This window comes from Eucalyptus grandis, chromosome 8 (genome assembly GCF_016545825.1).
Source record: "Eucalyptus grandis isolate ANBG69807.140 chromosome 8, ASM1654582v1, whole genome shotgun sequence".
NCBI lineage: Eukaryota > Viridiplantae > Streptophyta > Magnoliopsida > Myrtales > Myrtaceae > Eucalyptus > Eucalyptus grandis.
In genome coordinates, this window is record NC_052619.1 from 61,287,318 (window position 1) to 61,351,974 (window position 64,657).

General features: G+C 43.6%; 3 protein-coding genes and 1 long non-coding RNA gene across 4 annotated transcripts; all 4 read left to right on the top strand.

Annotated features, from left to right (window-relative positions):
• Window positions 1-3,942: 3,942 nt before the first annotated feature.
• LOC104417663 (calcium-transporting ATPase 12, plasma membrane-type) lies at window positions 3,943-7,299 on the top strand. The gene has a single exon (XM_010028900.3). It carries the CDS (start codon window positions 4,142-4,144, stop codon window positions 7,226-7,228), a length of 3,087 nt encoding a protein of 1,028 aa, XP_010027202.2. The 5' UTR covers window positions 3,943-4,141; the 3' UTR covers window positions 7,229-7,299.
• A 10,099-nt stretch (window positions 7,300-17,398) lies between these two features.
• LOC120287348 lies at window positions 17,399-19,177 on the top strand. Its single transcript, XR_005545654.1, has 2 exons — window positions 17,399-17,882; window positions 18,852-19,177. It is a non-coding gene; the product is annotated as an uncharacterized LOC120287348 (long non-coding RNA).
• Window positions 19,178-40,006: 20,829 nt separating this feature from the next.
• Window positions 40,007-43,885, top strand: LOC104415436 (calcium-transporting ATPase 12, plasma membrane-type). The gene is given in 1 exon segment (XM_010026722.3): window positions 40,007-43,885. A coding segment is annotated over 1 exon segment (3,879 nt).
• Window positions 43,886-52,427: 8,542 nt separating this feature from the next.
• On the top strand, window positions 52,428-58,553 carry LOC104429849. Its single transcript, XM_039300213.1, is given in 6 exon segments — window positions 52,428-52,811; window positions 52,868-54,311; window positions 54,378-54,663; window positions 55,149-55,363; window positions 55,366-57,307; window positions 57,359-58,553. Coding segments are annotated over 6 exon segments (5,466 nt in total).
• Window positions 58,554-64,657: the final 6,104 nt, after the last annotated feature.

The window sequence follows — 64,657 nt, forward strand, 5'->3', positions numbered from 1 at the left end:
CTTGTTAGAATGTTTAACACAAATGCTTAAGATTAATTATTGAGGTCGACCATATGCGTAAAAAGTGCATACAGAACTACAAGAGTGATATGAAATATTTGAACACTTTATCTCATGTACAAGAAGAATTAAATTTAAGAATTGCACATGCCAATAAATTAAAACAAAATCAGAAGCTGATACCATATTATGTTGTTCATTCTAAAAACTTAAATTCATAAGTGGGGTGAATTCAGAAATTTATGGATAAATGATTAAAAGAAAATGAGAAACCTCCTTAGAATAGGACGAGATATCATAAATAAATATCATTGCGTTTAGTCGTGTTTAGTCATAAGTCTAGTCAAGTCGAGGTCAATAGAAAAAAGGCAAGTCACTTGGGGTTGCTTGCATGGTCGACAACTGGTTTATGATGGCGTGACGTGCCTTCTGAGTATTTGACTAAATGAACTACTCCTTACGTTATGTCCTCTTTCGCACACTTTCTCTGTCAAAGCTAAGCAAATGCAGTCATGTTCATCTGAAAAGACTGAACCAAGACTGAGGCATGGCGTGCACGATGGTGTACGTCCCTCATCGGGAAAATAAATAATCACAGTAGAACGGCTTATAATCCCAAAATTTATTCGGGTGATTGGTTTCAATCTGATTCAACTCCACTCAGGAATCGAGAATCGGATCAAGAGAACCGGCTCTCAATTTTTAGGATTGGGAATCAAATCAGATCGACTTAGGATTGAAAACCGGTCCGGTCTAGTTAGACACAATCGATTACTTAACAACAAAAGTTGAAAAATTAAGAAAAATGCAAGAGTTGTTATTATTTTTAAGCTTTATTGATAGTTTTAAGAAATTAAAAAAATATATTTCCTTTTAAAAAGAGGTTGGTCTAGTCTAATTCTATCCGGTTCCAGTTCGGTCTAATCCGATTTCCTCCGGAACCGAAAACTGAACCGATAATCATTGGTTCTATTTTTATAAAATCGGGAACCAGATCAAACCGGTAAATTCAATTTGATCCAAGCGATTCTCAATTTAGCAGATTTGCCATGCTCACCCCTAAAGTTTATAGTTGCGATCAACTGGTTCTTCGATTGACGAATTGTTAAAGACTTGCGATTCAATTTTGGACTTTTGCTGCCAGAAAAGATCAAATAAAATAGGCCCACAATAAACGAAAATTTAGTGATAGGTACTCACTCGAAAATAATAAATGGACCCCATAATTGTACTTTCAAAGGTCTTCAGGTGAGAAAACGGGGCCCGCCATTCGGTTTTTAACTTATGACTCTAAAGGACCTCATCGTTTTCTGCGTAAACGGGCCCTACTTTCCTAGCAACTCCTAGATCCAATTTCAATTATATTTTGAATTTTTTATTTTTTATCTCAAAAAAATCCTAAATTTTGGATTCAGTTTTAAATCATTATCGATTTTTTTTTTTTTATCTCGGGAAAAACTTCAAACTTAAGGTCAAATTTCAAATATGCCTCCAATTTTGTTTTGTTAAAAAAATCATAAATTTTCAATTTATTAACCAACTTGATAAGGTATTTTCACATTGATAAGAAATCTATATCAACAAGATCACATGAAAAATTATCTTCAAAATAAAATCATTTATAGGATATGAAAATTAGAGATAACTAATGAGGATTTTTGGACAGAGGAGCACTAACGGGGCTAGATTTGTGACCAAAGTAAAAAGTGAAGATTTTTCTTTTAGACAAAAAAAATTTCGAGGGTAGATTTAGGATTGAATTTAAATTTTTTTTTTTTTTTTTAGACAACGAAAAATTTGGGCACTTTGGAATGGATTAAACTTTGAGGTTTTCTTATAGATAACAAAATTCAAGGCAAAATCAGAATTACACCTAAAGTTGGGTTTTCTTAGGGAATTAGGTCATGAAAATGGTATGTGATAGTTCACAACTTTGCTTGATCCAATTAAAGATTGTTTTGATAATTGCCAGCCATAAACACCTCTAGTAAAAAAATTTAATCTACTTATCTTGTTCTATTGTGCTAAACTTTTTACCAACTCGTTTCCTTCTTTTGAGATCAACTTGAAGTTTTAGATCCGTCATTGCTACAAAAGAAAGTATGATATAGATGTGTAAATTGGCGGAGTAAATTTACCAAACTTACTTTTAAAATAGAGGGTTCTTAGGTGACAGTATCAATGTAACCTGGGGCCAAATGTAGGAAAATGTAATTGTGAGGGACTTAGAATTTTTGTGGCGGTGATCCAAACTATTTGAATTCCTTTAACTGCACAATCACATATGAAACATTAAGTCGGTGTCACTGATACAACTTGCCTTTCGCAATTGGAAATCGCTTGCTAAAGGGTTTATGCCGACCTTCTTTGCGTGTTCGTCATCCCGACAATCTTTTATGCTTTCGAATCAGATTCATTGGAGAGTTTCCTTTGAATCTAAGGTTGTCCATGCACAAAGGTTCCCTTATTCCAAGCAGCTTGAAGCACAATGTTGTTCAACAATGGTCCAGGAAAGAAGCTACGCGGGACCGCATGGATCAAAGCAAAAGCAAAGTAATGGTGAGGAAACAACACAAATTACCAAAAGGTGAAAGGAATTCCATAAAATTGTGAAAGTAGTGGAAGTATAAGTAGAATTATTTTTTTAATGATAATAATGCAACGACAACAAAAATAGAAATTATTTGCTTGATGATAAATGTTTGTTCTCTCACTCAGTTAGAACTCTCTTCACTTATTTAATAAACTCCCATCGCTTCTCATAATTAGCTATTGAGATCTCCAATGGAAAAAGATGAAAACTGAAAAGCAACCAACAAAGAAAACCAAAAATAATTCTGTTGGTTACACGGGAACGTTTTCATGCCCTACGTTCACGCTTTTGTGTGGGTTTGCCATCCAAGCGTCAATTACAAGGGAAAATGAGATCCTTTTGACTGAACTTTTACACGTAGAGATTTTCATGGAAAATTCTTGTCTCAACTCAGATGCATATAAACCGAATCAATCACATCTGCCCATCACGTGTATTGAACGTGAATTTCACGAAATCAATGGCTGTAATTGTGCTTGGTTGGACTTTCCGTGATCTCGGCGAGTATTTTTCAAGAATGCTAGTGGAACACTCCAATATAAAGAGGGAAAAAAAATGTAAAACTAGAGGTAGTTGAAGGGGATCGAATTACTGATCTTGTGATACTGAGGTGACAAACAAGAGAGAAGTCATGCATATAGTAAATTATACTTGATTAAAAATTTTTAAAAAAGTGATGGGTCAAACCTTAGTGAATATTGAATGTGATTTATTTAAGTGTTTGCTTTTTCTCGTAGTATATCCTAATAGTTGACTTGTTGACTTGTGTGGACTAGACACACATTAAGTAAAGCATCTCAAAATTCACTTGATTCTTCACCTAAATTTCTAGTCAAATACATTTATTGCTCGATAAAATTTCCAATGCTAGATAATCAATGCAATAGCTAACTGTGGAAGGAGATTAATAAACTACTGGGTTTTCCCCATGAGAAGAAAATGTGGAGGTTCAAATTCTCACTTTCTTAGGGGTTAAGATAGGAACGATTTAATTTCGACTATGAATTTCAACTCTCACACCTTGTAATATGAGTTAGAGTAGGAATAGAAAAATGATTGGCTAAAAAATAGAAAAACAAGAAGGAGATTAATATCGCAAGAAACGTTTTCAAACATGCCCTTTTCATATTACTCCACTAAAGATTTTCAAGAAATTCAGAAGGGCAACAGATTTTTTTGAATCCTTTTGTGAGTACTCGATCAACGGTAATTTATGGGAAGGTGAGTTATAATTACTGAAGTGGAAATATTAGATAATTTACCAAAATTATAACGGCACCAATTTTTTTTTGGGTCGGTTATAACGGCACCGTTAATAAGCACCTTCGTGGAAATATCCAAGAAGCTACCGTGAACTTTCCAGGAAGTTCCCGCCCAACCGAAAAAACTCGTCACACTGCACCATGTAATCTCAGAACCCAATGCATCCGTTCCACCCAAGTCAATCAGTGTTTTGACTCCCTCAAGACTCATCGTCATCCTCTGAACCCGACTCGGTTTGCTGATCCAAGCGCACCCTTTTGTCTTCTCCCTCTCTGCTGTTCATCCATGTCGTCGTTGAGGCTCCGTAAACCTAGCGAAGAAGCAGCAACCGATGCAGTGCTCAACCGTGGCGATGGCCCGACGATTATCATCCACAGGCGGAGATGGCGCCTGGCTTTCTTGGTCATATACTTCACGAGGGCTCTCGAGTCTCTGTCGAAACAAGTCCTTGGGAAGAAGACGGACCTGCTGCGGACGCTCTCTTACGTTGCCATCAATGTCGACCTCGAGAACAGTGATAATCCTCGTGAAGGAGATTGCCCTTCGCTTCCGGACGTCGGCCCGAAGATCCTGAGTAACCTGGTAAGAGAGAAAAGCTTTGAATCTCTTGCTCAAATTGGTGGCGTTAAACGACTCGCTTCAATTCTCATGACAAATCTCGAGAATGGCTTGAGTGGGGATGAAACCGACCTCATGCGCCGAACCAATATTTTCGGTGCGAATAAGTACAATAAGCCCCCGGCAAAGAGCTTTCTCAGCTTTGTGCTTGATGCGTTCAAAGACATGATCATAATCATTCTCATAGCATGCGCTGTTCTCTCTTTAGCATTCGGTATCAAACAGCACGGCCTTAAAGAAGGTTGGTATGATGGTGGGAGTATAATCATCGCCATCTTCCTGGTCGTCATTGTCTCTGCTGTCAGCAACTATAAGCAAGGAAAGCAGTTCCGGGAACTTTCAAAAGAGAGCAGCAACATTAGAGTAGAGGTCGTGAGAGATGGCAGGAGGCAACCAATTTCCATATTTGATATTGTCGTAGGTGATGTCGTGTATCTGAAGATTGGCGACCAGGTTCCGACCGACGGGTTATTTGTTGATGGCCATTCCCTGAGAGTTGACGAGTCTAGCATGACTGGTGAGAGTGATCACATCGAAGTCAATCGCGAGAACCCTTTCTTGCTCTCAGGCACCAAAGTGATAGATGGCTATGGTCGAATGATGGTTGCTTCTGTCGGCATGAACACTGCATGGGGCAAGATGATGAGCTCTGTGAGCCGTGACTTAGATGAAGAGACCCCACTCCAAGCCCGTCTAAACAAGTTGACTTCCTTGATCGGGAAGGTTGGAGTGTCGGTGGCTGTGCTGGTACTTCTTGTCTCGATGATCCGCTACTTCACTGGACACACCCAAGATGATGCCGGAAACAGAGAATTCACCAGCGGTAAGACCAAGTTGGAGGACGTGATGGACGCCGTTGTGCGCATAGTTGCTGCAGCAGTGACCATTGTGGTGGTGGCTATACCTGAGGGCTTGCCTTTGGCCGTCACTCTGACGCTGGCCTACTCCATGAAGCGCATGATGGGTGACAATGCCATGGTCCGGAAGCTCTCCGCCTGTGAAACCATGGGTTCAGCCACAATGATCTGCACGGATAAAACTGGGACTCTCACGTTAAACGAGATGAGAGTGACAGAGTTATGTATGGGAAAAGAACATGTGAGTGTAGATGCATCCAAAGAAATAGCGACCGGCATCGTTGAAGTCCTCCTACAAGGAATCGGATTGAACACGACAGGTACTGTACACATGCGACCTTCTGAGTCTGTTCCTGAAATTTTAGGCAGCCCAACTGAAAAGGCGATACTTTCTTGGGGTGTATCCAAATTGGGTATGACGATGGACGAACTGAAGCAAGAATGGGAGATAGTCCAAGTCGAGGCATTCAATTCTGAGAAAAAGAGAAGTGGGGTCGCTGTGAGGAGGAGGGGAGAGCAGGTAGTTCACATACACTGGAAGGGAGCTGCCGAGATGATCTTGGCAATGTGTTCAGATTATTATAGCCAAAGCGGGACGGTGAATGTCATGACTGATGAAGCAAGGTCTGATTTCGGGACAGCAATTAAAAATATGGCAGACAAAAGCCTGCGCTGCATCGCATTTGCCTACAAAAAGTTCGATGGCTCACTTGCTCAATTTCATGGGAAACTTGAGGAAGATGGGCTTACACTGCTGGGGATAGTGGGGATAAAGGACCCGTGCAGACCAGGCGTGAGAAGGGCAGTGGTGTCTTGTAGAAGCGCTGGGGTGAACATCAAGATGATCACAGGAGACAACATGCACACTGCAAGAGCTATAGCCTTGGAATGCGGGATATTCAATCCGGAGGAAGATCTTGAACATGAAGCCATAGTGGAGGGCGTGCAGTTTCGCAACTACTCGCCTGAACAGAGAGTGGCAGCAATCGAGAAAATCCGGGTAATGGCTAGATCATCCCCATTTGATAAGCTTTTGATGGTTCAGTGCTTGAAGCAGAAAGGGCATGTGGTGGCAGTCACTGGTGATGGCACGAATGACGCGCCAGCCCTAAAGGAAGCGGATATTGGCCTCTCCATGGGAATCCAAGGCACTGAGGTGGCAAAGGAGAGCTCAGATATCGTCATCCTGGATGATAATTTTGCCTCCGTGGTGACTGTGCTGAGGTGGGGGCGGTGCGTCTACAACAACATCCAAAAGTTCATCCAATTTCAGCTCACTGTGAATGTGGCTGCACTCGTCATCAACTTTGTTGCTGCAGTCTCTTCTGGCAATGTCCCTTTGACAGCTGTCCAGCTTCTTTGGGTGAACTTGATTATGGACACCCTGGGAGCTTTGGCATTGGCGACAGAGCAACCTACAAATGATCTCATGCTAAAGCCACCTGTTGGACGAACCGAGCCGCTTATAAGCAGAGTCATGTGGAGGAATCTCATATCTCAGGCCTTGTATCAAGTTATCATCCTCCTGACCCTACAATTCAAGGGGAGTTCCATTTTTGGGGTGGACAAGAAAGTGAGGGACACAATTATTTTCAACTGCTTCGTCCTCTGCCAGGTCTTCAACGAATTTAATGCCAGGAAGCTGGAGGAGAAAAATGTATTCAAAGGGATCCATAAGAACAAGTTGTTCTTGGGCATCGTCGGCATGACCATAATTCTTCAGGTGGTGATGGTTGAGTTTCTAAAGAGGTTTGCCAACACTGAGAGGCTGGACTGGGGACAATGGGGTGCTTGCATCGGACTTGCAGCTTTGTCTTGGCCGATTGGTTGGCTTGTTAAGTGCATTCCAGTCTCAGGCAAAAAGTTGTTCTTTTCCCGCAGAGAAGAAGCATCCTGAACCGAGCACAATGTTAAACTCCGAGAAAAGAAACTTTTCTTTTATTATAAAAATAATTAGGGTTTAGGAAACTGTTTTTTAAATTCTAGATTTTATGCATTTAAATAACTTTTCTAGATTTTATGCATGTAAGTATCTTCCTAGATGCATCAAATTACCTTTGTCTATAGAATCAAATCAACAGTTTATTGCCATCCATTATTTCAACCTTTGTACTTTGGTTTTGCTTGCTATGCTACTGTTGATTTTGGAAAATCTTGCAGATGAGGTTATTAATCAGATGAGGTGATCATGCTATATGCCTGCTTTAACATTCATATCTGAACTAGTATTCAAAAAGTTATCCTACAGGAAAACTAAAGAAAAAATTTCCTAGTTCTCAGGAAGCTTCTTAATGGGGCAGTGAAACCCCAAAAACTTATGCCTCAAGCTCATACAAGGGTGGCCCTTTCTGTTCTTTTATTGCATCATATCTCTCCTTTATTATATTAACAAAAAGCAAATGGTCCCACGCGACAGAACTAATTTTATTTGATGCAAATGGCGAGGGACGAATCAAGTCTCTTACAGTGAGCACAACTTCGAATCCCTGGCTTTGAACTAAAGTAGAGATGCTGTCATCTTTTCCTCATAGCTTCTTTAGATATCTTCAACTAAATTCCCCATGTCCTAAAAGAGCATGACCAATGATTCTAGCAAACAACTTGCAGGAAAAGGTTGATAGAAGCAATGAAGCACATTTTTACAAGATGGACCTTGATTTGCATAAATAGGACAAAGATTTCAATGAAAATGTTACATCTTTAGAGGTTAATATTCTAAGGATTTGTCTCTCCAAATCAAAAGATGGCCATAGCTGTCTTACCAGTGCATAAATCTGATTGCCTAGAAGCAGCAAAAGAGCACCACTCCAAAAAAGGAAAGAAAAAAAAAACAATATAAAATGATTCTCCAAATGAAGGAAGAAGAGAAATTTTTCTAGTAGGATCCCAAGTCTACAACCCAATTCGCCTATCAACGCGAATAGCTGTCTTTAATCAACATCACAACTTGTTTGCACATATCTCAGAACCCTCATAGATTATATTCGATTCATATGACCATGCTAACAAAGTAATAAAAGGCTCGCAAAAGAAGCTTACACAAGCAAATCAATTTCCAATGCTTTCATACCTAACCATCACCAATACTAATTGATTTTTTTTTTTTTTTATGTCACAAACGCAACAACCGAAAAAAGGCAATGGAGTGCTCTGTCTTGGCCAGCACAAAACCTGATTAGGGGCGAGGCAATGAGGAATCGCCAATGTGAAATACAATAGTCAAATTCTCGTATGGTTTAACTCATTTAGACTACCTTAAAAATGCTTTTTTAGCTTCTTCTCAATGCATACATCCAATTCACTTTCCCAGAAAAAGGGTTTTTCAGATTGCTGGACTACTAAAAGTTCATTCATTCCCACAATTCCCCAGCAACATAGTACATGTAAAGCAATCAAACAGTAGTACTTTCATGAATAAACAAATAAGGCAACCCAAAAAGAGACCAAGAAAAACAAACCTGAGATTATTAAAGAACAGAGCCAGGACAACACATGTTCCCATCAACCGCAAAAACTAAAATTTTAAAATTTTCAGCGATGGATATCAATGTGGGGCTTCCTTATTAAATAGACCAGACTTCACTGATTTGAGCTTCTGTTCCATCTTTGCCTCCCGTACCAACCAGAAAGCAGAGAGAGAGAGAGAGAGAGAGAGAGAGAGAGAGAGAGAGGCCAGCTCGTCTTCTAAGACAATGACATCGGGAGACAAACAAAAGAAAAAGACGAACCCAACTCGTCCTCTACAAGAAAAAACATCGGAAGACGGGAAAAAATCAAAATTTGTTCGAAATTCGCGGACAACCAGCAATCCGTACGTACCATCTGAGAGAGAGAGAGGGGGAGAGATGCTGGCCTTTCTCCCTCGTTTCAGCGTTGAAAGTGCTTTGAATCTGGCTTTGGGGTTGGCGAGGGGGACCCAATTCGTCCTCTCCGCCCTTTTCCGGTTCTGCTCGCGGAGCTGAAGCGCTGGGAAAACGGTGGATTCCATCGAAATTTTCTTCGGCAAGGAAAACGGGTTTATCCAAACGAGAACGGGCTTTGAGCCTTTGGCCCATTGATTGATATGGGCTTTGAGCATTGGGGATTGGGGCCATGAAGACGTGGTGCTAATGATGGACAATTGAACCGGTTTTGGCTGGCGGGCACGTTCACAAACCCGATCCCCAAGGGCATATATTCCCAGAAAAAGAGAAAATTGTGTAGAACAAATGGAAATGGAACCGAACAACGGAACGGAATAAAATATAATGAGATAATCAAATTCCTACGTGGATTGCGACGGAGATCATCATGGGTTCTTGACACGTTAATCTTTTTCTCTCCGATACTTGGCCGAGAACTTATACAAGTAGCTTGTTAAGCCATTGAAAAAAAAAGCTCATGAAAGTGAGATTTGATAACGATATCGATGTTGCTTAATTCGCCATCATCGATCCCTTGAGAGAGGATCCGATCGTTGAACGTGTTGAGTAAGTATCTTGCTTGAAAATCCCTACTTAGATTCTTTCAATGAAGAAAATATTGAATTCCTTCGTATAAAATCATAGGGTTTGAGTGAGACTAATTAGGCAGGTGCAGCCAAAGAAAGATCATTCAAGAAAAAGCTTAGTTGATTAGTTTGGCGAACAAGGTCTTGAAGTTTAGTATACTTATTCGCTTATTTTGAAATTATTTCTCTCCTAGGAGTTACTTTACGTGTTTGCCTGGAATATTAGGTTGACACGATGGTCATATTCTCCATCACAATGATTACCCCACGAATTCATCCCTTATGGCCAAAGAGTTACAACTAATCAAAGTAGGTGGTCAAGAAATTGGGGATCATTTCTAAGAAATTAAACTCTGCACGAAGGAAAGTTTGGCTTCCCATATCTTTTCGAGGGCTTCTGGCGGTGAAAAGAGGTTGGCCTTTAAAGACTTGGACCCTCCAATGAACTCACGTTAAAAGCCTGGACTTTGGAGTTTGTCTCACTATTTTTGTTGAGAAAGTTAGAATGTTCTAAAGGACGAATCTTTAGGTGATCAAGCACAAACTCTTTACTTATTCAAATCTGTCATCATGTGTCGAGATTATGAAGTTCTTTTATCCTTTTTTTCTTTGCAAGAATTGCTTTACTTCTCTCGTGGTAATTGATCAAGGTGGATACAACATTGTAAACGGAAATAGTACAAAAAAGTCATAAATTTATTACATTGGTATCAATTTAGTTTAAATTTTTTGATTTGACTAATTTAGTTATAAATCTTTGCACATTTGTACTAATTCAATTCATTAAATCGATTTGGGGTGAAATTGCTGATGTAGACGTTAAACATCCTACATTACACAGCTAGTGCTGACGAGGCTTGGCAAGGCTGCCTTAGCCTAGGAGAGGGTTGACCTCACCATATTTGGTGAGGGGGGCCTTGTTGGTGCTCGCACTTGCCTATGGCCGGCAACCGCCCACTGACCAAAAAAAAAAAAAAAAAAAAGGAAAAAAAAAAAAAAAATTCAAAAAAATTCAAAAAAATGGTTGAAATATTATTATTGTCCATATTAGTGATTTCTGGCTTAAATTGGCAAGATGAATTGAATTTGTATCAATAAGAATTTAGGATTAAATTCACCCAATTAAAAAACTTTATAACTGAATTAGTATCAATATAATAGGTTTAAAACATTTTTATTTATACTTTTCTCTATTGTAATCCGAGAACTTTGGAAAATCTTTCTTTCATCATGGTTGGCCCAGTTTGCTCGATTGTCATGTTAATAAAACGTCTCTTCATACCTTTTTCTGTTTGAAATTTTTCGTCTTTTTGACCTCGGGCAGCATCTAACTTTCAATATGTTCGTCTCAAAGTGGGATATTATTGCCATTAGTGGAGAATCGTTTGCCATATGTTCAATTGGGACGAACCCTCTTAATGGGATCTAATAGTTTCAAGATCCAACACTCGAGCAGTTTCTTGAAAACTAGCTTCATATATGTATTGAATCCAAGATCTATTGTTGGACGGCTCACATCGATTGACAAAATAAAGGAGAGAGAAACCCACGTCCGTGATTTCAATAGTTTCAGTAGGCGGGATCTATAGTTGTGTGATCCAACTACTAAGACAATAGGAGACCTCGACAACTAAATCTTTCTTTCAATGCAGAAATCGGCATCAAGCTAAAGGCTAAATCTACTTATAACAGGCTATTTGCTGTGGGGAATATGAAGGTGCAGGATCCTTATGAAATATATGAGGAAGAAAGATATAGAGACTCAATTTATTTACTGTTGATATGTCTAGAAGAAGAGGATTGCTTCCACAACAAAACAAGGCCACTTCAAGATTGAAACAAAGCTCCTTACTTAAAGCATTGAGATTTCTTGTACATTTTCACATGACTCACAGCCACGCCGCTGTATTCCGCATTAAAAAAAGAAGCAACTTTTGGTGTTTTATCAGGGCAAAGTGCCATAAATGCATGTAACAAACCTGTGAAACAGTCACCTACCGAAATGTGTTCCTTTTTGGCAATACAATGAAGAAAAAAACAGAAAGAAGGGCTCGTGAGAGTGTGGGAGAGGGTGGTTAGGAACAGATCGATATCATTAATCATCATGTGAAAAGGAGACAAAAAGAAGAGAGCTACGCGGAGTCCGAGTCCAATCAAGGTTCCGGACAAAAGGATGTGAGGCAAAACCCCAACCCCCATGCAGAAGAGTCAATCCAAGCTTCAGTTTCAATCTGGTGCTCAAGTGGTCTTCCCTTTTGCAGTAATTCCAACCCAAAAGCATCAATCTCACAGACCAACCCACCAACACAAACAGAAGTGCACACCGTTCAAACAGTTCGAGAGAGCATTCATACATTATTGAGAACAATCTATCTATAAAGATATTACAAAGCGAGTCTACTGCAACTTCTTTTTCGAGTGCTGCAAATAAAACTTAAAGCACAAACAATTCATAAGTTTTAGGAATATGACGCCTCTTGTTATACGAAATTTAGATAACGAAAATCTGAATGCATAGGTCGATTTTCTAAAGCAAGTTAGTTGATGTTTTGGCAAGATGCACTGCTACATATTCTTTTTATTTCGTTCATGATCATCCTATTAAAGTTATATTGTGAAACTTATGAATTGTTGAAGGGGTCTATCAATCTATGAACTTTCTTTTGAGAACAGCATTTATTAGTTAATATGACCTCTCAACATTATTAACCGTGCCAGAATAAGCGGCGCTGAACCCATTGTGAGATCTAAGAAAAAATTAAGAAAATGCATGGAAGTCTTTGGTGAAAATGATAGTTCTCTTATGGTCAAACGTTTTAATTTTCGAACTTCATGACGCATAAAGTAAATCATTTTGTTGCTGCTTAAACCTAGGGATTGTATAGTACCAATACAGTGTGACAGCAAAATGAACATAACAAGCAACATAAGATGTCAATGCGCTTGCATCCATTTGACCTTGGAAAATATCTCCTTCGTCCTTTCCCTTATTTCTTTTTCGCCTTTGCTTATAATAACGTATTGAGCGTGATAAGAAAAAAGGACTGATCTAAGCCTAAACGTACCCAATTATTCACTTCCATCGCTGTCTATATTAGTAGTTTTGAAATTAGAGAATGCAAAGTGTAACTAATGGATCTTGTAGTTTTCTTTAATATTTTTTTTGGCTAGTTCATTTGGTGGAAATATTGTTGCCTTCTTATATTCCTTTTAGATAAATGACCACTCGCTTGCAGACATTGACAGGCTTGCACGGATGAGAAAGTCCGGCATCGGGGACACCCGCCAAATTCTTGTTTGATGAAAGCTTTACAATCGATGCTGTGACTAATTAGGTGATTTAACAGAAACAATGAACTTTCTTTCCCTTTTCAGAGGAAACTTCACCCTCATCAGGTTTTTTTCTAGCCCATAGAGATGAGGAAGGGCAAACCAACTTCCAATTGCATTACCATAAAGATCTCGCATCTATTGTGTAATGTCCAGAATTAGGATGCGGAGAGGTCGTATACTCAGCACTAATTAGCAATCCATTCCATAAGTATACCAAGAAACATGCACTGCTACACCACCACCGGTCATTCCGTACATCGAGTTGTGATGATATCAAGTAAACATATAGATCTGTAGACCAGTCACGTTCTACCAGATCTATGAATGTTTGCATTCCAAACAGATCAGACGGATTTTGTTTTCTTTCACCTTCCGATTCTTTGGTCTGGTTATGAAAACAATTTGCCGTTCCTCGTGATAGTTGACTTGTTCAAGTTTCTTAAATCTTGTCATGCGTATGTGTGTATGAGAGAGAGAGAGAGAGAGAGGTGGTCCAAGTTAAATTAATCGATGCATCAGTGAAAATACAACAAGTCTATATTGGAGGCATTACAAGGATAGGATGACTCTGGCATTCGGATCCATCCCTGTGACTATTACGAAAAAGATAAAACGATTATGAATTCTCCACTAAAGAAGAAATAGAAGATGGTGATTAGCTCATTTCCTGCTGATTTAACATCTCAACCAGAATGAATTTTGTAATAATCGCAGTAGATCTACAACTTCAACAAGATAATTCCAACCATTTCTAGATTTTATGCATGGCAAGTATCTTCCTAGATGATGTGTCAAATTATCCTTGGCTATTGAATCAAATCAACAGCTTATTGCCATCCATTATTTTAACCTTTGTACTTTGGTCCTGCTTGCTACGCTGCTGTTGAGTTGGATAAACTTGCAGACGAGGCTATTAATCAGGTGATCATGCTATATGCCTGCTTCAACATTCATCTCTGAACTAGCATTCAAAAGGTTATCCTACAGGAAAACTAGAAAAACAATTTGCCAGTTCCCAGCAAGCTTCGTAATGGGGCAGTAAAAACCCAAAAACTTGTGCCTCAAGTTCATGCAAGGGTTGCATTTTCGATTCTTTTCTCACATCATCTCTCTCCTTTACTATATTAACAAGAAGGACATGGGCCGCGCATGATGGAACAAGTTTCATTTTATGCAAATGGCGAGAAACAAATCAAGTCACTTAAAGTAAACACGACTTCAAATTCTTAAGATTGCTGGCTATTAACTAAAGAAGAGATGCCATCTTCTTTTCCTCGTAACTTCTTTAGATATCTTCAACTAAATTCCCCATGTCCTGGAAAAGCATGACCAAATATTCTAGTAAACAACTCGAAGGAAAAAGTTGATAGAAGCAATGTAGCACATCTTTACGTGATGGAGCTTGATTTGCATAAATAGGATAAAGATTCCACTGAAAATGTGACATCTTTAGAGGCTAATATTCTAAGGATTTGTCTCTACAAATCATAAGATGGCTATAGCTGTCTTATAAGTGCATAAATCTGATTGCCTAGAAGCAGCAAAACAACACGACTTCAAAAAAAGAAAAAAACAATATGACATGATTTTTTGGATGAAGGAAGAAAATAAATTTTCATAGGAGAATCCAGAGTTGACAGCCCAATTCACCTATCAATGCGAATAACTGTCTTTAATCAACATCACAACTCGTCTGCGCACATCTTGCAATCAATCCTTCACCTCATAGATCATATTTGATTTGACAAAGTAACAACAAGACTCACGAAAAGAAACTTACACAAGCGTATCTATTTCCAATGCTTTCATACCTAAGCATCACCAGTATTAGCCGATTCTTTTCATGTCACAAATGCAACAACCAATGAAAAAGGACAGAGACAAAAAGTAACAAAGAATTCGGTTGACAAGTGGAAAACAAACTTCCGCGTAACCAGCTGCCATCATTTTCCTGTACCACGCCCGGGATTGGTTACCCGGGGAAGGCATCGCAGGAGTCAGGCCTGGGGGGCTTATCCCTTGAGGGGGGTTACGTGCGCCCCGGCGGTTGGGATTATATATTTTTCTCCCTAATCCCAAGGGGAAGTTGTCTTTCCAGCGTCAAAGCCTTTTAAAGGTCTTGCTTAGGACCAATGGTCGTGAATAATGGAGAAAGAAGAAATCGTCCATTTGATTACGACGGCAGAGTAATCAGTCCGCGATTTCCAGGACAGCACCCGACGTGCGCACGAGTCTGGGCTTCCGGTCACAGCACGGAATTCCCAACCCTCACCCCCCAAAAAAATAATAAATAAAAAAAAGGAAGAATCTCTACCGACCCGACCCAGTATAATTGTCGGGCGATGGAAAACTTCCAAACCTGATCTGTCCTGGCTGATTAAGGACAAGGCAATGAGGCATTGCCAATGTGAAATACAATAGTCAAATTCTCGTATGATTTACCTCATTTAGACTACCTTAAAAATGTTTTATTAGTTTCTTTTCAATGCATACATTCAATTCACTTTCCCAGATTGCTGGAGTATTAAAGGTCATTCATTCCCACAAATTCTCAGCAACACAGTACATGTAAAGTAATCAAAGAGTAGTACTTCTTGAGATTATAAAAGAACAGAACCAAGAAAACACACGTTCCGATTACCCGTAAAAACAAAAATTTTAAATTTTCAACGATGAATGTCAAATGTGGGGCTCCCTTATTAAATAGACCAGACTTCACTGATCTGAGCTTCTACTCCATCTTTATCTCACGTACCAACCAGCAAGCACAGAGAGAGAACCCAGCTCGTCTTCTAGGACAATGACATCGGGAAACAAAAAGGGAAAAACAAGAACCCAACTCGTCTTTTAGAACAAAAGACATCGGAAGACCCAAAAAGAAAAAAAGAAAATTTGTCCGAATCGCTGACAACAAGCAATCCGTACGTACCTGGCTTAGAGAGATGCTGACCTTTCTCCCTCGTCTCACTGTCAAAGGTGCACTGAGTCTGGCTCCGGGGTTGGGGAGAGAGGGACCCATTTCTTGCTTTCTGCCTTTCTCCAGTCCGCTTGTCAGCTGAAGCGCTGCGAAAATGGTGGACTTGCGTCCGCGCTTTCCATGAAAATCTTGTGCTGCGAAGAAAACCAGTTTTCCGAACGAGAATGGGCTTTGGGCCGTCGGCCCGTTGATTGATATGAGCTTCGAGCATTGGAAATTGAGAAAATATTGGCTGCAGCTTTGACTCCAGCGTGTCTTCCTCCTAGTCCATTCACCGGGCGACACGTGTCGCTCAGCAGCCACGCTGGAGTCCGAGCGCGTCCGAGAAAATATTAGGTAGTCCCGGACCACCACGTCACCGTGCGCCCGCCCAATGAAGAGACGAAACATGGCTCCACGTGGAGTCGGGCCCGAGAAAATATTGGGTGGTCCGGGACCTCCACGTCAGCGTGGTCCCCGACCACTCACGAGGTGCCATATGGCGCGGTGGGCCCATTTAGTGTCTTCTGCCTTCTTCCTCCTCTCTCTTCTCTTCCTAGCCTGCCGACGCCCTCTCTCCCCTAGCCTGCACACTCTCTCTCCCTGTCGAGCATTTATTGCGGCTTAAGCTTTTGTTTTCTTTCTCAAACGAAGGAAAAGAAGCCCCGTTCGTTCCTCAGTCCCCTCCATTTGTTTTTCCTCTCGAAAATTTGAATATGAAAATTTTCTCTCCCCGCGCTTGTTTCGCTCGCCGTGCATCAAGCGGCCGTTCCGCGTCGCCGACGAACCACATTACGACCGCCCTACCGGTGCTCGCTCGCTTCGCTCCGTCGTTTGTTCCGACGTTCCGGGATCGCAGATGTAGCACGCTGAGGAGAAGCAGGCCTCTTCGAGCTCCCCTCAATGTCGGCGAGCGTCAGCCACCGAGCGAGACCCCCACACACCGGAAGGCTCGGAGGCGAGGTTGCTGGAGAAGAAAGGTTGAGCCCCTCGCTTCCGCTGGTTGCTTCCATCGCCCCCACCCCGACGCCGATGCCGCCGACGCTCCTCCGCCTCCCTCTCGCGACGTCCGCTCTGCTCTCTCTCCCCCTCCGCGAAGTCGTGCCTCTCTTCCAGCGAAACGTGACGCCGACGGCCCTCCACCTCCACCGGTTGACTCTATCGCCCTCGACTCCGACGCCGATGCCGACGCCGGTCGACGCCGACGCCGACGCCGCTTCCTCCCCGAACCCGACTCGACGCCGACACCCCTCCGCCGGTTGCTTCCGTCAGCGTCGAAGTCTGTCGCCCCCGACTCCATCGCATCCTTCTACTCCATCCACACAACGCCATCGCCAGAGAGCCCACTCTCCCTCCCCCTCTCTTAGCCAATTTCGCTGCACCACACGAACCCATCACCGCCAGCCAGAACCCCCCCGCCCCCGTCGCCAGAATTCTCGCCGCCGCCGCCGCTGTGTCGGGCGGGTCCCAGGTCCCGCTCCCCCCTGGCAGAGTGCGCCGATCTCCGCCCCGTCGCCGCTTCGCCGCGTCGCCGGTTCCGATCCGAGTGGCCGGAGCTCGCCGGACGTTTCTTCCGTCGGGACTGGGGACCAACTCTGCCCGCTCTCGCGGAGTCGCTGCTGCTCGTCCTTGCGCAATCTGCTCTGACTCGTTGTCGCGAGGAGTTGTTGCGCGGAATTGTGGAGAGTTTGCCGAGCTGTAGCTGAGTAACCGTTGCTCTTCGCCCTCGTCGCTTGAGACCACAGCTTTTAAGCCTTTTTGGGTCACGATCAGGTAAAGTGGAGCCCAGGTTCTAAACGGTTTTCTTGAATTAGAGTGGGGAAATGAGTTGATCTTTACATTTGATCGTAGTCTCAATCGCGTGGAGTAATGCATGCTTAGTCCAATTGATATTTGATCAAACTTAGCTGCTTTTTGGAGTTGAGGGGATTATTCTTGATTAAGATTCTGGAATTTTTTATTAAGGAGAGAAAGTAATGTCATTTTAATGCTAGCTCACCAATTAAGGTTAGGAGGCGATTTCATGCTTAATTACGATCCGAATCGCGAATCTTGTCATGAGGTGATGTTAGCCGGATGGTGGGTGTTTGCCGTTTAGATTTAGTTTTGCCTAATTGCATGATTCAATTGAGAAATGACTAGTTGGTTTGGATTATTGGTACTTTGGCAAAACACTATTGAGGATTGTCTGATTGGTGCCAGTACATACAAGAAAAGAATGGGAGTTGTATAGCCCATAGATACTTTCCTGGCTTCAGTATTTGTACAGTGCTTGTCTGGAATCTACTTGCTATCCTGCAGATTATGCATATCTTAGATTTTTACCAGTAGTTCTGATGCTGTCAGTGGTTTTTGTTGCAAATTTGATGGCAATAAGAGCTGCTTCCTTCCTTTCTCCATCTAGAAAGGGATTCATGGTGGATAGATGTTGATTGGTCCTACAAAGTTCTAGCAAAAGTAGTGACAAATCAACCTCAGGATTAGCTTCTATTTTCCACATCACCTCATAGATTAAGAGAAGAAGAGAACCATTATTTTAATACTCTATGGCTTTTCTTCTGGGATATTTGGGGTTGTGTGGATAAAAGCGGTTAGCTTCTGATATTAGAAGAGCACCGACTAGGCGATGTAGTGACAGAAAATGCTCGACAAATTGATATCTATGTATGTGTTCTCAGTTAAGTTTTTCTCTATGCATGCCATCCTTTCTATCTGATTCTGGAATTAAACTTTTTATATCAGGATGTTCGTGAATTCTGTGAAGAGACTTCGAATTATGAGGACTTCTGAGGCTAATGGACTTGGTACTGAATTACAGAGCCAATATTCTGAGACTTGATCGTGTACATGGTTTTGTATGATCATGATATTTAAAGCATTGTTGAGGATGAGTGCTAACCTTAAGCTGGGTAGCTCTGAAGCTATCCAGGTCCTTGTAGAGCATGGTTGCGATCTTTTGAGTGAACAGTGTGTATAGCTTGCCCATTATACGGTTGTGGAAATGAAAAGACTGGATAAATGGAGCATTTTGAAAATCATGGTTGCTCCTCTTGGTGTCCCTTTTCTTTATCTTTTTGTTAAGGTGACACTACCCTTTCTCAACTTTTGTCACTGCCGGTTAAATCAAACTTTGGAATGTCTTATGTATGTTGTGTGTACATATATTCTCGCAACTTATTTCTTGTTGATATGTGAGAGAGAGAGAGAGAGAGATGGACACTCTTCTTTCTTGTGAATTGTTTATTGGTTCTCCATATTCTCTGCGAAGAAATGAGATTTCATATTAAGAGTCTTTCTGATCAAGCCCACTTGAATTGCTTATCAAACTGGAATTATGGATGGCATGAGATTTGGCATGTAAATGGCCGCAAGTCTAGTATTGAGGTTGAAAACTGATGAACGATGCACCTGGACTTTTAGCAGAAGTTTTTAAAATTAATTATATGATGCAGATGCTTTCTCCTCCCTTCCAATAGTTAGGTTGTACCTTTGAACAGATTCCAAGTCAATTAATCATCGGTAAAGCAGCCAAGATAAGAACCCATTGACGTGTTTGAGCATCGCACTGGTGCTAACTTAAACCACGGACAATCGATTATCCTTGTTTTTATTGTCCTGTTATATATATTAATTGCTAAGGCTTCTAGGGCGCACTCAATTTAGTATTTATTTACACAATGGAACATGGATTGAAACAACTCATGTTATAAATAAAAAACCAAAAATACCCTTCATAATCCATGAACCCCTTAATGCCATGAACTCCTTACACCATCAATTATCCTAATGAACTTGATCTACATGATTTCTATGTCATGCATTTTTCCTCATATTTAAGAATGTGTTAATTTCCATTGCCATTACCAACCATAACCTCTTAAACATAAACAACCATCTTGATATCCTTTGCTTTTCGGGTGAAAGTTACCAAGAAAACAACATAAGAAGAAAAACTAAAGCTTTATAAACATACTGTTGCAGTGATTCTGGACACGGACATATACAACAAATGAAGTTTTATTTGCAAAAAAAGGTACCTAGATCATATACCAGTGATCTTTACAGATATCAGAACCAGTAGCTACAAGCATTTAATTAAGAAATTCTACATACAGAGAAAAATTGAAGGAACTATTAGCCAAAAGGAACTCAAATGCTCAGAACTCAATCCCTAGAGAAGGCCATTTACAGGTGACGTGCTAAAAACTGGCTTGTCTTTGCTAACATTGCGGCACCATTGCTACTGCTCTTCCTCCGAGGTTTCGCCTCTCCGAGCATGGTTATGACATCCCTCATGCAGGGCCTATCTCTCAGTAGTTTTACAGTACAGAGGAGCGCTATGCTGAGCACATTACGAGATTGATTACTCAGATTCGAGGCCATTGCGCTCCAAAACCCAGCCCTTAGAAACCATAAAAGCCAAAGTCATGCGCACCGAACAAAAATAAAAGACCTAAACTATGACTCTTCGACCGATGAGCTAGCTAGAATACATATCTGAAACCAAACACAAAGTTAGGCTATATCCACTTTTCTTCTCCTATGTCTTTAGCATTTTACTTAAGTTTCTCACCAGTTAAAGGAAGCCTCTGTCATTGATGCAAGTGCAACTCCACCAACGATTGGTAAAAGAGAAGAGACAACCTAGATGGTTGGAAAGTGTAGGGGCCAAAAATGACAAAAAAGTTAAAATGGGAGGCGGATACTAAATGCTACACCATGAATATCATTAGTCTTTTGAGATCATCAGAAAATTAAGAAACATGAACATTACATGTTAAGTTCAACAGGTAACCATATTAACTTAGCAAACTAAATGGTTGCAAAAAATGACGCGCTTTACAACAACTCACAATAAAATGGTGCATCATTTAGTAACCAAAAAACTACATCAGAACTGAAAGCTGGAAATAAAGGGCAAGATCTATAAGTATTTGCACCTCCCCAAGAAACATAGCCGATAGAAGGATAGAGAAAAATGGCTCCATGTCGACGAATTCTCCGAACTCGTACCCATTCTTTTCTTGTATGTACTGGCACCAATCAGACAATCCTCAATAGTGTTTTGCCAAAGTACCAATAATCCAAACCAACTAGTCATTTCTCAATTGAATCATGCAATTAGGCAAAACTAAATCTAAACGGCAAACACCCAACATCCAGCTAACATCACCTCATGACAAGATTCGTGATTCGGATCGTAATTAAGCATGGAATTGCCTCCTAACCTTAATTGGTGAGCTAGCATTAAAATGACATTACTTTCTGTCCTTAATAAAAAATCCCAGAATCTTAATCAAGAATAATCCCCTCAACTCCAAACAGCAGCTAAGTTTGATCAAATATCAATTGGACTAAGCATGCATTACTCCACGCGATTGAGACTACGATCAAAGAGGGCACACACGCCAAATGTAAAGATCAACTCATTTCCCCACTCTAATTAAAGAAAACCGTTTAGAACCTGGGCTCCACTTTACCTGATCGTGACCCAAAAAGGCTTAAAAGCTGTGGTCTCAAGCGACGAGGGCGAAGAGGAATGGTTACTCAGCTACAGCTTGGCAAACTCTCCACAATTCCGCGCAACAACTCCTCGCGACAACGAGTCAGAGCAGATTGCGCGAGGACGAGCAGCAGCGACTCCGCAAGAGCGGGCAGAGTTGGTCCTGTTAGGGAAATCCCTTATGATGTTTTGAAGATGACAAAATAAATCAAACGCTACTAACATGTTTAATGGTTAAGTAATAGACCATGCAGATAATAGAACATATAAAGGATATTGTCAAAGTCTGAAGACGGCCAAGACTGAACGTAACATATGTCCAAAGTATATTATGAAGATTTCCAGACTTCGTGTCAAAGTCTCGAAGACCGCGAGACTTTAGTGTCAAAGTCTGTTCTACATCGAAGTCTCGTCAACTCGACTAATTCCAGATCGAACGTGAATGCTGAAGCTGAACCGGAAGATAGACTCTATTCGGAAGCCGAACCGGTACATACCTTAAAGCTAAATCTGTCGAAGCGAGATATGTTAGGACCAGCATTGTAAAGTCTATTGCACTCGGACTCGGATTGTAAAATCTATTGCTCTCAGACTTTACATCCGATTTCGACGTAACGTAACTCAAGCCCAATCATATAACGGCTAGTGATCCGGTTTGGATTCCACATCAAGATTGATTTGATTGATTCAATCTATTTGATTGACGATTGGATCTTGAAGACAAGAACTTTCTATACGAAGAAGCTTTACTTATGGAAACCAAGATTTCATTTGTATGGGCGATCGAGAATCAATTTGGGATTCTACCTTTGTCACTCAACGGCTACCAAATCTTCTAGATACGAGCTGTCCAATGGGTATATTGGAAGACGATTCTCCGGGATACTGTCCAACGGGTAGTTTGGAAGTGGAGGAGTATTTAAGGAGATCATGGACCGATGAGCAAGTAAGAGATAGAGCGTAGAATTTATAATTCCAAAGTCTGAGCGACCTTCGATCATAACACTTGTCTTTGGAGAGCTTAAACGTTTGTGATCGTGAGAGAAATACCAAAAGAGTGACTTAGTGAGATAGTGTGATATGTTAAGTGTTTGCACTCAAAGTTGTAATCTCTTGTTGATTGCATAGTGGAATCCAGCCAAGAAGGCTGTTAGCGTGGGAGAGTGGACGTAAGCTTGGATTAAGCCGAACCACTATAATTTCTGTGTTCTTATTCTCTTTCCTAACTCCTTTGTTTAAATTTTATTTTATTCCACATATATTTGCCAAGATTTATCTTAAACACCTATTCACCCCCCTCTAGGTGTTCATACTAGCACTCTCAGGTCCCAGTCCCGACGGAAGAAACGTCCGGCGAGCTCCGGCCACTCGGATCGGAATCGGCGACGCGGCGAAGCGGCGACGGGGCGGAGATCGGCGCACTCTCGCCGGGGAGCGGGGACGGGACCCGCCCGACACGGCGGCGGCGGCGGCAAGAATTCGGCGACAGGGGCGGGGGGTTACTGGGCGGCGGTGATGGGTTCGTGTGGTGCAGCGAAATTGGCCGAGAGAGGGGGAGGGAGAGTGGGCTCTCTGGCGATGGCGTTGTGTGGATGGAGTAGAAGGATGCGATGGAGTTGGGGGCGACGGACTCCGACGCCGACGGAAGCAACCGGCGGAGGGGCGTCGGCGTTAGAGTCGGGTTCAGGGGAGGAGGCGGCGTCGGCGTCGGAGTCGAGGGCGATAGAGTCAACCGGCGAGGTGGAGGGCCGTCGGCGTCGCGTTTCGCTGGAAGAGAGGCACGAATTTGCGGAGGGGGAGAGAGAGAGCGGAGCGGACATCGCGGGAGGGAGGCGGAGGAGCGTCGGCGGCATCGGCGTCAGGGTGGGGGGCGATGGAAGCAACCAGCGGAAGCAGAGGGGCTCAACCTTTCTTCTCCAGCAACCTCGCCTCCGAGCCTTCCAATGTGTGGGGGTCTCACTCGGCGGCCGACGCTCGCCGACATTAAGGGGAGCTCGAAGAGGCCTGCTTCTCCTCAGCGTGCTACATCTGCGATCCCGAAACGCCGGAACGAACAACGGAGCGGAAGCGAGCGAGCACTGGAGTAGGGGCGGCCGTAATGTGGTTCGTCGGCGACAGCAGGGGAACGGCCGCTTGATGCACGGCGGAGCAGCAACGAGCGCGAGGAGAGAGAAATTTTCAGATTTAAATTTTTGAGAGGAAAAACAAATGGAGAGGACAGAGGAACGAACATGGCTTCTTTTCCTTCGTTTGAGAAAGAAAACAAAAGCTTAAGCCGCAATAAATGCTCTGACAGGAGAGAGAGTGTGCATGCTAGGGGGAGAGAGGGCGTTGGCAGGCTAGGAAGAGGAGAGAGAGGGGGGAAGAAGGCAGAAGACACCAAATGGGCCCATCACGCCACATGGCACCTCGTGAGTGGCCGGGGACCACGCTGACGTGGAGGTCCCGGACCACCCAATATTTTCTCAGGAGGAGAGAGAATGGGAAGAAGGCAGAAGACACCAAGTGGGTCCACCGCTCCACATGGCATCTTGTGAGTGGCCGGGGACCACAATGTGGAGGTCTCGGACCACCCAATATTTTCTCAAATTTGATAGAAAATAATGGTGGGCCCGACTCCACGTGGAGCCATGTGTCGCCTCTTCATTGGGCGGGCGCACGGTGATGTGGTGGTCCGAGACTACCTAATATTTTCTCGCGTCCCTTATATTAAAATAATCTTCTTTCTCTCTCCTATAGCGCTTGTACGCTAGTGACACGGCCCATGGACAAGCATGATCCAAGATCGTCCGTGAGGGGCCGTGTCGCGTACAAGGGGCTGCCCGGAAGCAGCCCACGAACGACCCCATGAGCAGAACGAGCGGACGGCCCATGCGCAGCCCGTGAGCGATCCCCGAGCAATGTTCGAGCAGCAGTGACGGTTCACTGGTCGCGTGTCGACGGACCCGCAACCCCGATCTTGCTTCGACACACGCCCATGGTCTGCCCAAGGCTTGACGCGCGCGACCCATGGACTTCCCAAGGGCTGCCGGATGCGAGACCATCGAGTAGCCTTCGAGTAGCCTCGTTGTATAGCTTGTAATGATTATACGGATTCAAAATGAACCGTTGGATCGGAGGGACAATCCATGGCCGAGATGCGACCCACTCTTGTATAAATAGGAATCCCTCTCCCACCTTGTAATCAGTTCGTTCACAAGGAATATACACTCTCTTTGCCCATTCGGTTCTTGTGTTTGAGCGTGTGTGTGTGCAAGGCTGACTTGGGATCACCGATCCTAAGGCCGCGCGGTGTTTGATCGACCGAAATTGATCGACCCGTGACAAGTGGTATCAGAGCCATCATTCTCAAACGAAATGGCCGATTCTCGTGCTGATGCTCCGGTCGTTCAAGGCGATGAGCGTGAAGATCGTGGGCGTTCAGCCAGGAGGGCTACCCGGTCGAAAAAGGCCCGTGCTGCCTCGTGTGCGAGGGATCCGAAGAGGGATCTGGAAAATCGTCTGACGGCCATAGAGGAGACCGTCACGGACGTGCAGGCGTTTGTGGACGACTGCACTGCACGGGTCGAAGGAGCGGAAGCCGGTAGGGAGGAGATCTTGGCCGAAGTGCAAGAGCTCCAAGCCGGCATGGGAGAGCTCCGTGTCGAGGTGCAAGGATCCTTCATGCACGAGCTGCAGCAGCGGGATGAGACTTGGGAAGCCGCGATGGCGGCCATGCGGGCGGAAATGGCGGAGATGAAGGGCAAGCTCACGGAGCTTGAAGCAGCACGCGTGAACGAGGTGATCACCGTGCAGTCCCGTGCCGATGCACCCAAACCAAAGGAGTTCAAGGGCTCCCGGGTGGCAAAGGACGTGGACAACTTCCTATGGTACATGGAACGACACTTCGCACCATGGGAACGATCGACGACGTGATACGGGTGAACACCGCAGCCATGTATTTAGGCGATGATGCACCGCTGTGGTGGAGACGTCGTTCGGACGGTAGGAATGGCGATCCTATCGCGACATGGGCTCGGTTCGTCGAGGAATTTCGGCGAACCTACTATCCCGCTTATGCGGAGGAGGAAGCCCGAGGGGAACTCAAGCGCCTAGAACAAAAGGGCGGAGTTCGTGAATATGTGAAGCGGTTCTCGGAGCTGCTGCTCCAAATCCCGTCCATGACCGAGACGGAAGCGTTCCACCAGTTCATGGGCGGACTCAAACCTTGGGTCAAACAGGAGCTCAAATGGTGCAATGCAACGGACCTCACCACAGCCACTTCTGTGGCCGAGTCCCTTGTTGAATATAGGCCGGCAACCGCCGCCAAGCCCGACTTTCGACCGAGAGAAAAGGCCACTGGTTGGGGAGATCGAGGCCGGTTCCCTCGACCAAATGCTGGCAGGCCGCCTTCGACTCCTCATATGAATCAACCCGAGTCAAGCAACGGGAGATATCAACACAAGGTACGCACCTACAAGTGCTTCTTTTGTGATGGTCCCCATATGGCTCGGGATTGCCCAAAGAGAGGAAAGTTGGCGGCCCTGTGCAAGGAGGACAAGCCGCGAGAGGAGGCGCGGTTGGGATCGTTGCGGATCCTTGGAACGATCAAGGCTTCCGAGAAGGCCAAAGAACCGAAAGGAATGATGTTCGTAGACGTGAAGATCGGAGGTACCACGATGAGCACACTCGTGGATACTGGGGCGTCCGATCTGTTCATATCCAAAGAGGCCGCGAAGAAGTTGCATCTTCCGGTCGAGGCAAATGAGTCCAGTTGGCTCAAGACGGTGAATTCCAAGGAAGTCCCGACCAGCGGTATGGCCAGGGGCGTGGAGTTCCACCTGGGTCCTTAGACCAGCAAGGAAGATATCGAGGTAATTCCCCTTGATGACTATGACTTCATACTCGGTTTGGGATTTCTCGACCGGATCAATGCGGGTGTCATGCCCTTCGCGGATTGCATATGCATTCTGGACAAGCGGTGCCAATGCATGGTCCCGATCTACCGCGAATCGGGACGCGATAGGAAGATGCTATCGGCCATGCAGCTATCAAAAGGGCTGAAGAAAGGCGAGGTGACCTTCTTGGCGGCATTGAAGGAGGAGGGCGCGGAGGAAAGCTCGGTACCGGAAGAAGCATCCCGAGTCCTCGATGCCTTCCAAGACGTGATGCTGCCCGAGCTGCCCAAGAAGCTGCCTCCTCGAAGAGAGGTCGACCATCGGATAGAGCTGGTACCCGATGCTCGACCACCGGCCATGGCTCCCTATCGCATGGCCCCGCCCGAGTTGGAGGAGCTGAGGAAACAGCTCAAAGAACTGTTGGATGCTGGATATGTTCGGCCATCCAAGGCCCCGTTAGGTGCCCCGGTCTTGTTCCAAAAGAAGCATGACGGATCCCTCCGTATGTGTATCGATTACGGGCATTGAACAAGCCGACCGTCAAGAATAAGTACCCGATTCCCCTTATTGCCGACTTGTTTGATCAGCTCGGAGAAGCCCGTTGATTCTCCAAGCTCGACCTTCGATCGGGATATTATCAAGTGCGGATTGCTGAGGGGGATGAGCCGAAGACAGCATGTGTGACCCGCTATGGATCATATGAGTTCCTTGTCATGCCATTCGGCTTGACCAATGCGCCGGCTACGTTCTGCACACTCATGAACAAGGTATTGCATCCGTTCCTCGATCGGTTCGTTGTAGTTTATCTTGATGATATAGTGATATATAGCCGGACGCTTGAGGAGCATGTTGAACATTTGAGCCGAGTTTTTCGGACCCTTCGAGAAAACGACTTGTATGTGAAACGTGAAAAGTGTGCCTTCGCACAAAAAGAAAGTCCGTTCCTAGGGCACATCGTTGGGGGCGGACGTGTGCGGATGGATGCGGCCAAGATCCGTGCCATTGTTGATTGGGAGCCACCAACGAAGGTGACTGAGCTGAGATCCTTTCTTGGTCTCACGAACTACTACCGGCGCTTCATCCGGGAGTATTCGCGCCTCACCGTGCCACTCACGGACATGCTGAAGAAAGAAAGGCCGTGGGAGTGGACGGATCGGTGTCAAGAGGCGTTCGAGCGGTTGAAGCGGACCATGACCAAAGAGCCGGTGCTTATGCTGCCCGACTACACCAAACCATACGAGGTGGAGACCGATGCTTCTGATTTTGCCATCGGTGGTGTCTTGATGCAAGAAGGTCATCCGGTGGCCTTCGAATCCCGAAAGTTGAATGATGCCGAGCGACGATACACGGTCCAAGAGAAGGAAATGACCGTGGTGGTGCACTGCCTTCGCACATGGAGGCACTATCTCTTGGGGTCCCGGTTCGTTGTGAGGACCGACAATGTGGCCACAAGCTACTTCCAAACTCAGAAGAAGCTTAGCCCAAAACAAGCTCGGTGGCAAGACTTCCTGGCCGAGTTTGATTATGTGCTGGAGTATAAGCCCGGAAAGTCCAATTCCGTGGCCGACGCCTTAAGCAGGAAGTTCGAATTGGCCAATGTGGTGAGCAGGCCCGATTGTCCATGGGTTGATCGTATCAAGGAGGGGCTGAAGCATGATCAAACGGCCCAAGCTCTCCTTCGATACGCCCAAGAGGGCTTGACGAGGAGATTTTGGCTTGAGGACGACCTCCTCTACACCAAAGGACGGCGGCTCTATGTGCCGCTCCACGGGAAACTTCGGAGGGAAATCCTAAAAGAGTGCCACGACTCCAAATGGGCGGGACATCCGGGAATCCATCGCACCATGGCACTTGTTGAAGATCAATACTACTGGCCGCACATGAGGGATGATGTGGAGACATATGTGCGGACATGTCTCGTTTGCCAAAGAAGACAAGATAGAGCAACGGTCTCCGCGGGACTCCTTGAACCGTTGCCTATCCCTAACGTCCATGGGAGAGTGTCTCCATGGACTTCATCGTGAATTTGCCCAAATCCGAAGGGTGTCGGGCTCTCATGGTTGTGGTAGATCGCCTCTCCAAGTATGCGACGTTCGTGCCAACCACAATGGAATGCCCAGCCGAGGAAGCCGCCAAGCTGTTCCTCAAACACGTCGTCAAATATTAGGGCGTTCCACGCACGATCGTGAGTGATCGCGACCCTTGGTTCACCGGACGGCTTTGGACCAAGCTCTTCAAGTTGCTAGGGACGAGTCTCAATCTTTCCACCAGCATGCATCCGCAGACCGACGGACAAACCGAGCGAGTGAACGGATTGCTAGAAATCTATCTTCGGCATTATGTGAGCAACACGCAAGCGAATTGGGCACGGCTGATCGACGTGGCCCAATTTTCTTACAACTTGCAGCGGAGCGAGTCCACGAACCAAAGCCCGTTCGAAATCGTGACCGGGCAGCAGCCGCTCACGCCAAGTGCGATCGGTTCAGGGTATCGAGGAAGCAGCCCGGCTGCATATAAGCTCGCTAAGGAATGGGGTGAACACGTGGACTTGGCCCGGGAGTGTCTGGATAGGGCCGCGAAACGCACGAAGAAATGGGCCGATAAAAAGCGACGGCATGTAGAGTTTCAGGTCGGGGACTTGGTGCTAGTCAAGTTGCACCTCGTCCTTCGGTACAGAAACGTGAACAAGGGGCTGATCCGTCACTATGAAGGCTTTTTTGAGTGATACAACGGATCGGAAAGGTGGCGTACAAGCTGGACTTACCGCCCAAGCTCAGGCTCCACCCCGTGTTCCATGTGAGCATGTTAAAACCGTTTCATGTGGACGAGGATGATCCGGATCGGGGCACATCGCAGCGAGCACCCCTTGGGGTGAAGACCTCTTATGATCGGGATGTTGAGTGTATCCTGGCGGATCGGATCATACGGAAGAAATATCGGGCACCAAGGAAGGAATATCTCGTCCAGTGGAGAGGCCTTCCCGAGAGTGAAGCAAGCCGGGAACCCTCCGAGGCTCGTGGGAATTCAAGGGGCACATCGAAGCCTTCCATGCCACGGATGCGACGAGGGCGTCGCGCATTAGGTGGGGAGAATGACACGGCCCACGGACAAGCATGATCCAAGATCGTCCGTGAGGGGCCGTGTCGCGTACAAGGGGCTGCCCGGAAGCAGCCCACGAACGACCCATGAGCAGAACGAGCGGAAGGCCCATGCGCAGCCCGTGAGCGATCCCTAAGCAATGTTCGAGCAGCCTGTGATGGTTCAGCTAGTCGCGTGTCAGACGGACCTGCAACCCCGATTTTGCTTCTGACACATGCCCATGGTCTGCCCAAGGCCTGACGCGCGCGACCCATGGACTTCCCAAGGGCCTGCCGGATGCAGACCATCGAGTAGCCTTCGAGTAGCCTGTTGTATAGCTTGTAATGATTATACGGATTCAAAATGAACCGTTGGATTGGAGGGACGATCCACGGCCGAGATGCGACCCACTCTTGTATAAATAGGGATCCCTCTCCCACCTTGTAATCAGTTCGTTCACAAGCAATATACACTCTCTTTGCCCATTCGGTTCTTGTGTTCGAGCGTGTGTGTGTGCAAGGCTGACTTGGGATCACCGATCCTAAGGCCGCGCGGTGTTTGATCGACCGAAATTGATCGACCCGTGACACTAGCCCTGCGCTCTCTCTCTCCTCTGCAGGGTCTGCACGCATTTATTGTATTCTCTTTCCTCTTCCCTCGTTCTTTTCTCCGAGTAGAAGAAAAGCCATTCCAAGCAAGCGAGCTTTCAAATTTTGAATCTCTGGTTTCGCTCTCGTTTGCTACCCCGCGCTCGTTGTTGCTGCTTCGGCATTGCGTTTGTCAAGCGGCCGTTCCCTGCTGTCGCCCGGCGCTCGCTCGTCCTGTCGCTTCCTCCGTCTCTGCTTCGGTGCTAGCTCTTTGCTTGGTTGCTCGCTCCATCTCTGCTCCGGCGCCGCTTTCCTTCGCATATTAATCTGCTTGGGCGGTCGAGATTTGGGAGATCCCATTTCTGCAACCACCTGCAGAGCAGCGTCGACGCCTTCTAGGCCGGTTACGAGATTTGTGGGATGTGTACACGCAGAGCAAGAGCAGTAGATTGCCCAAGTTCTAGTGGGACGGCTTCCAGACCGGTTACGAGTTCTTGATGAGTGACGTGCCGGGCGTTCGCGACGTCGCCGTTTCGGAGATCGCGAAGATTTCCCTTCGCTCCTTCACCTTCTCCGATCCTCTCGCTGCTCATTCTTGTCCTGCGGTAACCCATCCTCGCCCTTCAAAACCCCCCTTCTTCTATAATGCTTTCGTCGCTGGCTTCATTTGCTTGCAGAACTTTTAGTGCTGAGAAGTTGGGCATTTCTTGTGAAATTTTGGGAGTTTGGTCACTGACTTGTCCTTTCAGAGATTGGATGGAAGTCATGAGTTTATGAGGTCTTGGTTCTTGTCATTGAGCCCTCTAAAGGATGTCGTTAGTAGTTTAACCACGTCGAAGGAGCTTCTGAAAGTTCTTTTTCGGGTCGGTGGTCTCCAGAAGCAACATAAACCGACTATAGCCCTCGTCTCAGCCTTAGGAGTCGAGCTCGATCGTTCCATCATCCAGGTTGAGCAGTTGATCCATGAAGAGAGGTCTCATTCTCACCAGATTGATTTCCTCATGAAGCATTTCGCAGAAGAAAAGGCGTCTTGGAGAAGAAAGGAGAGGGAACGAATCATGGCAAAAACGCCTAGCAAATGTTGGTCCCAGTGGGAACCTTCTGATTGTTTGTTTCAACTTTTTGGACTCTTGATTGTTTGTTCGACTTTTTCGACTTCATGGGCTATTGTAAATTCTGATTGCAAGCAACATAGTTCATTTATACTTCCTGCTTGATAGTTGAGAAAGCAATGTTATATTTCAGTTGCACAGTAAACATGTCTGTATCCTGTGGAGTAGGACTCTTGTAACTAGTCTGTATCTTGGCAATGAAATAAGAACATTAATGATTTTTCTCATGAATTAATTCGATCTTTTCTTTCGGTAGCTCGGTGTCAAGTTTTTTTTTTTTTTTTGGGGGGGGGAGGGAGGGGGTTGGGGTTTCGCCGTTTCAATATTTTCTAGTTCCATGCACCTGGTCTTATTTCGACAGGCGGTTTGCCTTATAACAAATGCTGGCCCTCATGCCAGAGAATCTATTTGGTCAGTTGACGACGAAATGAGTTGTTAAGGAGCACATGGAATGATGAAGAGCATAGGTGGAATTATTCTCTCACGTTGATCATAACTCTCATGGAAAAGTTTATTTTAAGTTCTTTCAGGCAGATGACACTGGTCTTGCAAACTGGGACAGCAGCAACATCAACATGGTACTTAGCAGCAAGAACTAAAATTGTGAATTGGGATGGTTTTTAACATCAGCACTAGACCAGCAACACATACAAGTATAGTATCAAAATTCTCGAATAGGACTAACGCGAGGACATCATTTGCTAGCAATTTCTAGTATTCCCTGCCCAACATGGAGATGACCACAAAAGGAAGGAAAAAAACTCCTCAATCCTGACTCGATTTGATTTCACATTCATTACTCTCTCCCACAGTCCCTACTCTCCATGCCGTGATCTTGCAGAGGCAAGGACTGGCTCCATGGCCTGATCGGACTAGCGAAATTCGACAGCTGATGGTCCTTCAGGCCTGCGAGTGCTCTGTTTCTTTTGGTTTTGTCTTCCTTGTTGCTGTCCATTTTAGCCCGGCGAGAAGAACTCTATTAGTCTCCCTGCGTCGAACCCATTCAGGTTGTCATGAGTTCTGGCACCGTCATGAAGATTCGATTCGCCCCTTTAGAGTTTCCTCTTCTTAAGGAGATGCTCTCCCATTGAATTTTGTTGGATGAAGATCTCCTCCCATTGAAGTTGAACTCATTATTTACCAAGACCCATTTCGAGTTCTCTTGATTAGTATCGTCGTGCGCGTAGCTCCACTTGTAGCTCCTGGTGTTGTTGTCCATGTTCAATTCGATCGAATGAAGATCGCTTTATGCCGATTCATTTCCTTTGCACTCCTCTCCATCAGCTTCTTTATTCTCTCAGAATAATTCGTTTTCAGCGCATTCAATATTGATCTTGTCGCTCAAGAACGCCTCGAGCTCCTTGGCTTTCTCTGATTTCGGAGAATTCTCATCTTTACTCATTTTGGATCTCATGTAGGCCTCGAGCTGAGCCCTCAGCTTTTCGAGGGCGGCATTCTTTCTTCAAAATGGTACTTGGCCTCTGAAAGTTTCGTCCGCACTCTCTCCTCGCCAAAATGGTAATTGGCCTCTGAAAGTTTCGTCAAGAATGGGTTACCACAGGACGAGAATGAGCAGAGAGAGGATCGGAGAAGGTGAAGGAGCGAAGGGAAATCTTCGCGATCTCCGAAACGGCGATGTCGCGAACGCCCGGCACGTCACTCGTCAAGAACTCGTAACCGGTCTGGAAGCCGTCCCGCCAGAACTTGGGCAATCTACTGCTCTTGCTCTGCGTGTACACATCCCACAAATCTCGTAACCGGCCGGAAGGCGTCGACGCTGCTCTGCAGGTGGTTGCAGAAATGGGATCTCCCAAATCTCGGCCGCCCAAGCAGATTAATATGCGAAGGAAAGCGGCGCCGGAGCAGAGATGGAGCGAGCAACGGAGCAAAGAGCTAGCGCTGAAGAGAGACGGAGGAAGCGACAGGGACGAGCGGCGCCGGGCGACGGTGGAACGGCCGCTTGACAAACGCAATGCCGGAGCAGCAACAACGAGCGCAGGGTAGCAAACGAGAGCGAAACCAGAGATTCAAAATTTGAAAGCTCGCTCGCTTGGAATGGCTTTTCTTCTACTCGGAGAAAAGAACGAGGGAAGAGGAAAGAGAATACAATAAATGCGTGCAGGAGGAGAGAGAGAGCGCAGGGCTAGCGTACAGGCGCTATAGGAGAGAGAAAGAAGATTATTTTACCGAAAATATAAGAGACGCGCTCGGACTCTAGCGGCTGCCGGGCGACACGTGTTGCCCAGTGAATGGACTAGGAGGAAGACACGCCGGAGTCAGAGCCGCAGCCAATATTTTCTCTTGGAAATGTTGGTTGCCTCCCGCCATCTCTTACAACCTCCACTCTAATGTTGCTGCTTGCTTCTGAAAGTTTCCGGAACTGCCTTCCTTACTTATAGTTATTGACAGCAGAGACGATGACGACTAGAAAGATGATGATGATTATACTCCTACCATCATACCAACCTTCTTTAAGGCCGTGCTGTTTGATACCATATGTTAAAGAGGGGAAAAGTGCCAAAAAAATCCTAAACCTTTTGCCTTTGTGCCAATTTAGTCTTAAATCTTTTTTTGGTGCCGATTCAGTCCTAAACCTTTTTAAGTTGTGCCAATTCAGTCATTTCCGGCCAATTTTAGCCGGATTTTGCTGACTGGACGCCGGTCGGCTGACGTGGCATGATCAGCGCTGACGTGGACAACTTTTAATAATATTTTAATATTTTAATATTTTTAAATATTTTTTATTTTTATTTTTTATTATTTTATTATTTTTGTCTTTTCCTCCAGCCGGTCGCCGGGGTCCGGCGACCGGCCGAGGCGATCGCCGGCGAGGGCGAGGCCGACCTCGCCGGATCCGGCGAGGTCGAGCCTCGCCACCATGGGCAAGGGCCGGCGAGGCTCGACCTCGCCGAGATCCGGCGAGGGCGAGCCTCGCCCATGGCCGCCTCGCCGGATCCGGCCATGGGCGATGGGCGAGGCTCGCCTCGCCGGATCTGGCGAGGTCGAGCCTCGCCGGCCCTCGCCCGACCTCGCCGAGATCGAGCCATGGGCGAGGCTCGCCCTCGCCGGCCTCGCCGGATCCGGCGAGGCGAGCCTCGCCCATGGCCGGCGAGGGCCGGCGAGGCTCGACTCGCCGATCCGGTGAGGGCGAGCCTCGCCCATGGCCACCTCGCCAGATCAGGCCATGGGGGAGGCTCACCCGCCAGCCCGCCCATGGCCGGCGAGGGCCGGCGAGGCTCGACCTCGCCGATCCGGCGAGGGCGAGCCTCGCCCATGGCCCGATCCGGCGAGGCGGCCATGGGCGAGGCTCGCCCTCGCCGGCCCTCGCCCATGGCCGGCAAGGCTCGACTCGCCGGATCCGGTGAGGTCGGCTCGCCGCCGGGCGGTCGCCCGGCGACCGGCTGGAGGAAAAAAAAAAAAAAATATATATATATATATTAAAAGTATTTATAAAATATTTAAAAATAAAAAATATTAAAATATTATTAAAAGTTGTCCACGTTAGCGCTAATCATGCCACGTCAGCCGGCCGGCGTCTAGTCAGCAAAATCCGGCTAAAATTGGCCGGAAAGGACTGAATTGGCACAACTTAAAAAGGTTTAGGACTGAATCGGCACCAAAAAAAGGTTTATGACTAAATTGGCACAAAGGCAAAAGGTTTAGGACTTTTTTTGGCACTTTTCCCTGCTAAAGAGAGAACATCAGATGCCATGGGAATGATTATGGTCGTCTTTCAATGCATCAAGCACAAAACTGAGAAAGCTCTTTGTCGGGGACTTATTGTACTTACTCACACTGAAAACATTGGTTCGGTACATGAGGTCGGTTTCATCCCACTAAGCCATTTTCTAGATTTTTCATGAGAATTGAAGTGAGTTGTTTAATGCCACCAAGTTGAGCAAGAGATTCAAAACTTTTCTCTCATACTAGGTTACTCAGGATCTTAGGGTTGACGTCTCGAAGCGAAGGGCAATCCCCTTCACGTGGATTATCACTGATCTCGACGTCGACATTGATGGCAACGTAAGAGAGCGTCCGCAACAGAGGTCCTTCTTCCCGAGGACTTGTTTTCACAGAGACTCAAGAGCCCTCGTGAAGTATACGACCATGAAAGCCAGGCGCCATCTTCGCCTGTGGATGATATTCGTCGGGCTATCGCAGTGGTCGAGCACCGCATCAGTTGCTGCTTCTTCATAGGTTTACGAAGCCTCAATGATGACATGGATGAACAACAGAGAGACAAGACAAAAGGGTCGGCAAAACGAGTCGGGTTCAGAGGATGAAGATGAGTCTGTGGGAGTGAAAACACTGACTGACTGGGGTTGAACGGATGGATCTGGTTTTGATAGGTTATGTTGTCATGTATTACATATATAGTGCAGCGTGACAAGAGTTTCCATATTGCATGAAGTCCTTGCAAATTTCACGGTAGCTTCTTGGATGGTTTCCATGAAGAGGTTTCAGATCTGTCTGTAATCACAGTTACCCAAAATGTGATGGTTACCTTGCTTTCTAGGCCGTACTAGTTATGGTAAATTATTTTGTATTTCTGCCTCAGTAATTATAACTCAATTCTCAGAAATTACCACAGCCATCAGTACTCGCAAAAGGATTCAGAAGAATTAAATTCTTCAGAACCTTTATATCATATGTAGTAATTTGAAAAGAACGTGTCTAGAAACGATTTGTCTACGGAATTAAGACGAGTGTATTGTACTACGAAAATATTTAAAACTCTATTCTCTGTATACGTTGTGTTTGTGCCCACCCAATGATTGTTCCTCCGTGGACAAATCAAATATCACGTTTGAGTCATTCATCACAGCCTCGTACACTCTTTCTAGGTTTTTCTTTGTGCATGCACAAACTTAAATTCGAAGGAAGATCTCGAATAAATCCTATTTGAGACCATCAAAAGATTAGGTCGAAACAACAAACACACAAAGAAGGTAAAGATAAACCTTTAATAAGTGATTTCCATTTGCAAAAAGGCAAGTTATTTTAGTGACACCGGCTTAATATTTCATAAGTGGTTGTGTGGTTAGAGGAATTTGAAGACTTTGCATTACGGCTACAAAATTTTTAACTCTTTTAGAATTACTTTTCCTTACATTGGCCCCAGGTAGAGTAATTAGGTCTATACTATCGCCTAAGAACACTCCATCTTAAAAGTAAGTTTAGTACGGTTTATCAATTTACACATTTATATCATACTTTCTTTTGTAGCGCAATAGATCTAAAACTTCAAGTTGATCTGGAATAAAAGAAAAGAGTTGGTAAAAAGTTTAGCACAAGTAAGCAGATAAAAAAATTTCAGTAGAGGTGTTTATGGCCGGCAATTATCAAAACAACCCTTCAATTGGATCGAGCGAAGTTGTAAACTATTACATACCATTTACACGGCCTAATTCTCAAAAAAAAAAAAAACCAACTTGAGGTGTAGTTCCAATTTTGCTCAGAACTTCTTTTCTCATTGAAAAAATAAACCAAAAACTCAAATGTTAAGTCCAAGCCAAATTTGCCCCAACTTTTTCTTTGTCTAAAACAACCTCACCTTTAAATCCAATCTCAAATCTACCCCAATTTTTTTTTTTTTTTTTTTTTTGTCTAAGAAAAAATTCGTTGCCCAAAAATCGCCATTAGTCCTCCTAATTTTCATATCCTAGTAATGGTTTCATTTTGAAAATTAACTTTAATGTTACCTTGTTGATAGGGATTTCTTATTCGAGGCAAAATATGGAACCATATTTAAAGTTTGAGGTATTTTATGAGAAAAAAAAAGTTAGGGCGTGCATGGAAACGTTCCAAAGAAACGTTTCGGGAACATCGTACGGATTTTGTTTCGAGAACAAAAAAAGAAAGTAAAACGCGTTTGTTGCGTTTTTGTTCTTTTTTTTTTGTTTCCGGAACAAAATAAGAACAAAAAAAGAAACAACAAATTGTTGTTTCTTGTTCTAGAAACAAAAATGAAGAAACATTTTCTCTTCTCTCTCTTCTTCTTCTCTTCTTCTTTTTTTTTCTTCTTTTTTTCTTCTTTTTCTTTCGTCGGTCGCCGGCCTCGGCCATGGCTGGGCCGTGGCTGTCGAGGGCCGGCGACGCCCTCGAGGGTCGGCGACCTCGCCGGGCGTCGCCGCCCCCCGCGAGCCCGAGCCTCACCTTGGCCGGGCGAGCTCGAGCTCACCGCCCACGGCGAGGCCCGAGCTCGCCCACCCAAGGCGAGGCCGGGCGGCCCGTCGGCCGGTCGCCGGAGGCGGGGGACCGGCCGAAAAAAAAAAATAAAAAAGAAAGGAAAAAATGAAAAATAAAATAAAAATGTTTAAAAAATTAAAAGAAATAAAAAAGAATAAAATTTACCAAACGTGTTTCTATTTATTTTTTATTCCCGGAACAAACGTTACCAAACGCGTTCTTTTGTTAAAAAATTGTTCCCGGAAGCAAACACATCTTTTGTTTGTTCCCCTGAACAAAAAAAAGAACATAAACGTTACCATTCGCACCTTTAGTTATAAATTTATGAGTGGATCTAAAGTTTAGGTTTTTTTATGAGATAAAAGATAAGGGTCAAGACAGAATTAGAACTTGACTTAATATTGAAGTTCTTTTTTTTTCTCAAAAAATTAGGCTCCACTTGCATAGAAAATAATGTAATCCTTTTGAGTCCTAAATTGAAATGAGTAATGTTGACCCAGACTTTTCTATAGGTGTGAAGCTTTTATTAGAGTAATCAGTTCAAATACTTCCAATTGTGGGTATGATCAAAACCCAAGCGTGGGCCCCGTTTTCTCACTTGAAGACCACTTCAATCACAACCATTGAGTACATTTCCTATATTTAAGTGAGTATATGTCACTGACATCCTGAATTTCAAGTTCTGATTTCGATTGGATAAGTTGGGCCTTTCATTGACGCGATTATAGTGTTTTTCTCTGATATGACCACTCACGAGATAACTAACCTATTAGGCGAAGCCGTTAAGGAATATAAACGCAATAGACTTGAGAATTCAACTAGGAATCGGCTATTCGACCGTGCTAGTCTGCAAGGGTTATTATTGCACAGTTAAAAATTGATCAGAGATCAGAGATAGGTTGATTCGATTGAGATGTGTGGCTAAACGTGGGTGATTCCACTAATTTGCAAAATTCTTGTCAATCGGCACTAGACTAATTTTTCTATCATTTTGGTGCCCTGTGTCCGTATTTGAAACTTTGAGATTTTCACGACAACCAAGAGTTACCAATGTGTCGAAGAGGTACGTGTGGCTTGAAGAAAATTGACCACGGGTTAATTGCGCCAAAAATTCCTAAAAGCTACCTAAGTTAAGGTCATGCTAAAATCGCGTCGGATTGAAATTAACCGCGAATTTGAATATGATTTTAGAAATTGAAAGTTCTGTCATATCGCGAGTCATTTTAGGAACGTCGACTCATCTTTCGAGGACTTTTCGGTGAGATCGGAATTTTACGGAAAATCGATTCGGACGATTTGGAAAACGAGCGGAAATCTGAATTGACCAATTTGAAGGGATTTCTGACCTCTGGCGTGAATTACTTGATGAAAGGAAATTTCGTGGGTTTTTTTTGCAACAAATGGGATCTCAATCGAAGAAGTTTGTTTAGAAATCGAATTCTGAGAAAAAGGAATATAATTCAAATTTGAGGGAAATTTGTGGGTTAGAGAGGTGTCTTATTTCGATCCTCAATTGGACTTCAAATTATATAAGTTGGTGAAGAAATTGACCTTTGATAACCAATTATTCTTGTTTTAAGGTTGAGCAAAATTATAATTTTGTTTTATTTCAATTTTTCCTTCCCTCCATTGGTCCCATCTTAATCGCACGCCCTACTCCCTTTTTGGCCGACGTCCCCTGTGAAATTTGGTCTCCATTTGCCTTCTTTCATTGACTTTTCTTTTTGTTCATGCTTACCGCGGAGGTGGTCAGCAGGCCGGGGGCAGTAATCATATACAGTTTTCACAAATCCGATAATCAGGGTTTTTTTTTTTTTTTTTTTTTGGCAAATCTCAAAGAATTAATTTTTTTATGTTTTACGTTTAATCTAGTTTTGTTCATACATATTTGGACATTACCAGATATTATGTAGGATATTTCAAATCATACTATATCCTATCATTGTCCTAATCAAGCTTATCTTATCCAATAAAATTGCTCGGACGACCAAACGCTGTTTTATTATGCCCAACATTCTTAAACAAATTCAACCAAAAAAAAAATGATATTCTGAAACAAAATTAAATGAGAAATTAATATTTGACAAGTAGTGGCTAACTTGTGTGGACCACACATTAAAGAAAGCTCCTTGAAATTCATATTGTCCTTCGCCCAAATTTACGGTCAAATAAATTCCTTGCTTAATAGCTTCTTTTGCAAGGATATTATCTACAGTACTAGTAGCACCAGTAATTTCTGAGAAGGTGATTTATAATTACTGAAATGGAAATATAAAGATCATTTACCATAACAAGTACGGCCCAGAAAGAAAGATAATTATCAAATTTTGGGAAATTGTGATTACAGACGGATCTGAAACCTCTTCGTGGAAACCATCCAAGAAGCTGCAGTGAAATTTCCGGGAACTTCATGCAATATGGAAGCACGTCACACTGCACTATATATGTGCCTACACAACAAAATAACCTATAAAAACCAAATCCTCTCAACCCGACTCTTTTTGCTTATCCAAGCACAAAGTTTTGTCTTCTCTCTGTTTGTTGTTCATCCATGTCCTCGCTGGGGCTTCGTAAACCTAGCGAAGAAGCATCAACTGATGCAGTACTTGACCACCCTGAAAGCTCGACGAGTATCATCCACAGGCGAAGATGGCGCCTGGCTTTCATGGTCATATACTTCACAAGGGCTCTCGAGTCTCTGTCGAAAGAAGTCCTCGAGAAGAAGCTCGAAGTCCTCGAGAAGAAGAGAGCCCTGTTGTGGACGCTCTCTTACAATGCCATCAATGTCGAAAGCTCCACAAATATCATCCACAGGCGAAGATGGCGCCTGGTTTTCATGGTCATATACTTCACAAGGGCTCTCGAGTCTCTGTCGAAAGAAGTCCTCGAGAAGAAGCTCGAAGTCCTCGAGAAGAAGAGAGCCCAGTTGCGGACGCTCTCTTACACTGCCATCAATATCGAAAGCTCGACGAATATCATCCACAGGCGAAGATGGCGCCTGGCTTTCATGGTCATATACTTCACAAGGGCTCTCGAGTCTCTGTCGAAAGAAGTCCTCGAGAAGAAGCTCGAAGTCCTCGAGAAGAAGAGAGCCCTGTTGCGGACGCTCTCTTACACTGCCATCAATGTCGAAAGCTCGACGAATATCATCCACAGGCGAAGATGGCGCCTGGCTTTCATGGTCATATACTTCACAAGGGCTCTCGAGTCTCTGTCGAAAGAAGTCCTCGAGAAGAAGCTCGAAGTCCTCGAGAAGAAGAGAGCCCAGTTGCGGACGCTCTCTTACACTGCCATCAATATCGAAAGCTCGACGAATATCATCCACAGGCGAAGATGGCGCCTGGCTTTCATGGTCATATACTTCACAAGGGCTCTCGAGTCTCTGTCGAAAGAAGTCCTCGAGAAGAAGCTCGAAGTCCTCGAGAAGAAGAGAGCCCTGTTGCGGACGCTCTCTTACACTGCCATCAATGTCGAAAGCTCGACGAATATCATCCACAGGCGAAGATGGCGCCTGGCTTTCATGGTCATATACTTCACAAGGGCTCTCGAGTCTCTGTCGAAAGAAGTCCTCGAGAAGAAGGGAGACCTGTTGCGGACGCTCTCTTACGTTGCCATCAATGTCGAGAACAGTGATAATCCCCGTAAAGGAGATTGCCCTTCGCTTCGGGACGTCGGCCAGAAGATCCTGAGAAACCTGGTAAGAGAGAAAAGCTTTGATACTCTTGCTCAACTTGGTGGCGTTAAACGACTCGCTTCAATTCTCATGACAAATCTCGAAAATGGCTTGAGTGGGGATGAAACCGACCTCATGCGCCGGACCAATAATTTCGGTGCGAATAAGTACAATAAGCCCCCGGCAAAGAGCTTTCTCAGTTTTGTGCTTGATGCGTTCAAAGACTTGATCATAATCATTCTCATAGCATGTGCTGTTCTCTCTTTAGCATTTGGTATCAAACAGCACGGCCTTAAAGAAGGTTGGTATGATGGTGGGAGTATAATCATCGCCATCTTTCTAGTCGTCATCGTCTCTGCTGTCAGCAACCATAAGCAAGGAAGGCAGTTCCGGAAACTTTCCAAAGAGAGCAGCAACATTAAGGTGGAGAGTGTAAGAGATGGAAGGAGGCAACTAATTTCCATATTTGATATTGTCGTAGGCGATGTCGTGTATCTGAAGATTGGTGACCAGGTTCCGGCCGATGGGTTGTTTGTTGATGGCCACTCCCTGAGAGTTGACGAGTCTAGCATGACTGGTGAAAGCGATCACATCGAAGTGGATAGCGAGAACCCTTTCTTGCTCTCCGGCACCAAAGTGATAGACGGTTACGGTCGAATGATGGTTGCTTCTGTCGGCATGAACACTGTATGGGGTGAGATGTTGAGCTCCGTGAGCCGTGACTTAGATGAACAGACCTCGCTCCAAGCCCGTCTAAACAAGTTGACTTCCTTCATCGGGAAGGTCGGGGTGTCAGTGGCCGTACTGGTGCTTCTCGTCTTGATGATCCGCTACTTCACTGGAAACACCCAAGATGATGCTGGACAGAGAGAATTCACCAGCGGGAAGACCAAGTCGGGGGCTGTGATAGACGCTGTTGTGCGCATGGTTGCTGCAGCAGTGACCATTGTGGTGGTGGCTATACCTGAGGGCTTGCGTTTGGCCGTCACTTTGATGCTGGCCTACTCCATGAAGCGCATGATGGGTGACGTCGCCATGGTCCGGAAGCTCTCCGCCTGTGAAACCATGGCTTCTGCCACAACGATCTGCACGGATAAAACCGGAACTCTCACATTAAACGAGATGAGCGTGACCGAATTATGTATGGGAAAAGAACATGTGAGTGTAGATGAATCCAGAGAAATAGCCACCGGCATCCTTGAAGTCCTACTACAAGGAATCGGAATCAACACGACGGGAACTGTCCACATGCAACCTTCTGCATCTGTTCCTGAAATTTCAGGCAGCCCAACTGAAAAGGCTATACTTTCTTGGGGTGTGTCCCAATAAGGTATGACGATGGACGAACTGAAGCAAGAATGGGAGATAATCCAAGTCGAGGCATTCAATTCTGAGAAAAAGAGAATCGGGGTTGCTGTGAGGAGGAGAGGAGAGCAGGCCCTTTACGTACACTGGAAGGGAGCTGCTGAGATGATCTTGGCATTGTGTTCGGATTATTATAGCCAAAGTGGGATGGTGAATGTCATGAATGATGAAGCGCAGTCAGATTTCGGGGCAATCATAAAAAATATGGCAGACAAAAGCCTGCGCTGCATTGCATTCGCCTACAAAAAGATCGATGGCTCACTTGCTCAAGTTCATGGGAAACTTGAGGAAGATGGACTTACATTGCTGGGGATAGTAGGGATAAAGGACCCATGCAGACCAGGCGTGAGGAGGGCAGTGTCGGCTTGTAGAAGTGCCGGAGTGAACATCAAGATGATCACAGGAGACAACATGCGCACTGCAAGAGCTATAGCCTTGGAATGTGGGATATTCAATCCCGATGAAGATCTCGGACACGAAGCCATAGTAGAGGGCGTGCAGTTTCGCAACTACTCGCTCGAACAGAGAACGGCAGCAATCGAGAAAATCCGGGTAATGGCTAGATCATCCCCATTTGATAAGCTTTTGATGGTTCGGTGCTTGAAGCAGAAAGGGCACGTGGTGGCAGTCACTGGCGATGGCACGAATGACGCGCCAGCCCTAAAAGAAGCAGATATCGGCCTCTCCATGGGCATCCAAGGCACTGAGGTGGCAAAGGAGAGCTCAGATATCGTCATCCTGGATGATAATTTCGCCTCCGTGGTGACTGTGCTGAGGTGGGGGCGGTGCGTCTACAACAACATTCAAAAGTTCATACAGTTTCAGCTCACTGTGAATGTGGCTGCCCTCATCATCAACTTCGTTGCTGCGGTCTCTTCTGGCGATGTCCCTTTGACAGCTGTCCAGCTTCTTTGGGTGAACTTGATTATGGACACCCTGGGAGCTTTGGCATTGGCGACAGAGCAACCTACGGATGAGCTCATGCTAAAACCACCAGTTGGACGAACCGAGCCGCTTATAAGCAGAGTCATGTGGAGGAATCTCATATCTCAGGCCTTGTACCAAGTTGTCATCCTCCTGACCCTACAATTTAAGGGGACTTCCATTTATGGGGTGGACAAGAAAAAGAGGGACACAATTATTTTCAACTGCTTCGTCCTCTGCCAGGTCTTCAACGAATTTAATGCCAGGAAGCTTGAAGGGATCCATAAGAACAAGTTGTTCTTGGGCATCATTGGCATGACCATAATTCTTCAGGTGGTGATGGTTGAGTTTCTCAATAGGTTTGCGAACACTGAGAGGCTGGACTGGGGACAATGGGCTTGTTGCATAGGACGTGCAGCTTTGTCTTGGCCGATTGATTGGCTTGTTAAGTGCATTCCTGTTTTTTAAATTCCAGATTATATGCATTTTAAGTACCATTTCTAGATCTTATGCATGGCAAGTATCTTCCTAGATTGTGTCGAATTGCCTTTGGCTATTGAATCAAATCAACAGTTTATTGCCATCCATTATTTCAACCTCAGTACTTTGGTCTTGCTTGGTGAGCTGCTGTTGAGATGAGGTTATTAATCAGTGATCATGCTATATGCCTGCTCTAACATTTGTCGCGACCTCCCCAAAGCGGGTTGGACCACCTAAGGGTTCGGCTAATGGATTGTTAAGCCTAGACTTAACTCGGGCTCTCCCAAGCCTATACCAATTCGCGACTTAGGTTCAAGTTTCTAATATGCAGATGATTTTTATCATGGAGTCGCCACTAATCTATTTTTAGTGGGTCGATTAGAAACCCAAGTAAAGTAATGGAAGAATTACTTCACTCCTACGAACCAGAGATTAAATGAGTTCGGGGACTTGGTTACACTAGACTTGTCTAATGCTCTTTCAGTACCTTTTCTTTTTATTCTGAAAAGAATATTTTGCAGACAGCTTGAATTGATTTTAATTTACTTCCCTAACATGTGAGGTGATCATATAGGTGCACAAACCACCAATTTTAACACCCAGATAAAGCAGTGAATAAATTGCAAGGCTTACCTCATAGCAACGAAAGCATCTGCGTTGTTATATCATAATTTACATCAACACCCGTAGATATGATTTCTAATTAACACACAATTTCTTTTTTGTTTTCACTTATTTAATAAACATCATGCAATATGCAATGCATGCTACTAATCTAACATGGAATAATATGATATAGGTGCACAAACCACCAATTTTAACACCCAGATAAAGCAGTGAATAAATTGCCTAACATATGAGGTGATCATATAGGTGCACAAACCACCAATTTTAACACCCAGATAAAGCAGTGAATAAATTGCAGGGCTTACCTCATAGCAACGAAAGCATCTGCGTTGTTATATCATAATTTACATCAACACCCGTAGATATGATTTCTAATTAACACACAATTTCTTTTTTGTTTTCACTTATTTAATAAAAATCATGCAATATGCAATGCATGCTACTAATCTAACATGGAATAATATGACATGATAATATGGCCTAAACTATATGATGCGAATGCGATGTTTTTGTGTTTTCTTAATAAGCATGCAATATATCCTAGAGAATAAAATTAATTCTAAGACAATTCTTTTTGGTATTTTTCATGAAATTCGAAATGAAAATTGTCTAATAATTAAATGTGCAATCTAAATTAACCAAATGGCCTAATTCTAATGACGAGCAATTTCTAATTAAATGAACCTAGCGATAATTACTAAATGACGTGCATTTCATGAACCTAATTCTACATGACATACGCATTATTTTTTTTAATGAAAATTCGTAATTAAAATTGCTAAAATATAATATATATATATATATATATATATATATATATATATATATATATATAACACTAAAGCGAGACCTTATCTATTTTAAGTTAGGATTAGACTAATCTAACTCCTATCTCAACTTAGAAAATTATCTCATCATGCAATTTAATTCAAAAGATTTTATCTAACCTAGATGCCATCTAAACATGCATTTTTAAAAAAAAGCTATCTATTTTATCATGTAATTTTATCTAGGAAAATCAATTCTAATCTACATGAAATGCAAATGCAATTTTTTTTTTGTATTTTTAAAAAACACAAAATCCTCCATGGTTGTTTATTGATAAAATCAATAAATTGATCTTTAAGCCTTAAAGACCAAGATATCAATTTTATTTTCGCGTGATTAATTATTCCATCTAAAACCTTATAGATGAAATAAAAATCATTGTGCGGTTGCGATTAAGTGGTACGTCGACGTCGGGATTTTTCAAACATGCATCAAGAACTAATTCAAATAAAGAAACGAAAACATAAAAACGAAATATTAAAGATAAAATAACATAAAATAAAATAGATCTACCTAATAAAATAAACCTACCTAATTTGAACTTTTTCCAAATTTGCCTTAATGGGTGGTGCTTTGTGGACCACGATGGAGACTCACTCACGGCTAGGATGGCATTTGCTGCCGCTGTGAAGGGCGCTGTGGGCGTGGGTACGGTCGTCGGAGCTTCGACGAGGGACAGCAAGCTCGGAGCAGGTAGCGAGCTGCTGTGGTGGCGTCGCTCGGAAAGGGATGGTAGCTGGCGGAGCTAGGCGGGCTCGAGCGGTTGCTGCAATGGCGTGCAGCGGAGTCGGGCAGAGGAAGGCGCGGTAGCAAAAGGGTGGAACCTCGGCGGCTGACGGAACGGCAAGGGCAACGGCGACGGAACTTCGGGCGGTCGACGTGCCGAGTCGTCGCGGGTCGGTGCGCACAGCAGGCGAGGCGGTGCGCGGCGGAGGTGGAGGTGCGGCGTCGGCTGGTCGTCGAGGACAGAGGCGGAGGCGGAGGTTGGCTGTGGGATTCGGGACGGTGCTGCTGGTGTTCGGGCGAAGACGGTGGTGGGCGCGGCGATGGGCAGGGCGCGGCGACGGGCGAGCAGAGGCGCGGGTTGTCGGCTTAATGCAAAGAGCAACGGACAGGACTCGGCGTTGCGACAACGGGCGTAGCGACGAGCAGGACTCAGTGACAAGTGCTACGGGCGTCACTCGTGGCTTCGAACCGTGGGTGCAGGCGTGGTGGAGCGGACGCGGGCAGCGAAAGCCGGCGGAAAGTCCAAATAAGGAGAAGAACACAGTGGGCGCTTCTCCTTCACACGTCCCTTCTCCGTCTCTCAGTACTCTCTCTCTCTCTCTGTGTACTTTCAGTGTACCTTTTTCTGTTTCGGCTTCACCTTTTGTTTTTCTCTCGACAAACCTCTCTATTTCTCTTCTTTTAACCAAGGGAGAAGCCCCTCACAGTGAAATTTTTTCTTTTTTTTTTTTCGCTCCCGTGTCTCTCTAGGGGCTCTCTTTTTAATAGTTCTCACAAACCTCTCCCGGAAATTTTTTTCTCTCGAGCCTCCCTTTAAGCCGAGGATCCTTGCTTATTTATAGGCAACAACCGACTTTAGTGTGAACAGTGAACAGAGGAAGTCGTAATTTTTCCTTGCTGTTCACGTTCGGTTCTTTTTTTCAAATATGGTGGCCACCGATCTACTCTTCAGCAAGGATAAATTATAAAAATGTTAGTCCATCTTCTTGTAGGCGTCTGTAGAATTTTCACGTCCCCCGTTTCATGCGTGCATGTGCATGCATTAATGAGGGGGGAGAAAATGGACGTTGGATTGTTATTTCTTCTTCATGCCTGCACATGTCCGCGCCGCTCCACCACGCCCGCACTGCCACGGTTCGAAGCCACGAGTGACGCCCGCAAGCTGTAGCACCTGTCACTGAGTCCTGCTCGTCGCTACGCCCGTTGTCGCAACGCCGAGTCCTGTACGTTGCTGCTGCATTAAGCCGACAACCCGCGCCTCTGCTCGCCCGTCGCCGCGCCCTGCCCATCGCCGCGCCCGCCACTGTCTTCGCCCGAACACCAGCAGCACCGTCCCGAAGCCCACAGCCAGCCTCCGCCTCCGCCTCTGTCCTCGACGACCAGCCGACGCCGCACCTCCACCTCCGCCGCGCGTCGCCTCACCTGCTGTGCGCACTGACCCGCGACGACCCGGCACGTCTGACCGCCCGAAGTTCCATCGCCGTTGCCCTTGCCGTTCCGTCAGCCGCTGAGGTTCCACCCTTTTGCTACCGCGCCTTCCTCTGCCCGACTCCGCTACACGCCGTTGCAGCAATCGCTTGAGCCCGCCTAGCCCGCCAGCTGCCGTCCTTTTCGAGCGACGCCACCACGCAGCTCGCTGCCCACTCCGAGCTTGCTGTCCCTCGTTGAAGCTCCGACGACCGTGCCCACCGCCCACGCCGCCCTTCGCAGCAAGCCAGCAGCCATCCTAGCCGTGAGCCGAGTCTCCATCGTGGTCCACAAAGCACCACCCATTAAGGCAAATTTGGAAAAAGTTCAAATTAGGTAGGTTTATTTTATTAGGTAGATCTATTTTATTTTATGTTATTTTATCTTTAATATTTCATTTTTTATGTTATGTTATTTTATGTTTTTGTTTCTTTATTTGAATTAGTTCTTGATGCATGTTTGAAAATCCCCGACGTACGACGTACCACTTAATTCGCAACCGCACAATGATTTTTTTATTTCATCTATAAGGCTTTAGATGGAATAATTAATCACGCGAGAATAAAATTGATATCTTGGTCTTTAAGGCTTAAGATCAATTTATTGATTTTATCAGCGAAACAACCATGGAGGATTTTGTGTTTTTTTAAAAATACAAAAAAAAATTGCATTTGCATTTCATGTAGATTAGAATTGATTTTCCTAGATAAAATTACATGATAAAATAGATAGTTTTTTTAAAAATGCATGTTTAGATGGCATCTAGGTTAGATAAAATCTTTTGAATTAAATTGCATGATGAGATAATTTTCTAAGTTGAGATAGGAGTTAGATTAGTCTAATCCTAACTTAAAATAGATAAGGTCTCGCTTTAGTTATATATATATATATATATATATATATATATATATATTAGCAATTTTAATTACGAATTTTCATTAAAAAAATCATGCGCATGTCATGTAGAATTAGGTTCATGAAATGCACGTCATTTAGTAATTATCGCTAGGTTCATTTAATTAGAAATTGCTCGTCATTAGAATTAGGCCATTTGGTTAATTTAGATTGCACATTTAATTATTAGACAATTTTCATTTCGAATTTCATGAAAAATACCAAAAGAATTGTCTTAGAATTAATTTTATTCTCTAGGATATATTGCATGCTTATTAAGAAAACACAAAAACATCGCATTTGCATCATATAGTTTAGGCCATATTATCATGTCATATTATTCCATGTTAGATTAGTAGCATGCATTGCATATTGCATGATTTTTATTAAATAAGTGAAAACAAAAAAGAAATTGCGTGTTAATTAGAAATCATATCTACGGGTGTTGATGTGAATTCTGATCTAACAATGCAGATGCTTTCGTTGCTATGAGGTAAGTCCTGCAATTTATTCACTACTTTATCTGGGTGTTAAAATTGGTGGTTTGTGCACCAGTATGATCACCTCACATGTTAGGGAAGTAAATTTAAATCAATTCAAGTTGCCTGCAAAATATTTTTTTCAAAATAAAAAGAAAAGGTACCGAAAGGGCATTAGACAAGTCTAGTGTAACCAAGTCCCCGAACTCATTTAATCTCTAGTTCGTAGGAATGAAGTAATTCTCCTATTACTTTACTTGGGTTTCTAATCGACCTACCAAAAATAGATTAGTGGCGACTCCATGATAAAAATCATCTGCATATTAAGAACTTGAACCTAAGTCGCGAATTGGTATGGGCTTGGGAGAGCTCGAGTTACGTCTAGGCTTAACAATCCATTAGTCGAACCCTTAGGTGGTCCAACCCGCTTCGGGGAGGTCGCGACAGCTTGGCGACTCCGCTGGGGACTTGAGTTGAAACTCTTAGTGGACTTAGGCCAATTTTCTTTTTGAAAAAATATTTTTGTTTGGCAGCGAAGATCCCAAGTACGTCCCTAATGTTTAAGGTGTTAAATGTTCTTGCATGATGGGAGGTATAATGGGAAGTGTTTGCTAACCTTTGTTTTGTAGGGATGTGTAGGAATGTATGGTTTATTTTCGTGAACGAAGTGTTGTTTGATATAAACTGTTGTGCATGCCTTGCATTAAACACTACACTATTGCACAAACAACCTGCCGCCGGACCTGGGCCGCACTAGGACACTTAGGATGGTATTGAGTTGGATACGACTTCGACTGCGAGGCCGCGTAGTAGAGGTTGCCCAACTCAATCCCAAAAGTTTCTTTCTTGGTGTCAGGAATGTGTACCTCTGCCTGCAAGACTGCGCCGCATTGGGGTATCATTCTTGACAGAGTCGGAGTTAAGAGGATTTGATTTAGTATGTAAGGCTGCGACTAGTCATCCTACCCTTTTAACTCCACTTTGCTTAGCCTTCCTAGTTAGAAATCGAACCCCACTTTTCATGTGCTTGTCTATGTGATTGCTTTAATCGCCTAGTAAAGTAAGTTCTCTACCATTTACTCATGCAATTTACTTACCTTATTATGTCTTTGGTCGGTCCATGACATTAGGTTGGTCGAGTCTTGGTCTATAAACAATGGGAAGGTCCGACATTCGATTCATGCCTGCACCAAAGGTTGAACTCAAATCATGGTGGGATCGTCTCGGTAATGATGGTCAAAGCTATGTGGAAAAAAGACTTGGTCGCCTTGTTCCCCTCCTTGATATCGATGTCCAAAGTGGTGTCATGCAAGCACTTGCTCATTTCTGGCGCCCCAAACATCAACGTTCATATTTGGTAAGCACGAGTTGACTCCGACTCTGGAGGAATACAGCATTGCCATAGGAAAACCTTTGGAATTGGAATTAATAAACCCACCCCTTGAATTAGAACCTGAATCAATTTTGTCTGACTTTCTCAGGATGGATAAGAATCAAATAAAAAGAGTGTTAAAAGATAATTATCATGCATGTCATTTCTCCTTCCTAGGTCAGAGTTTAATGCTGACACTCTTTTAAAAAGTAAGATTTTCCTTCTAGCCTTCTTCGGGTTTATTGTTTTTCCTCTTCGTAAAGGCACCATTAATCCTTCTGTCACATTGGTGGTCAAACAAGCATGTGCCGAGATTAGTTTTGTCAACACTATTTTAGCTGAAACATTCTTGTCACTCACCAGATTTAAGGAAAATGAAGATAAAACTTTTCGTGCGCCAATTGAGCTTTTACAAATGTGGTTCTTTTCTCATATGAGTAGGATCGATATTCGCATGAAAATTATTAATCTCACTGATTCCCATCATCCCATCGAGGTGTTTAAAAATCATCAAAATCAAACTCCAAATCTTTCTTTCTCAAAATGGGTCAAATTATTGAAAAATCCGAATACCAAGATTTTCCTATGGCATGCTAAATGGTTCCAAGTCTCCAAGGCAAGTCTCTCTCATGGCGATAATGAGCCGATCCCGCTATTGGGGATCACTAGAGCCACTTCCTACTACCCACTCCGAGTGGCCTGTCAATACCAAGTTGTGCAGGATCTACTGCCCCCTCTTAAGCTGGGTTTGTTCCAAATCCAATTCATTGCCAAGGATGATGATCACAAAAAGGAGCTTCGCTATATCGAACAAGCTTGGCTCACATGTCACGAACAAAAATTGAGCTTGCCTGAAGATGAGCTTGAGGGGAAGGAAAAGACTCACTACGCCACGGCTCGGTACATCCGTCAACATAAGATCCCGATCGAGTTTCTCCCAAAAGTGTCAGATGTGACTGAAAAGCCCATTCGACAAGCAGAGCTTAATCGTCACAAAAGGAAGATTGAAGAACTTGAAAAGCAAGCCAAGAAGGACGCTAAGGAGAAGAGGCAATTACGTCGAGCGTTGGCTTCCCAATTGTTTATAGATCGGGCCAAATAAAGCGGCTTGAATCTATTTAGTCTTTTTACTTTAGCTTAATGTTTAGCAAGTTGAGTCATTTTACTTGATTAGTTTATGGCCTTTCAAGTTTTTACATTATTAGTGTCAAACAATTTCATTAATAAATAAAAGCAGTTAGACTTTCATCATGGACCGGCGCGTTTTATACGAAATGCTTATTTGTATTCATTTCTTCAAATTAGGTGATAACGGATCCTCCACGTTCGCCTATCATTACACGATCAAGAGCAAAAATGGCCGACCAAACTGAAATGTGTGCTCGTATGACCGCTATGGAAAGCCAACTCCAGCAGTTGCTCACCTCTATGCAACTTATGACAGATCAAATGCAATCCCTCCAAGTGAATCAGACTCTTGCGCCCACTCTCCCTGAGATAGTAGTCCCAAAGCAGATGAACAAGGCCCAAATGGGTGATGACGACATGCCTGAGCTAGAGGATGACCCACTATTCGTCACAGCCGAAAAGGCTAAGCCCGACAATGTCCCTAAGGCGGAGCAAGATGAACGCTTCACCAAACTTGAAGAGAAACTGAAACAATTGCAAGAGTCGCGGAATTCACTCCTGTTCGACTTGTCGGTTTATGAGAAAGTCAAAATGCCAAAAAAATTTAAGATGCCGGAGTTCGAAAAATACGACGGTACTTCCTACCCAAAAGCTCATTTGCAAATGTACCACGTACGCATGGCCCAATACGTCAAGAATGAGCCTCTCATGATCCAATCGTTTCATGCAAGCTTGACTGGGCCCGCACTTAACTGGTACATAATGAAAAATGTAAACCTTCTCGACACTTGGAATGATGTGGCTGACGCTTTCCTAAAGTAGTATAAGTTCAACATGGACATTGCACCTTCCCGAGAGGATCTTGAGCGGATGGAGAAGAAGAAAAATGAGTCATTTAAGGAGTATGCTGTAAGGTGGCGAAACTTGGTAGCTCAAATCACTCCTGAGCCTACAAACAATGAGTTGATGAAGTTGTTCGTCAAGACTCCCGTATGAGTTCCGTAACCGAATGGCTAGCACATACGTTGAGAACTTCAACCAACTTATCCCAGTGGGTGAACAGATCGAGATAAGGCTAAGAGATGGATGGTTCAATGAACCGGCTCATCAAGGAAAAAGGTTCACCATGAAGAAAGATAAAGAACCGACCACTGAAATCAATGTTGCATATGCACAACCAGCCCTTAGTAAGCCTCCGATGGTTCGTGTCCCCGGGAATAAGCAAGATGGAGGCCGAGTGCTTGCACCGTGGCAATTCACCAAAAGGCAGTTCTCTCCTCTTCTTGGCCCTCTATCTCAAGTCTTGCCGATACTCCAAAAGAAAGGATTGATCTCCCACGAACCAAAGCGGCCCAATGCTGAAAAATTCTCCAACTATGATCCCTCCAAAAATGTGAGTATCATATGGGAGAGGTCAGCCATTCAAGCGATGAATGTTTGACTTTGAAGCACAAGATCCAAAATTTGTTGGATACTAAGGCATTTTCTTTCCGTACCACCCAACCGAATGTCAAGAAGAATCCATTGTCGGAACATCAGGGAAATGTGAATGCAATCTTTGAGTTCAATGCTGGCAAAAAGATGAACTTGAAGGTGTCTGTCAAAGATATCTATAGCGGATTAGTTAGAGTTGGTTACTATCCCACAGATGAGAATCCTCCCTTGCCTACCAAGAAGGAAAATGTTCAAGAAATGGTTAAGGCCGGCATGATCGTGTATGTTGATCAAGCTGGAATAGTGTCAACTATCTCTGAAGTCATCATTGATTGGGAGAAAGAATTTGCTAAGCTAAGTGCTGAAAAGAGTGAACCAGATCCATTGATCGAGGACATGCCCCCGCTTGAGGACGCCTCTGACCATGAAGGACTGATAGTGAAAGTGCCTTCAACTGATGAAGAAATAATTATTGAGATGCCCCAGCTATATGAGTACAAGGATAACAAAGCAATCCCTTGGTCATACGAGCTAGAAGTTGACCTGATTACAAGGTTTGGTCGAACCTATGCTCAAGCTAATGCCCAACCTGCAAAGCCAATTACTGACGAAGAGGCCAAAGAATTTCTGGCTATAATCAAAGCAAGTGAGTATAACGTGGTCGACCAGTTACGGATATTGCCCGCTCAGATCTCTTTACTTGAACTCTTGCAAATGTCTCCTACACATCAAAAGTCTCTAATGAAGGTTCTAAGCGAAGTTCGTGTACCAAAAACGATCGAAGTAAACAGGTTGGAGGAATTTGTAGGGTCAATTCTTCTTAAGGATTTAATAGCCTTTTTTGATGAAGAATTCCCTCTTGAGGGGAGGAGACATACTAAGGCGTTATATATATCCGTCAAGTGCAAGGCTTCCCATGTGGCTCGAGTACTCATTAATAATGGGTATGCATTGAATATCTATCCATTGGCGACTCTTCACCGCCTTAAAATAGATCATTCAAAAATAAATGCTGCAAAAACCTCCATCCGAGCTTTTGATGGTACGAGAAAGGAGGTGATAGGGGAGACCCACCTTGATCTGCAAATAGGGCCGGTGATGTTCAACGTCCTTTTCCAGGTGATGGACATTCCTACCGCATTCAATTTCCTATTAGGTCGCCCCTGGATTCATACTGCTGGAGCTGTGCACTCAAGTCTCCACCAAAGTGTGAAATTTGTTGTTAAAGGAAAGCTTGTCATTGTTCATGGCGAGGAAGATCATCGGATCTATCATGAGACGGCAATCCCCTATGTCGAGCCAGAGCGTAAGGAGGAGTCAAGTTACCAATCGTTTGAACTTGTATCCACTATTCATGCATCTCGAGGATCGACAGCACCCATCCCTGATATGTCTAATGCAGCAGTTATGGTAGCAAGAGTGATGGTTGGAAATGGCTTTATTCCTGGCCATGGACTTGGTAAAAAAGAGTAGGGTATCCGAAATCCTATTGAAGCCATTCGAAGGTCTCGTTCCGTCGGTTTAGGGTACCATGGAAAAGGAGGAGGACATGAGCAAGAGAGGAAAAACTCATTACTCCTCGACATCCGTGAGACATTCCCCGGCCCTGCTAGAATGATGCATGATGAAGGAGGAGTGATCGCCACCCGTGGTATCGTGCCCGATGGATGGAGTAGCATGGATGACCCGACAACTTCAAAGACAGAGGATCCAGATAATGGGATGGAAGGGATCACAACCCTATTCGATGAACTCCTTATAGGTGCCATTGACGAAGAACCATCGGAGGAAATGGGTGCTAGCCCACAAGAGTAACACGTTTACTTTTCTACACTCCCCTGCGTGGGAATCTTATCGCTTTTAGGATTTGATGTTTTCTAGGGTTTGCTTATCGTATTTTGCATATCGTTTGTCAGGAGTGGATGTTTGCTAGGGTTTGATTGTTAGGGTTTCATTTCACTTTGATTGCACTACTTTTCAATCCAATAAATGTAATTTGATTGATGAATATCAATTACAATTACAAACTTTATTTTGAGGGCATGATGGGGTATACCAAACCAACCCGGTGATGATATCCAACCAATTAAAAAGAAAAATTCAAGGAGAATTCCGAGGCTGGGCTTCATCATGCTTCCTCGTGTAAAAATTTGTTCCAAAAGTTTTGCCAAAATCCTTTAAATAAAACAAAAAAATTTGAAAAAAAAATCAAAAAAAGAAAAATTAGAAAAATAGATAAGAAATCCATGCCGTTTAGCCCTGTTTGTCTTTCTGAAATATCCATTTTATGTTTCAGGAGCAACCTTATGGTAGGCAAGGAGGTGAAAATGGTCCAATCTAATGCCATGAGCGATGACGGTGATGACTATGATGATCCAAATGGTGACTCCATTGAAGTACAACAAAGTTGGGAGCAACATGAAAAAACCAAAGTTCTCACCTCCGAGCAAACTGTCACTCTTAATTTGAGTGATGCCGAAGATCCCAAAGAGATAAAAATTGGGGCAAATCTTCCCAAAGAGAGGCCGAGCTCCTGACTCAATTGCTAAAAGAATATCAGGATATTTTTGCTTGGACATACACTGATATGCCAGGTTTAGATCCATCAATTGTGGAACATTGTTTGCCCACTAATTCAGACATGCGTCCTAAGAAGCAGAAGCTTCGGAGGACTAAACCAAAGCTCTCGAAGAAGATAGAAGAGGAAGCAATGAAACTTCTCAAAGTGGGATTCATCGAAGTCTCACAATATCCTGAATGGGTGGCCAACATAGTATCGGTCATGAAGAAAGACGGTCGAGTCCGGGTGTGTGTTGATTATCGGGATTTGAACAAGGCCAGCCCAAAGGACAACTTCCCATTGCCACATATCGATGCTCTCGTAGATAGTACTGCCGGATTTGAATTATTCTCTTTCATGGATGGCTTTTTTGGCTACAACCAGATAAGAATGAAGGATGAAGACAAAGAGAAGACATCATTTATCACCCCGTGGGGAACCTTTCATTATAAGGTCATGTTCTTCGGACTCAAAAATGCAGGGGCAACTTATCAGCAAGTCATGGTTACATTGTTCCATGACATAATACATGAAGAAATTGAGGTGTATGTTGACGACATGATTGCAAAAACCCGACTTGAGAAAAGTCATGTTGAAACCCTCAAGAAGTTATTTGATCGGCTCCGTGAATTCAAACTCCGTTTAAACCCTACCAAGTGCGTGTTCGGGGCAGCATCGGGTAAATTACTTGGGTTCATTGTGAGTAGTAAAGGGATCGGGATTGACCCATCTAAAGCCAAGGCAATATGTGAGTTGCAACCTCCGTCGACAGTGAAGGAGGTCCAAAGTCTCCTGGGGAGACTAAATTACATTGCACGATTCATTTCCCAACTCTCTGAGACTGCTAAGCCGTTCTTCAAACTCTTGAGGAAAAATGTACAAGTTGAGTGGAATGATGAATGTCGAGAGGCGTTCAATAAGCTAAAGCAATATTTGATGAATCCACCAGTTCTTGTCCCACCAATATTGGGGCATCCTTTGATTTTGTACCTCACAATCCATAGTGAGTCACTCGGTGCGATGTTAGCTCAAAAAACTCCCGTGGATCAAAAGGAACAGGCCATTTATTATCTCAGTAAAAAGTTCACTGTCTCGAAGCTAAAATATTCTGATGTTGAAAAAACTTGTGCTGCGTTAGTATGGGTATTGCATAGACTGCGACAGTACACCTTGCATTACCAAACGTTTCTCGTAACTGAGAACGATCCCATCAAGTATTTATTTAATCAACCAGCTTTGGTGGGTAAGCTAGTCAAATGGCAGGTCTTGATTTCGGAATTCGACGTGCAGTTCATGCCACAAAAATCAGTTAAAGGCCGAGTAATTGCTGATATATTGGCTGAGAATCCTAGAAACTTGAATGATAATGATTGTCCTTTGGATGATCATATGTTGGCCATAAATGAAGATGCATGGTCTATGTTCTTTGATGGAGCTGTGAACTTGTCCGGTTCTGGTACTAGGGCAGTATTGATATCCCCAGACGGACAACACTACCCAGTAGCCGCGAAATTAATATTCCCATGCACTAACAATATAGCTGAATATGAAGCTTGTATTCTCGGACTTCATGCCGCAATTGAAATGGGAATGGCCAAATTGAAAGTATATGGAGATTCCGCACTAATCATACTCCAAACTGTAGGTGAATGGAAGACCAGGGATGCCAAATTACTTCCGTATCACAAGTACCTCGAGGAGTTGGTAAAGGAGTTCGATGAAATTTCATTCGACTACTTGGCTAGATCTCATAATCAGTTTGCCGATGCCCTGGCAATGTTGTCATCTATGTTGCAAGTTACTGATGGTTTAGAACTTGAGCCTTTGAAAATTGAGGTTCTAGCCAAACCTTCTTATTGCATGGTTGTGAATGAAGAGCTTGATGAGAAGCCATGGTATTATGACATCATGAACTATATTCAAAAGCAGGAATTTCCTGAAGGGAGCACTCCAGCCGATAGAAAATACATAATGAAGATGGCCTCAAAGTTCTTCGTCAATGGTAAGAATTTATACAAGAGATCTTATGATTCAGTTTTATTGAGATGCGTAGATGAAGTAGAAGCCACCCAAATCATGCAAGAAGTGCATGAAGGAGTTTGCGGCCCACACATAAATAGGCACATGTTAGCCAAGAAGATCATGAAACTAGGTTACTATTGGCTTGCGCTAGAAAGTGACTGCATACAGCATGTTAGAAGTTGCCATTGTTGCCAAATTCATGGAGATAAAATAAATGTTCCTCCCACGGAGTTACGCCAGCTATCTGAGCCATGGCCTTTCTCAATGTGGGGGATCGATGTGATTGGCCCGATAAATCCCAAAGCTTCAAATGGGCACCAGTTCATATTGGTGGCAATAGATTATTTTTCAAAGTGGATTGAAGCCGCATCATATGCTAATGTCACAGCTCGAAACGTTGTGAAGTTTATTAGGCGTGACATAATCACCCGTTATGGTGTCCCCGAAGCAATTGTCACTGACAATGGGACAAATCTGAATAACAAGTTCGTTGATGAGTTGTTCAGTGAGTTCAAAATCAGGCATTTGAATTCATCATCATACCGCCCACAAATGAATGGAGCTGTTGAGGCAGCTAATAAGAACATTAAGAAGGTCCTAGCTAAGACAGCCGAGAATTATCAAGATTGGCATGATAGGTTACCTTTTGCTCTAATGGCATATCGGACATCGATCCGAACATCCACCGGGGCGACCCCTTTCTCCTTGGTTTATGGCATGGAGGCAGTCTTGCCTGTGGAAGTAGAAATCCCCTCTTTGAGAGTCTTATCCCAAGTGGAATTGTCCGAGGCAGAACGGACACAACAAAGGTTCGAGCAATTGAACCTGATTGATGAGAAAAGGTTAAAAGCTCTTTGCAATGGCCAAACGTATCAACAAAGAGTAGCCAAGTCTTTCAATCGGAAGGTACGGCCGAGACACTTCGAAGTGAATGATCTAGTTCTAAGAAAGGTGTTGCCGATTTTTCCTGATCCTAGAAGCAAATTTGCTCCAAATTATAGCGGCCCGTATATGGTGAAGAGGGTACTCCCTGGAGGTGCCTTAATCCTTACAGAAATGGATGGTCGTGAGTTTTCTAACCCTATTAACTCTGATGCTGTGAAGAAGTATTACCCTTGATAGACTTTGTTGTGAATCGAAGGTACTCATTTCTTCACTAAATTGTGTGGGAATGGAATGAATGAGATGAAAAGTAGGCCATGTTCCATATGCATATCAAATTAATCTGATTTGATACAACAGACGTGTTGACCCAGAGTTAGTTCAATTAAAAAAGAAATGCCTTGTGGACACTATCTAACGCCTCGGCCTGGTGGTATGGGGAATGAAAGGGTCCAAGAACGACCAAGGTTCGATCCCTGGAAATGGCAACAAGGTTGCCATACATCATAAAAAATAAAAAATAAAACATTTTTTTTTATCAATCCTTTTCTTTCCTCTTGAATTGCAAACTCTTTGTGCTCAAAGCTGATGAGTTCATGAAGTGATTGTGACCTTTCAAAGGAGAATTTTACATTATAGTTTTATCTGTTTGAATCACCAATTCCACTGAAGATTATCACCGCAAATTGAGTAATGAATGATGTGGAATGGATTGAACATGCTAAATGAGACATGTCAAGATGATGAAAGGCAAGCCTTAACCTATACATAGTCTCTTGCTCGTACACTGGAGAGATGAGTATAAGAAGTTCCATGTTTGTAAGGTAAAGAGTTTTCTCGCGAAAGATACGATGATCGAAATGATGAGAGGCGGTTCATTCTCTATCACTACATGATCATCCATTGTTTAAACCCTTTTGAGCCCACACACGTGGATAATTTTTAAATTACCCCTGTCAAGAACCACCCCACATTGGGGCAAGCTGGAGGTAAGACGACATCATGAGGTGAGGAAATTGATAGGAATATTCTTGCTCTCACTTGCATCAATCTTCAGGTATTGCTATTACATTGAATTCATACGGAAATTTAAGTGCCTTAGGATGATGAAGAACAGTTCTTTCTCTATCCAACACACTCTATCCATTGCGTAGCCCCTTGAGCCTGTAAATTCGTTTCATTTAAACCCAATTGGTGATCATCCCCCACACTGGGGCAAGGCAAAAGGCAAATGTTCAAGCAGCAGAATCCCGAGTGCCAACAAAAAATGAAAACTCCTCAAGAACCCAAATGTTAAAGCATTATGTGGTTATTAAAAAAAAAAACAAAAGGGGCATGAAAAAGCAGTGTGCCTGGTAAAAGTAAGGCCAATGTCCATAAAAAAAAATGAAAGAAAATGTCAAGATAAATGTTTATCAATTGTAAAAGGGTGTATTCCCAAAGGAATGGTACTCAAAGAACTGAAATGCAAAGTTTTTATAGTACCTATGAGGAAAATCCCAATGGTGAAGAAGAAGACCGGTGACAATGCCAAGATGATCACCAATTCTCATCCCCCTATACACATTTTGAGCCTAATGATCTATTCACTTCTCAACCCATGATCTTAACTTGCGTTACGTCACTAACAAAGTCTCTTCAGATTAGGGCATTGAAATTAACGTAGGAATTCAATTGCTTATAAGCATTGCTTGAAGAAGTGCGAGCAAGACCATTTCTATCTCATTCCGCAGGTTCCTTGACTTGTAAACTCGGAGAAGATTGAAGTATTGTTCTTTCATTAGCCTTGACTCAAAGAGTCCCTCTTTGTTGAGCCATTGACCGAGCCTACATTACAGTCCTGATAAAGACCTCTCAAATTGACCAAGTCGTACCGCTTGCGAGAATACTCGAACCCTTGTTGACATGATGACAGTAAGATGGAGAGATTCTTGTGATCCCACATTAATGGTCGGGACAAAATAACATTCTTAATGAGAGTGAATGAAAGTCCTTTCTAACTAAAAGTCTCTCATGAGTGAAAATTATCTTAAACGATGATTCTCCCCAGTGGAAATTTGGTGGTGCAAATATGGTAAAACCATCATGCATAAATCTTGATTGAATGGATAAAAGCTTCAGTGGACTTTGGAGTGTGCTGAGTCACTTTCTTCTTTGGCGAATGCATGTATTTTGGCTCTAATCATGTCTGACAGGTAATGTTTCCTTGAAGACCCAAGAGCTCCTGACATTTATGTTGCCTTTCAGAAGCCTCGAGGTGAGAAACCTCCATGAATAGTTGAAGTACATCCTTGATGTTCCAAAACTTCTTTCTACCAAGAGGTAAGTGACCTTCACGAATATCTCAGGTTTGTCCTAGGTATTCCCAAATTCTTGATATATGTCTCAAAACTCTTCGTTAAGCATTTCGCTCTAGATGTGAATGCTTTTCGATCTTTTTCATTATACCTTAGTCTGGATCTAGGTATTTCAAATCCTCTTTATCCAATATTCATCTCACCTAACATTGAGTGTTTATTGGTTAAGTTCACAAATTCTCGACGTCTCGATCACGGATGGATGTCTCAAAACTCTTTGTTAAGCATTTCATTCTAGATATGAATGCTTTCTGATCTTTCTCGTTATACCTTAGTCTGGATCTAGGTATTTCGAATCCTCTTAATCCAATATTCATCTCACCTAACATTGAGTATTTATTGGTTAAGTTCACAAATTCTCGACATCTCAGTCTGGATCTGGATGTCTCAAAACTCTTTGTTAAGCATTTCATTCTGGATATGAATGCTTTCCAATCTTTTTCGTTATACTTTAGTCTGGATCTAGGTATTTCAAATCATCTTAATCCAATATTCATCTCACCTAACATTGAGTGTCTATTGGTTAAGTCCCCAATTTCTTGACATCTCAGTCTGGATCTAGATGTCTCAAATCTCGTCGATCTTACTTGTTATACCTTAGTGTGGATCTAGGTATTTTGAGTTATTTGAATTCAACAAGGCATCTCACCTAACATTGAGTGTCTGTTGGATAGATTCATGCAGACTTTTCAGGAACCTGGACACTTGCCCGAGCAAATGAAAATTCATCATGTACTTCATGATGCTCTGACTGGTAAGTAATTACAGGTATGCTCTCCTTTTCAACATCTCACATTTGCATTACCATTTTCATGACATTGCATATAGGAAAAAAAAAAAGATCCATAGTCCCATCAAAATATCATTGCATGTTCATGGTCAAAATTTAGGTATCATATTGTCTTTGAATGCAACCTTTGTGAGCTCACCTTCAAAGAAGGGCAGCTGTTGACACCTAAATTTTGTCTAATAATTTAGTAATTAGTTGTATAAAAAATAAAAAAAATATTAAAATTGTGTTTCATGTAATCGTATTTGTATCGGTACTAGAAGGGCAACAAGACGCAGCGGCTCGCAGATCGATTACATGCACAACAGAATGGTCTCTCCTTGCTGGTCTGAATACGCATAAGAGCGAAAGTCAAAAGAGGAGGAAGGAAGTCCTTGCACGACTGTTGTCTCTCCCTCATTAATGCATACGCATGCGTGCACAAGTTTGGCGGACGTGCAGATTCTAGAGGAACCCTTAGAGAAGCAAAATGAGCCCATGATATATTATATAATATGCTCTCTCTCAAGTGTGGGTGTTAACTCTAGTGAAGCAACGAGGAATTTGCTGAAGAAAGAAGCAAGTAACAAGCAAGAAGTCAAAAGTTGCGGCAATCCTATATAAGGGAGGGACAAGTAGCTATATAAGAAGCCCCTCTCGTTGCTTCACTAGAGTTAACACCCACACTTGAGAGAGAGCATATTATATAATATATCATGGGCACATTTTGCTTCTCTGAGGGTTCCTCTAGAATCTGCACGTCCGCCGAACTTGTGCATGCATGCGTATGCATTAATGAGGGAGAGACAACAGTCGTGCAAGAACTTCCTTCCTCCTCTTTTGACTTTCGCTCTTTTGCGTGTTCAGACCAGCAAGGAGAGACCATTCTGTTGTGCATGTAATCGACTGCGAGCCGCTGCGTCTTGTTGCCCTTCTAGTACCGATGCAAATGCGATTACATGAAACACAATTTTAATATTTTTATTTTTATTTTTTATACAACTAATTACTAAATGATTAGACAAAATTTAGGTGTCAACAACATTCATCTCTAAACTAGCATTCAAAAAGTGATCCTACAGGAAAACTAAAAAACAATTTGCCAGTTCCCAGCAAGCTTCATGATGAGGCAAAAAACCCAAAAATGGCGAGAAACGAATGTTAATGCAAGGTTGCCTTTCGGTTCTTTTCTCACATCATCTCTCTCCTTTACTATATTAAAACAAAGGACATGGGCCCACGCGATGGAACAAATTTTATTTGATGCAAATAGCGAGAAACGAATCAAGTCACTTAAAGTAAACACAACTTGAAATTCTTAAGATTGCTGGCTTCCAACTAAAGTAGAGATGCTATCATCTTTTCCTCATAACTTCTTTAGATATCTTCAACTAAATTCCCCATGTCCTAAAAAAGCATGACCAAATATTCTAGCAAACAACCCGAAGGAAAAAGTTGATAGAAGCAATGCAGCACATCATTACATGATGAAGCTTGCTTTGCATAAATAGGATAAAGAAGTCAATGGAAATGTCGGGTCCCACGCGACAGAACTAATTTTATTTGATGCAGATGGCGAGGGACGAATCCGGTCCTCTATAGTGAGCACAACAAATCCTAATGTGCGAATTATATGGCACACTATTTTAACTAAATGGCCTAACTTTAATGACGGGCAATTATTAATATGTAAATACTCTACATGACATACACATGATATATATATTTTTATCAAAATTCGTAATTAAAAATGTGGGAAATTTGTTAGCTGGGTCCACCTTCATGTGGTGCCCAGCCAGCATTAAATTTAAAAAAAAACAAAAAGAAAAGAAAAGAACAAAAAGAAGTGGAAGTTGTCGTGCGTGGGGTGTCCGTCGAAAAAGTGAAAAGAGGAGAGAGAAAAAGAAAACAAAAACTGCACAAGGAAGAAGAAGAAAGAGGGCTGCAACTTTGCGGCTTTGATTCAAAAGGCCAAATATTGATGGAATCGGCTCAAATTTCAGTATGTTGTTCGTGAGACCGAGGGCTACGAGTTGATGGTTTTTGTTCGTCGAGAACCGTCTCCGAATTCTCCAGTTGCGGTTAAGGTTTTCTTACTCCAAACTTGTTTGTCTACCTATGTGGTGAGAAGAAGATGATTGTAATGTTGATGTTGAGCCTCTAGTGTGTGACTAGAGAAGAATACTTTGTGTATCCCGCTATTCTTGGTGATTAGTAGATGTTTTTGGGCAGTCCGTGGTTTTTCCCACATCAGGTTTTTTACGTTAAATCCTTGGTGTCGTTATTTGCTTTATCTACTTATCATTTCGGCGTTATATTTGCATTTTGTGAGGCTATACATTGCTGGTTGTTGTTGGAGGTTAAGAAATTTTAAGTTGATTTAGCTTCGGGGGAGAAATTAATCCTGGATTGTGTTTGACCGTGGTGAATTGTTGTACCCGGGTTCTCCCCAACAAGTGATATCAGAGCACGGTTGAATTTTTAGTGTTAAATGGAAGAAACCAGCAGCACCATGTTTAAGTTAAATGCCTCGAATTATTCTATTTGGAAGCCTCGGATGGAAGATGTGTTATATTGCAAAGACTTATTTGATCCTATTGAGGGTGATGAAGCCAAAGGAGATAAGGAAGATAAAGAATGGGAGAGAATGAATCGGAAAACAGTTGGGTTTATCCGACAATGGATTGATGATAGTGTGTTTCATCATGTCGCTCAAGAAACGAGGGCGGACACTTTGTGGAAGAAATTACAAGATCTTTATGAGAGAAAAACTCCACAAAATAAAGCTCTTCTAGTTAAGCGACTTGTGAATTTGAGATACAAGGAGGGGAGTAACATGGCGGAACACTTGAGTGAATTTCAAGATGTTGTAAATCAATTGACAAATCTTGAGATTGATCTTGGTGATGAATTGCAGTCATGCTTATTACTTGGTACTCTTCCTGATAGTTGGGACACCTTGGTTGTGGCATTAAATAACTCGGCTCCTTTTGGTGTGCTTTCTATGAGCATGGTTAAAGAAAGCTTGTTCAATGAAGAAACAAGAAGAAAAGGCTTGAATTATGCTTCTACATCGGATGCTCTTGTTATAGAAAACAGGGCGAGAAGTCAATCAAGAATGTTTCAAAGAAATGATACCCGAGGCAAGTCAAGAGGAAGGTCGAAATCAAGACCAAGGAGGAGTGTCAAGTGTTATAATTGCGGCAAAATGGGAC

What these genes read in the sequence shown, in the direction of transcription:
- LOC104417663 (XM_010028900.3), top strand. Translation starts at nt 4,142, where the DNA reads ATGTCGTCGTTGAGGCTCCGTAAACCTAGCGAAGAAGCAGCAACCGAT.